At 35.6% G+C, this 72,089-nt stretch overlaps 1 protein-coding gene and 1 long non-coding RNA gene across 3 annotated transcripts; both read left to right on the forward strand.

The window, feature by feature from the left end:
* The first annotated feature begins 9,658 nt into the window (after nucleotides 1-9,658).
* On the forward strand, nucleotides 9,659-19,711 carry LOC138310460 (uncharacterized). 2 transcript variants are annotated; one of them, XR_011206434.1, is made up of 2 exons: nucleotides 9,659-9,924; nucleotides 17,316-19,711. It is a non-coding gene; the product is annotated as an uncharacterized lncRNA (long non-coding RNA). The 2 variants fall into 2 exon arrangements; XR_011206435.1 differs by lacking the exon at nucleotides 9,659-9,924 and adding an exon at nucleotides 14,389-14,866.
* Nucleotides 19,712-39,453: 19,742 nt separating this feature from the next.
* LOC138310959 (microfibril-associated glycoprotein 4-like) lies at nucleotides 39,454-52,867 on the forward strand. Its single transcript, XM_069252325.1, has 5 exons — nucleotides 39,454-40,019; nucleotides 44,752-44,867; nucleotides 46,260-46,356; nucleotides 48,952-49,122; nucleotides 51,508-52,867. Exons 1-5 carry the CDS (start codon nucleotides 39,671-39,673, stop codon nucleotides 51,756-51,758), a joined length of 984 nt encoding a protein of 327 aa, XP_069108426.1. The 5' UTR covers nucleotides 39,454-39,670; the 3' UTR covers nucleotides 51,759-52,867.
* Nucleotides 52,868-72,089: the final 19,222 nt, after the last annotated feature.

Raw genomic sequence — 72,089 nt, forward strand, 5'->3', positions numbered from 1 at the left:
TTTGGTTGACGCCGTGACGTCACGAGGCATCCTTGCATGGGTAGCCATGCAATACAGCCTCAGGCGGCATGAGTGTAATACCCTAGACCAGCCAGTATTACATCCGTAGGTATGAAAGAAAAATATATAAGACATAACATATAGGTAACATTTCAAAACTAATCTACCTTATATTGATGGGAATATTTGTAAATGTATGAGGTTATATTTTGACAAGTTAGCATTGTGATACCTTATTGACACAGTATACCACATGACACACACCAAAACTCAACACTAATTAGGATGACAAATAGAATTCTGAATTTTTTGCAGATATATCTTTACATCTTTATTTCATTTAGCAAATAGGCTAAAAAGCCTTTGTGCAAAACAAATGCAGACATTACAATGGTAAACAGACTTTTCTGGAAAAAAGGATGTACACTATATATATATATATAAATCAAAAAAAGAAATCAGCGAAAGGATGCACACAACAAATATGTCAATTATCAAATAATATCGAATTTCTAGCTTCATTAGCTCTGAGAACAAAGATAGCTAATTTTTTAACAATGCTACTATTTTCTGAAGTCAAGAGATTTATAAATTAAGTCATATTAGCCCTAAACCATATATATGCGTATACGTAGATGGTATGTGTATATTTTCCATTGTAATTGGAAGCTAGATTTTTTTCGTTGTTAGAAAATATTTATAAGCCATACTAGCAAGTCCTTTCATCGAATGATTGGATGAAACGAGTTATTATCAGGCTAACGCCTGACTGATATGATAACGACCATTTATCGTCTCTGTATGTATGAATGGCACAATGCAAATAATATATCTCATAAATTTTGATTAGCAAGAGTCGTATTTCAAATAAATATTTCATGTTTCCATATAGTCGATATGCATCTGTACGTCAGAGCGTTTGGAAATGTATACATTTTATATTTGATAGAACGTCACCACTAATTATCTCCGTCGTGGCGCTCATTAATAATACAGTTGTATGTTTGTATTTTGATGGAGTAAATTGCTATCGATCACAGAGTCGGAAAGATACGAGATCTAGTGAATACCTTAGGCCCTGTATCTGAACTATTCAATTCTAACTACACAGTCCAATATGTCCTTGGAGATAAGTTTGAAACTAATTAAGTATTTGTTTCCTTTCGCATGTTTATAATACCATATAGCGATTTCAAGAAAATTTTATCAAATTTACCATTAAGATATACCACTCATATGCCTGCCTGCAGGCATACATAGCAAATGATAAAACTCACATGATGTTTATTATTTTGTTTAATAAGAAAGTATTTATTCTTTTTGATTGGTAACACAAACAAGTTACAGGTCTGTAACGTATGTATATATGTTTCTGTTTAGACACTATAAAAGAAACAACACTAGATCTATCCATACAAATATTTTAATCAAGGGTCTGTAAACGTGCAATATGAAGATACACATTTTGGAATATGGTATATCACTTAAATTCGAGTAATGTTACACATACAGCTGATCTAATGCTGCATCAAATTCCTGGCATCCCTGTATTTCAAATGCCTATTTTTCTGCCCCTCTGCTCTCATGTCACTCTCCATCGTCATCAGGTGGTCTATCCTCAGATGTTTCAACCCTAAACCACGACATCCTCCAGTTGATGGGTCAGTAGTGGTGGCCAATGCACTCCTGATGGGTCTTGACTTCCATTCAAAATCGCCTCGACGGTGCCATAACCAGCAAGATGCTTTCTCAGCAGCTTCACCAATTCTCCTCAAAGCTGATGACATTGCCTCCCCCTTTCCAATAACTGTCGCAGGAATCTGTTCGTTGACTGGACTGGGAACCCCCTGCATTCAACCTCACTGCGAATAGCTATGCCTTTTATCCTTTTTATTTGCAGTCAGCTATAAAATCCGCATACTTCAAGTTCTTTTCAACTTTCTTTCATGCGCCTCTTTAAAATTTCCCTCCCAAGGTACTTTGAGCTCCACTACGATGATAGTTCTGGATTGGTTCGATACCAGAACCATTTCTGGACATTATGCAGTCTCCAATATTGGAAAAACAAACCTTTCATCCAAGTCCATTTTGAGCTCCCTATCCTTTCCTTTATACAGCAATTATGATGTAGCTGACTTCTTCCGCACCACTGCCTCGCCGTCCGTCACAAACATATTCATACATCCTGCTGTTGACTTAAGGCCTATATGCGTTCGCTTCTCCTTTCTTCTTCTACAAAGATTGTCAGTTCGCCTTATCGTGACGCCATCTGTAACGCCCCTGTGTCAACGATACCCGACACACTGACAAGATGAATGTCATTGATCCCAGACTCCCACAGATCTGACATGATGGGTCATCGATAGGCCCCAAATGGTGAAGTTTCGATGGGGACGGTATTGTGTCGTATACCGCTATTAACAGGAATGCTATCCTGTATTGGTTCTTCACTAATTGAATGAGCTGCGCTCTTAGAAGGCTTAACACGTTAAGCAAATAAAAAATAATTTATTTTGCGTAATTTCCTCTAACAATCGGGTACATGTACCTATACGGGAAACCAGCGACCAAATATTCAATAACTAGCAACTGCCCCGCATTGATTATAACTCAAAACCCAGACGAAGGGCTAGTGATAATAAGTCAGAACACATCAGTCATCACGATCCGATTATGAAGAGAAGAAAATACAGTACTTGCTTGTTATTCACTCTAGTTAAGCTGCAATTTACGTAATGTCAATAAATTGTTGTAATACGATATATAGCACCACTTAATTGGATCCGTCATGCAGCTGCGTCTGCATTCTGATGTATCAGAAACGATATACTGGGGTCTACTTCACCCATTGAAACTGAACATGTCAGCGTCATTAATTCTCTTGTAATTTCTACATTTTTCTTCTAAGAACATCAAGCGCCATCCTGATATAGATTATCGTGATCATGGATGCAGTGACGTATGAAGTATCCGGCATTATTCTTTGTTAAAAATAACTGTTGGAAACGTAATCCGGTTTAATGAATCCGGAAATAAATCGCGATGCACCTTGGTTCATTAACTTCAGAAATAATCATCAAGGCATTAAATCATATACTGAACAAGCTTAAAAGTGGAATATATACTTAATCATATGTTAATTATTTTGTCTTTCGTTATTTCGTAATCTGTATTAAGATTAGTATCTAAATTATAAGGATATGATAGGTGTCCTAAGATCGAGCCCCCGAATAGCAACTACATGTATCGCTTGTACTTAGTTAAGATATCATGGTGTTCCGTGGACGTTTGTGGTACCTGCATGCTGAGTAAACAAAAAGGCATGGTTATTTGGTGATAGAAAAATGTTTTGAACCTAGTTGATTTTTTCTTTAAACATACCATCAAAGTTTACACTATTTGTATCATATTTGTAGATCGATACAGATGCACCGTGTTGCCGATTATTTTCGTGAGTGGGCCTATATTTCCGTGTAGATACGGGCACTTAAGAAAGAGATTGAGTGCCCCGAAGACCAGATCCCAAACAAAATCCGCTAAACTTTAATTTTCTCAGATTCAGTGTAACTCGCGAAAATTTTGATACCAGTAAATGACCAGCTAACGGCAGGGAACAAATATGAAAATTATAAATAGGTGACTACAGAGATAATCGCAAGAAGTTATGAAAATCCCTCCTTGTACTGTATACAGCCCCTACGATAATTTCTAAGAAACGTTAACTTTTTGAGTAACTTGATACAAAGTTTTGAGAGAAGGGAATACCGCGTCTGATTAGTTTAAAAGTAAAGGCTACCATGAAGCTTATCAAGCTTAGTTAAACAGACGCCCGGCCCAAATATCATAATACAGTTCTAAGTTTAAAACAGACTCTCTTGGCTCTTTCCTAGTGGTGAGAGATTTGTAGATGTAAGATGGGTAACGTCTATTTACATACATTACCGATTACACAATATTTAAATAGCTAAGATCAATCTTATACATGTCATCTCATGGAACGAGTCCATGTGTTTTTACATATATACACTTAGCAAAATCAACAAATGACGTAACAAAAATACGTCATACATATATTTGTTTGGCTTGCTCTAAACTTAGGTCTAAGATTATTTTTAGAAACCTGGAGCCTGGATCCATATGTAAATTATTGAATTTTCTAGTTCTCCGCATGTAGACAATAATTTCTGATCTTATTCTCTAAACAGTCAAGGGATTACATTGGAATGATGACTTCGATTGATAGTCTTTCACTTAACGCATTGTGTTCCCAAGTTTTCGCATTAGTAAATAGTAACTTTGTCTCTGTTGAAGATGTTCTAGAACTTGTGACAACGACAAATCCCTTTAGTGCACCTGAAGAAGAAGAAATAGTATGTTTCGAACCTATAATAAAGATAAACATTTTCTAAAACGGTATCCAAACCGGTTCATACGTTGAGCAACTTTTTATCCAAACTTGATCTATACACATATCCAAACCGGAGCATCATATCAAAAATAACAGCGATATACATGTAAATGGTAATAGTAATCTAGCACATCATGAACACAACACAAAGGTCGGAAAAGGATTTTAATACTCTATAGTTTCGAAGGGTCACGATGCCACCCAGGATACATATAAAACATCAAGTACCACTCTTTCCATTACATGTATATGGCACATGAACTTGTGTTTGAGCTTTCATATTTGGAAATGAACATGTTTATACGACAACGAGTCATTTTACTTTGCTCTACAATCATTAATGCGCCAACTAGTCCTTTTAATCTTAAAAATGATTTAAATTGCTCGCTTTGAAATGAAACCGGAAGACAATTCAAACATACAGACGCGGATTCCATGCAGTTACCCCAGGCCTTTGGCACTGCATGGACACAGAAAATCAATGTTCAAATCCGAATTGTTTAGTTCTGTTTAAAATAAAAGTTATATTATGCTACGTAAACAACAGATCAAAACATATCAATTGCTTTGCCCAGTGACTGTCTAGTTTGTCGGACCGGCTCGTGTTGCAAGTAGAAATTTGTTCATTTGACTCAATGATGAGTTATATAGGCTATATGTCTACTTTAAAAGTACTTCCCTAGTACTTCCCTTTGTTTTCAAATTATGTTTTCTTCTTGAAATAGAAAAAAAAAAAGAAAATAACAAGCAGAGCTTCGCTGTTCCCTGCCGTGCATGATTCATATCAGATTGTTACTTTTGTTTCTGTTTAGACAGAAAGACATGTATCTCTCATCAGCTGTGTTTCTGCTGGCGATACGGGCATAACTAATTTATCGAAATTATCAAACCTAATCATCAGTATATCTGTTCCTGCTGCTGATGCGATATTAAGGAGTTCCAGGATATATTTATTTCACAATATCGCTGTATCCCTTGGCGATGCAGTTTTAATTAATTTCATGCAATCATTCCAGCATTTGCCTTCCTATTTTTTTTTTGTCGATTCGGACTCAATAAGTTCTAGAAATCATCCAATTTCCACTATCTAGGCCATGTTAATTTATCTAAAGATTGTCAGAAAATATCGGATTATGGAGATTCCGGAAAAATATGTTTATAAATCATCACATGTTCAGCTTCTCTGTTTTTGTTGGCAGATACGGATTTATAGACTCTCAAGAAAATGACTTTTGAAGTTCCCAAAAATGTTTCACTCTCATGTGGTTTTCATCTCATCTGATATTTTCTCATTCTCAATCTTTTCCCTGGCTCAATGAATTTCATTACCCTTCGCATTGTCTCATTCTGAACATCTAAATTTTCTGGCGACGCAGGCAATGCTAGTATCAGAAAATCATATGATTATCATCAAATTTATCTCTCCCAGGTTGAACAAGTTCCACGGGATTTTTCAATTCTCAATAACTTTACTTCTAACGGGGGTGCGCTCCCAGCCACTATGTGTTTTTCATGGTGATGAGGACTTAGATAGTTTATTCCGAAATGAATCTTACGTTGTAGGCTTAGAACTATCTGGAAATATCTCAATCACAATGACAGTGTTTTTCCTGTGGATGTGACTAATTTTTGTTCCCCGAAATTATCTCTTTCCGAACTTCTGTTTCTTCCTGACTCGACGCGTTCTAGGAGTTCTAGGAAATAATCTAAGTTCCAGTTTCTATATGTTTCTCCTGGTGAGTTTAAAATATGCTATGGTGAAGAATACTTGTTAAAATATGACCTTTTGACAGAAGATGAGCTTCTTGTCTGTGATTTATAATAATACTTCGCTAGGTTGTTTACTGATGGTAGCATTACCCGACTGTATGTTTAGAATGATGTTATAAACATGTGCGGATGCTGCAACCTAGTAGTCTCGTGACCTGATCATTTGCTGTGTTTATGGCCATAAGCTCCTTGCTATGAAGTGGATGCGGTCTTTTATATCCACGAAGTTCCTGGTTTAGAAGTAGTTAAGCCGCCTCTGTTACTTTTGGGCGGTCACACTTATTCCTTATGGTCAGTAAAGTTGAAAATGTTTAGAAAAACATCAATTCAATGGTCACAATTTAATTAATATTCCTCAACTGTGTTTCAAAACATTTTCTGTTTCCTTAAATTATCTATACAACTATATGTTTCTGTTGGCAATTCGGGGTTTCAAAAATGGCTAACTCTCATCTATGTTTCTTCTCGCGATGTGAATGGGTAAAGCCAGTTCAACGAAATCAGTTCACTATTAGCAATGCAATTAGCATCTCTGATTCTGTTTGCGATGTGGTCTTAATGGTGTTCCAGAAATATCGGCTAATCGAGATCCAAAGAAATGTCGTCTCTTGTTTGTTTCTCCTGTAAACAAGTGCATCTAATTTTCAGAATCATATTTTCTGTTCGTGATGCGGATTTAAGGAATTTCAGAAAATATCGGAATAAGGAGTTTACAAGAAATGGCTCATTGTCATCAGTAGCAAAAGTATATCTGCCTGGGAAGTGAAATTTACAATTCCCAACAACAGTATTTCTTCTGGCGATGTTGACTCAACTAGGTCTGCTAAATATCAACGAAATAATTTCGTTCCTACAGACTGTTTCTGTTGGTGATGCGGACGAGACTGTAATGCTGTAAAGTGTCTCCTTATGTGAATTAATATTAATTATTATCCGGTGGAACTATGGTTTATTAATGTTACTTTTCTGATGAATTCATATTTTGGAAATGTGGTCGTATCTATTGATCATCCATAATTTGCCGAAAGTGACGATATTATTAGATATATTGACCTTATTAATCCCCCTTCAGAAATGACACTATAATTTTACTAAACAATGCGTGTCGTATTATATATGATATTTATTTACCCCCCATCTTTTACCCTGCTTCGTCACGTCATGGGGGGACAAGTGTCGCTCCTCTCCGTGTGGATTTACCGCTTAGTTACATTTCTATCTGTTTGCGCTTTGCTTCTAAAATTGATTCAATTTATTGCGCAACTTGATATGGTTGCGCTTGGAATGATATGTTCATGAAGACTGTAATCGTATCTTATCACAATCCTATTTAACAAAACGTTAACCTTGATCAGGAAATCTCTCTCTCTCCCCCTCTCTCTCTTTTCCTCTCCCCCTCTCTCTTTTTAACCCTTTAAACCAAAAATTACACACGTGTTAATATAATAGTAATATTACTTTTTTGTAAAATTGTTTCATATTATGATAAGGTGTTTATATAAATTGCAATAAATTGTGCTTCCTCCGTTTTTTAGTTATATACTTTGTAACCAATGAATTATGTTTGTATAAACAATTATGTAAAAAAAAATAACGAGTGTGTTTTGTTAATTACGTTTAACGTCCCATATCAACCAGGGTCATTGGTGTTGTGGTGTGTGGATGTTTTAAAAGATTGTGGTATATTAGATTATGTCCCGACATATTACCACAAGCCCTCCACCTCTGGGATGCGGGTTCGAATCCCATGTGGGGCAGTTGCCAGGTACTGACCGCTGGTCGGTGGTTTTTCTCCGGGTACTCCGGCTTTCCTCCACCAACAAACCTGGCACGTCCTTACATGACCCTGGCTGTTAATAGGACGTAAAAATAAATAAACCAAACCAAATATTATGTTTATGTCTGATTGCATAGTAAAACTCACACTATATCACTAAATCATGCTTCCAAATACAGCCAGCAAGTAAACTCATCCTGTTCACATTATACGTACAACGGACAAATCAGTGGTCCAATTCATTTTATTCTTATTCTGTGCACAGGAGTAGACGCAGAAAATATCACTATTATAAACTCTGCTGAATCCCGGCCAAAATACAGAACACCTTTCTGAAGGTAGTTGTCCGATATACAGAGGAAATATTTTATATTTCACCTTGAGTTTTACGTAAGTTTTACCCTTTAACAATCTGAGTTTTTTTATCAACATGAAATTTAATGCAGCGAAGTTTTGACAAAAAATGATTAGTTCTCAATATTCGTAATTCTCTTTCATATCTCGTAAAGTCACGCCTGAAAGCTTTGAGATATATTTCAAGCTGAAAGAGCACCCAACTGGAAAATTTTGAAATAAAAATTATGATGGATATTAAACCTGCGTCGCGAAACAGCCCACGATACCTCTAACTTTATATGTCATTGAAATGTATACCAGTCTGCATCGTTATATTTCTATAATCCTTCAATTGCCTTTCGTATTTGAAATTGAGAGCACTAAACGAAGGGCCATGATTACCGATTGGTTTGAATGTTATACTTTAAAAAATGCAAATATAATTACTGAATTAGGGCTTTATTTACCTACTTTATCACCCGGGTTGAGAAAAATATCCCGGAAAAGATTTACACGAGATTTTGCCGTGTTTGATCGGTTCCATGTCCTATCAACTAGTATTCGAAGATGGAGGAAAGCCGGAGTACCCAGAGACAAATCCTGACTTGCGGTCAGAACCTGGCAACTAGGATTGGAACTTGGAGGGATTGAAGTAATTTGTCGCGACATATTAACAACTTACCGATGATCGCCGCCGTGGTTACGGGAACTTTGTAATACACTTTAGGTGTGTATTCCCATAACAGACCTCGTTATCAATTATCACGTTTACACTCACAAGCTATGCAGTAAAGGCCGTCCCTCTTATTGCGGAAGAGAGGACATCAAACAATAAAACAGAATCACATTACTACTGACCTAGGCTAATCTCTGACCGAGATTCATAATTTATTGCAACGGCAGTGTGGCCTATTGGCTTTTATTTTCATCTTGACGAACATTTAATAGGCGAGTGCGACTCGATTCATCGACTTTATGAACACTGTTGCTTAACGAGTCACTGGTTAGTTTGATAATTATTTCATAACAGCAATTTATTTTCATAAACATTAAGCTTTCTACCTGTGAAGTTGCAATTTTATCAAACCATCAGTTTCAAATCCAATATAAAAATTAAAATTGGCTTAAACATCAAACCGATATCTTTTCATCTTTTTCCCCCAGAATATTCAGTCAGTAATGTGTACACAAAGCGTTAACTGTGAACGGTTTCTGCACGGCGATCAATGAACAGAACCCGGATGGTGACGGGATGGAAATCCTAGGTGATTGCAGGACATTCTATTTCCACTAATGGCAGCTAGATCCGTACACAGGTAGATTATGCTGAATCAGAGGATGGCGGGATTGTCATGGCTTCATGTTGCTGGGGCCTAAACAAAAGATGAGTGAGAATCGTTAAAGCGGGAAACTAAACAAGGGAGACTCATTAATGTCAAGCGTCTTCAAAGAGCATGATCAATATGATCACGTGATCTGATCAATGTAGCATACAGTAAACCGACTTCAGTTTTGAAACGTGTTCTCGCGGGAGCAGAGCTGTAGGTTCTTTTTAATTGTTAATTTACTGATTTAGGTTTCATCCAAGATTAAGGGATTTCGTTGGAGAGCAAAGAGACTAGCCGATATTGAGGTGAGTCATAACGTAATCCTATGACGATTTCTGTATAGTTCTTATATTGCACAAATTGATGAACCCGTCATCGATATTCTAGTGGTTACTATCACTGTCGTTATATCAACCTCAGGACTATTTCATATTTGTGTTTTTATACAAATGAGGATGTAGTTAGGTCTTTTTCACCATAACAATGGTACACTGGTTAACTATAGCTTCGAATTTGGGCGTCGATCTTCCCGTAATTTTGTAAGGAAATTTTCTACATGACTGTAACTGGTAAGTTCATCCTCAAGAAATGCCTTCAGTTTTACTATGATATAGTACAGTGGTGAATATAATGACAGTGAAACTAACTCCAGGATTATCGAGGATGAAATGTATCTTAAACCGTTTTTTATTGCTTCATATCTTTTCGAAATACACGGTAAGGACGTTGGACGTAATGATTTTTAAGACAATGATGATAATGAAATCCTTTACTCGATAATTTCCTCATTCATGGGAGTAAATACATATAGGATCTTACATGAGTGATCATTTCAAATGAGATTTTATAAAACGAGTCAAAGAGGTTTTCATTTTTGCGAGCCTTAGCTTGCAAAAGGTAATCCTTCGAGACAAGTTTTATAAAATTTTATATGAAATAAACACAAATCTAAGATACTTTTTATCACATAACTACAACAACCTACATTTTGAAGAATGCTACGTCATAGTATACTGCGAAAACCCAACGGTTGCCGCCATTTTGTCTCGCCGTCCTCGAAATTCAGACGTCACGCCATTTTTCCTGACGTCATTTTACTGTTTCTGCCTTGACGTCACAATGCATTTCCAGCCAATGAAAATCCAGCATATTACACTAGTAACATATGCAAAAATATTACACAGGCGAAATCACTGGATATCAGGTTGATTATGCAAATGTATTGTTTTTACCACATAATGCCGATGCTAAATATACGTTTAGATCTGATTTCTAAAAATAAACAGGAAAAAATATTTTTTAGTGCTTTGGTTTCTAAAATCAATGTCACAGACGAAGTGGGATGAAAAACAAACTGATGCTTTCTTCTAAATAATAATGGATATTATTGGGGGAAGTAAATCTGTTAATGAGATTATTTAAAATACGTTATTGATGAGTTCAACTTACAGAAGGACTCTTTATGGCCAAAATGTAGATTTCCTACATTTAGCAATTCATACTTGTCTCTCTTTTGTCCTTTATTCCTCCTATTTTGTTCTTTGAGACGGCTTCAGTTTTGGGTTTGAGTTCAGTGCATTATCCCACAATACGCAGACACTTTATTCACTTCGCATATATGGGAGCCCATCCTCATTTTTACTGCATTAAAATGCATCACCAAATATGATGGTCGAATCAGTGATCTATCGGACTAGGGGCTCTATCTGTTATCCACATGTGGTAGGTAAATTGAATTTAGAACCTTGAAGCGCTCTGTTTGGGGTTATTTTCCGGCTTGTGACACGGAATTAAACTCAGAAAACCGAGGCACTATGGCATCTGTTTTTCAACTTAAGCCCAGAAATCAAATCTTTAATTTCGATGCGCTCTATCATTTGTTTTCGACCGATATCGGGAAATCGAAACCATGGCCTTGCAGAAATCGAGCGAGAATATCCGTTTAGTTTAACTGTCATATACTGCGGGTGATCGAACGCATGCCATTACGGTATTTAAATATGTTGCTAAAACATGAATGGAAGTCTTTGCCGAGTACATTTATTGACAATTTAGCGATATCGCTGCTTTTCCTCTCAAGTGTTTCACGGATACCCGATACGCCTTGTGTGGCTGATGAGACGACAACGCGCATATTTCACTCTAAACGTTTCTCCCATCTGCTTTATTGACACAATGTAAACAGGCGAAATTGATTTTATCGGTGCTGGTGACAAACAAGAGGTTTTAACAATGTCGGTGATTTGTCTGCTTTAATAGCATTACATTGTATTTGTAAATTTGTAAGTTCAGATTTAATTCGCCGATTTATTTGATTTGTTTGTTTCCTTTTTCGTACATTATATATAATTCATGTATTTAGGCTTTATTTCCTTACTTCTTGTTCGGCACGGTTCTGTCTGAACTAAATATCGCATTTGTATTTTGCAAGCTGGCAATGCTTTGTACGATAGAATTGCAAAATAGTCGATCTTAAAATAAATACACGGCCCGGATCAGAGAAGCTTAAATATTTACAATACCGCAAAAAACATTGCAAATCATGTCGGAAATCACTCCGCAGACTCGTTTTTTGTGAATCTCTACTTGGGGTCACAGCCGTGTCAGTTACATATATATAAAGCTACTGAACAAAACATGTTTATATCATAGTATGTACGGTCAGGAAATAACAAACCTAGACGGACGGTCAATGTTTCATAATTCGTTGCATAAACAGTCCTAACGTGTCGAATTATAGTAATCCTTTATGTCTGAGATATTGATCTTGTTTTATACAAGATCTTTTCTGCTGTAAATCTTCTGAAATTGTATGTTTTTCTTTAAACATGAAATATATTCAATAATTACATTAATTGCTACTATATATTAAAAGTTATTTGACGCGACGTTTGAGTAGGGATCTTACGGATTATCCTAAGATTTAAAAGCTAACCAGACTTTCACAATAGTTCAATGGTTAATTTCGACTTGTAAGCTGCATAAATGTATGACGTAGGCTGACCAAATACGTTCAGGTGGGAATATTTTTGGTAAACACCTGCTCGTATTTCTTACTCTCAACTGTACTGCAGTTTTCTTAAGACGCAAACAACACAACAGGTAAGACTTTTGGGAACGTTGAAACAAATATTCCATTTGAAATTATTATACCACAATCTTAAGCTTTTTTTGTCTTACTTTTGAAGTTATTTTGCAGGCAGGTTCAAATAATTTTTACCACATTGTGTTTTACATTAGCTGTCTGGTCCTACCGTTATTGTAATTGTATGCATATATTAAAATGAGTATATCTGGCAAAATGTTTTGATACAATTTACACATATTTTGGTCGCCACGAAAGCGATGGGAACTTCTTACAGTACATGTACAATATGTGCACATCATAACAATCATGTAAATGTCATCTTCCTACAACGATAATCATACAACGATAACTCACATCGTGTAACTTTTTGTTTATAACATAACAATACTATCATGTCAAAAGTACAATACCACTCGTGTATGCAATATTTTTTTCAGGAAATGATCAAACGAGTGCAATATAAAAAAAAATGTGCGAACCTTGTACATGTATGTTTATATTTTATTACTCAAGTTGTCGCATACAGCACATTCATTAGGTATTCGTTCCCGAGCGTTAGAAGGTAAAGAAAAATAATACAGACTTATACTTTATATGCCATAATCTGTTTTAGCTTATCATTTGATCCAGCAGTAATACATGTATTATACATATTTTAAACAAAATACTGTGCGAAAGTTATTGAGACCGACATGGCAGCTCCGCCGGTATAACACAGCTGGACCATTTCATCAATACAATTCATTCTAATCAAGTCCATAGTTTGTCTACATACTGCTATACTTTAAATAGCTCATTCATTTACATTTTGGACAACAGACTTTCAGACTATATTATACTTAAATTACCACTTGTAGAGTTATGGTATATACTTTCTGTCTGTGATGGCACTAATCCGAACAATTCCTCGACAAGGGTTGTGTTAAGGCGAGATATATAGCAGATAATCTCTGTCATAATCCTGGATTAAAGGATCAATGGCTAAGCGTATTGTTGTTATATATAGAATATATTTACTGTTTATTCAATATATAAAACTAAATTTAAGCAAAATATAAGTTGTGATATTATTTATGGGGCAAAGAAGTAATTCTAACAGTGTGGACAAAGTAGTGTCAAATTCGTCGTGTTTTTATCGATATTTATACACACAGTATCAATGATTATTGTTGTAATAATGTAGATAAAATATACATCTTCATGTTATGTTCAGTATAAAATGCTGAATTTAGGCAAAGTATTAATATAAGATGACCTAAATAAAAACAGTTATTGTATATTATTTCCATGTTCACTAATATAAACCTTATCTATATGTCAAAACCCAATTCTTTTTTTTAACTTTTTCGAAGACATATACATATTAAATTAAATACACTAATGAAATCCTCAATAATCTGATGTTTAAAGAGTCATTATGTATCGTTTGTGATTTCTAACATTAGTATTCAACATGTCATACCGATTAGCTTTTAAACGTATCACACTGTTCACAATACGATCATTAATTTGTGAATTAAGTGTAGATCGAGAGAGGTGTTATTGCTTTATACATGTATATTGCATGTATATACACAGTTTTTACAAAATATTGTATCTTTCGTGTGTTTTACACACTCTACTACATATCTACATAAGTATTTACTATAATTAATACATTTTAAGCATGTCCCATAATGTTTATAACTCTAACATTTAATTGTAAATTGATTTGTAAACGGATATACCTGTTGTTGTATACATTAGTACACGTACCTTTAAATATTATATCTTTATTCTATTACTTACACTCGGCTGTACGTGTGTAATTATAAGTACCTTTCAAAGGCCTATTCTCCTGTTCATGGTCTGTCGGATTCTGGCCATTTTATTGTGCTACCAAAACTAAAATGGATTCTGGTTGTCAATATATTCTCTGTGTTCTATGTGAAACCAGTCGACATTGTCACGTGTGTTAGATGGTATCGATTGAAATTATTAATTATTTAATGAATACTAGATCCGTTCACTAACGGGTTAACCGCGGCAATCGAACTTAGCTCGTGCAGAGTAATATACCTTTGTAGTCGGGTATATATACTGGTTTATATTCTGTATCCCTCATTGTGTGGTTCACATCTGAGTAATTCATACCTGGGGAAACGACATTAAAGGGGTAGGTAAGTAAGAGTTAATGGTTCATCATATTACAATAAGAAATACTTGATATCATCATCAATCGAAATCGATTTCACCATATTTTGATAGCGTAAGTCAATCCGTTTGAAAAGTGGCATACGAACAGTAGATTTGTTTCATTCATAATGTATATACAATGTATACCTTTAATCTAACGAATCTCGTGCTCAGTTGCACATGTAAATGTGAGAACAAATGCATATTTGTTGAAATATTATGCATGGTGTTGTGAAATGAAATCGGAATATGTGTATGTGTGTACATGTAGCAGTTGTGGTTCAATATTTTCACACCACGAAATTGACAAATCGAATATAAAATCAGATAAACATATTCGGATATATATAATCACTTTTGCTGTATTAATAATTATACTTTTTTACAATAGGACACGCTATACGTTATAACGGTAGCTGTATTGACGAATACGGGAAATTCGAATTAATGATTTAATTAGGGTTCGCTAGACCATGCTAATGACCCATATACGTATATGTGGTATATGTTGGTATTTGTATTTCATATATCCTACGAGAATTGTGTAGAATATGATTGGTTATAGTTTAAGAGTATATGCTCCGTAGTTTTATACTGACAAACTTTTGATATGTTATTCGGGACCACAATATACCAACATTTCGGGAATTACAAATCTTAGAATGCTGATTTTCTTAAAATTTACAATGACAAGCTAACAACTTTGAAATTTGGTAGTAATGTCATAAATAATATATACGATGCTGTAAGGTGATAACTCTTTGTATACAATGTACGCGATCATAAAAAACAAGCCTAAAAAGTGATTCGCCTCCATTTAATCAAACCATTTTAAAACAAGTTGAATGACACTACTATGTATATGTCTACATTTTAACTGCAACACCGCGACGTAGTCTTACACAAGACACCTAGTATAGTTTACTGCATCATTGTCCGTCGCTTATTTAACGTCATTATCATTGTGACGTCACCATAGACGTGACGTAGATTATGGGAGATGACAACATTACATGTCCCCGTCCATGCGATGATGATTAATATAATATTTCTAACCCCCCCCCCCCCCCCCCCCCCCCCCCCCCCCCGTGGGATGATACTGGAAAATGCCAACCCGAGGGAAAGATTCTCGTGTTTGACAGCTTAATAATCTTATCCCGAGTGTTGAGATCTCCTGCCTAATTCCAAATAGTGTGAATGAGCACGTGCAAAGATCGCGTGTAGTTAGTCTTTACCCTAGGGTGAGATGAAACAGGAAAAAAGGACCAGGGTAAAAGGAACTTTTATTTATTAAATGAGGAAATATCTTGATTATGTTATTTAAATCTCGTATTCATGCGTAAATATATAAATATTGAATAGTGCACATCTATACTCAAATGTTTGTAATTCAAAAGGCGCAAACAATTATAATTGTGTGTGTGGTCTATGCACTTTTTTAAGCGCCAATTTTATGAAAGCAGCTGTAGATCCGTGTTAGTTCTTTTCTTTTGAAGTTATCACTAAAATTAAATATAGGTTGTATACCGCCTTAAGTCAACACTTATATACTTCTTCACCTACTCGTAAACACGTGTTCCCGTATTATTGATGGTCGTCTGTATGGTACGGATTCCGTACCTGACATTCGTCCTTGGCATACTTTAATCTGACACGAACTAAACAGAAAAAAACTAACAGAAGGTCATGAATTATTTAAATCCTAAAAGGTGTACAGGACTTGATCGCATTAACGCACAAGGTGGCTTTTTAAGGGTAATGTTTGCTCAAATGACATTTTCCTTCCCTCGCCGATATCGAAAGACTTACAATGTACATTGATTGATCTTAATTCCGAGACATACGATTTATTTATTATTTTGAATACAAATACGTCACCTTATCAATGACACGTGGAGCTGGACTAAAGCGTCCGTGAACCTTTCTCATAGAAATGCAAAATATAAAAATAATGTATATAATTAATACAGACATTATATTTCATATTTTTGACAACATTCAAGGGAGGAACAGATCTCTTTTATAAAGGAACTTACTTTCAATAAGGTAGTTTGTTCGGTGTGATCAGCAGTACATTTCAGTAAGATAGCACTATACAATTAATTGTGTTCTTGTTTCGCTTTAGTATTTCAGCTTTTCAGGGCTAATTGGAATGTTGTCTCTTCGTGTTCTTGTAAACATAAGTTGTTTACGTTTAACATGTTTTGATTGCACAGAGAGAATGTGACATTGTTTATTGTGTACCGATGCAGGATGTGTTTATTTAAGACGATTTCATGATGAAGCATGAAATTAAAAATGTCCGTATTGATATTCATGTAGATATGTCGAAGGACTGCTTTAATGGCTATAACTAGCCGAAACATGTTTTATTCCATGAATAATACACGGATGCAAACCATGATAATTAATATTCTTCTGTTTATGTTTCAGAACGGATCCGGTGTGATACACAGACGTAGATACCAATCCAGTATCCCAAGAGTCCTATATTTGCTGCGGACTAACATCCGGTAACAGTATCAAGATGAGTAAAACGGCGAAAAAACAATACAGATGGGTGGCGGAAGTTAATCACTTTGAGAATGGATTCATGCAAAAACAGTTTATTGAAAGCGAATTGTTTGATTCGAAAAGCGCTGCGGAGGCAGACGCTGATAAAAACAAGGACACCAGGGCGAAAGACTACCCGGGGGGTCGGGCATGCAATGTTGTGATTGAAGAACTAACGGAATCCGATTTAAAATCACTTGGAAACTGTTCCTGAGAGTTACATGTTTCGTTCAGAGACAACATTCTCCACGTATGAATACTTGATAAAAGATGTGATGTGACGACATCATATTTGCGATTTTTTATCACAATGTTTTATATTGATATTGTATTTTCTTATGACGTCTTTTAAAGGTCTAAATATGATGCTCACTCTGTGCTGTGATTTCCCCCTGAAGCTTCTGGATTTATCATTTAAGTGGTGATGACAACCTGTGGGTTTTTTTTTTTTTTTGATTTTTTTTTTTTTTTCAAAAAGAATTGTTGTAACGCAGATTGCCCCCTACAAGTGTACTGAGTGATAAACTAAGGGAGAGAACCAATGTTCGACAGAAGAAGACAAAGGCAAAACGTTACTGTGGACGATGTAATTAACTAAATATTGGATTTATTCCCGACCCCGCCTATCTTATTTTCCTACTTTTGTATGTGTTTACTTGTGTAAGACATGACTACCATACTGCAAACCAGTTCATTTTGGCGTGTGGTTGATTTCGCGGGCGGTTCGAATCTACGAAAATTAATAGCAGCGCCATCTTTTTGTGTACAACAGGTACATAAAGCAATCACAATCTAAATCGAAAAAGTAAATAAACCTGATAATGTCGTTAAGCATAAAAACGACAAAGATAATCGCCACGGAAATATGTTTGTTAACAGTATACACTTATACTGATGCTTCAACATAAACAGGGGTTTATAAATAATGTATATATGTATTGGATCATTAACTTCCTGTTAAGCATGGGTGATCACATCAATTAGATGCAATCTATACAGCAACTACTTCAGGAATGAGTAATTTAAAACGAAGACAAAAGAAACAATATAATATTTGGGGAGACATAAATACTATTTCTTTAAAACTAAAAACCAGTTTCACGGCCATTCCTTAACTTAAAATTTCCCATAGAAAAGGGGAATTTAAAGTTAAGAAATTCCCTAAGTTCAGGAATGGTCATGAAATTGGACCGAGTTTTCATGAATATATTTGAACTGTTGGTTATATATCCATTTGCAGTATTTTTTCTCACTGTAATTTTTATTTGGTTGCACGTAATGTCTTTTATTGTAACGGGGTAAATGTGATGTTTGCGTGGATGAGGTCACGTGACCAAATACATGCATCATGCATGTACATAAAAGTATTATCATATGACGAAATCGTCTTAACAGGGTAGTAGGTATATAGTAAAGTATCGTATGCCTTAATTCAAGGCGCATCCTCAATCGTATCATATTGATGGATTTCGTGACTGTTCGGAATCACGCGGACATAGCCGAACATAGACGATTGCTGCATTTCATTTCGTTCTATCTCGACTCATGGTCTTGTTAAGTTTAGCATTTGGTTATGAAATTATGATATGTGCATATTTCGTTTAGCGAAATTAGTTTTAAATTTGATTAATCCAAACGCAAGTTATATTTACAAACATTAATATTTAAATTATTGAAATTGTAATGTTTCAAAAAGCGTAATATTTTTTTTAAGTGAATATGTGAACGATTTACAGAGAAGCAATGTATCTCTTAGAATGGAACAGGTACGAGGAAGTTAAATTATTCAAAATATTTGTCTCTGCATTGTATTTCTGAAATAATGTTACTTGTATTGATAACTTATATCTGATCGGCTGGGCTTCATTCTCTGAACAGCAATGGAATTAATCGGATATCGGATATATTTTGCATATTACCACACAGGAAATGTATTTCCATATTTATGGTTTAAACGATAAAAATGGAGAAAATAAGCGAGATGGAGTGCAGATTTTATATTTTGTAAATTTATCCTTTATATCATCCTCATTTTATATATCAATGATATAATTAGCCTACTTCTACTATCATCGTAATGTATCAAGAAGCACATGTACTGTTTAAATAGAGTGCATGGAGACGTATATTAAAAGGTGAATGGAAATAAGCAGTGGAACATATGTAATTTTATACCAGGCCCACTCGTATATGGTGAGTTTTACTTGTTGTTGTAAATTTTCGTTTAAATTTATTTTTACGAATATTCTAATAAAAAGGTTAAGTAATTGTATAAATGCACATTTCTTATTTGTATTAGCGAAACTAAAGGAATTTATACATAGCGATAAAAATTATAATTTATACAAACACAATACTGACCACGATTATCTGCATTACCCTTTTACGAACAACGAAATAATACGGAATTAACCGGAATTTCACGAGCGAATGGTCACGGAAAGAACCGATACGACGATCTTAAACTGTGATTGTAACTGTATACATCCTGTGGAATTCTGACTCCCATTCCCGAGAGTGATTGTTCAATAATTGATTGACAATGAAATGAAAAACACATCAGTGAACAATGGCGTTATTGATTGACAATGTAAACAAAATCTAAGAATTCCGACATGTTAATACATGCTCGATTCTCTAGAACACAGATATAGTTATATATATACGAACCGATAATCAGTCTTGCATATATATTACCTATTCTTTGGTTATGGATACTAATTTCGATCAACATTTAAATATTATACATTTAAGATTGGGAAAATAAATTACCATTAAATGTCGTTATGCTTGAAATTGAAACATTTCGGTGACTTTTTAGCCTACCGTCTGATTCAAATCGCTTTTCGTCCGATTCAAATCGCTTTTCGTCCGTGGTCCGTCCTTCCGTCCGTTAACATTTCTTTTTACCGCTATTTCTCAGAAAGGGCAAAAGGTATCTTTCTAAAATTTCATGTGTATGTTCCCCTAGATCCCTAGTTTTGCATATTGTATTTTTGGACAAATCGGTCAAGAAGATGGCCGACATCTTGGATTTTGATAGTTAAAGTTTGTTACCTCTATTTCTCAGATAGTACTTAAGGGATCCTTTTCAAATTTCTCATGTAGGTTCCCCTAGAGCTCTTGTTGTGCATATTGCAATCGGTCAACTAGATGGCCGACAGGCCGCCATCTTAGATTGAAGATATTTGAAGCTTGTTACCGATATTTCGCGGAAAGTACTGAAGCAATCTGTCTCAAAATGTATATGTGGGTTCCCCTGGGGCCGTTGTTGTGCATATTACATTGTGGTACCGATCTGTCAACAAGATGGCCGACAGGCCACCATCTTGGATTTTGATGATTGATGTTTGTTACTGCTATTTCTCAGAAAGTCCTGAAGCGATCTGTCTCAAATTCTATATGTAGGTTCCTCTAAGACCTTATTTGTGCATATTGCATTTTTGGACTGATCTGTCTAAAAGCCATCTTGGGTTTTGATAATTGAAGTTTGTTACTGTTATATCAGAAATATTTCAGAAATTACTGAAAGGATCTTTCTCAAATTCCATGTGTAGTAATATGACTGAATGCAAGGCCTTAAAGGGCTCAGTCAGATATTTCCATTAATTATGCAATGTTAAAGAGTCCAATTTATGGAAATAACGGAATCGAATTTTCTGTTTATTTTTTATTCATCTATTCACACTCTGTCCTTGTCCCCAAACACCTATTTGAGAAGGAAATCCACATTTTATTTCCGTAACAGATATTCCGTTTTTAGTCAGCTGATTATATTGAAAGTGGTCTATCACTTGAACGTTTGCAATAAAAGAGCAATAGCACTGAGCTTCTGACGGATGAAGATTATGTTTTCCGGATCATGAAAGCGTTTGAACCGCTTGATTATATAATGAGCTGACTTCAAAGCATCGCTTTCACGCTGATGGGAATTTTTTGCAGTGGGTAAAACAATGGCGGCCGCAAACTGACGCTTTCAGTGTGTTGGATTGGATTTGAAAGATTTTGTTTTTCTTATATTTTCATGTATGTGTTACCTTAGAAGTGCTTCGCACTTTGTGCCCTTCGGGCACGTAATATGTAGTAAAAGTTTGAAAGGCAGAGAAAAGATCCCTATTTCCATTATCAGACATACATCATTCTTTGGTGGGCGGCAAGATCCCTCTGGGATCTCTTATTGAATATTCTTCATGGGGACGAAATAGTATGCAGAGCTGCCGAAGATATATCAATGCGAATGGCCAATTTGGAAGGCATAACATAAAGCTGATACATCTAAATGTTGTGACGAAATGTCGTTTCCAAGAAATGCATTTGAATTGTAGTACAAATAGTATAAAGGTCACCAGAACGTGGCCCCTTTATGGGTGTTGCCAGATCCGCTATGAAGGGAAAACGTAATGTTTTGCTGTTTAGGTAAGATGATTACAGAAACTAAACTAATTGTGACAGTTCTTGAAACATGTTTAGTCTCCTTCAAATTACGTCCAAGTTCCTAGATACATCAATGCGAATGGCCAATTTGGAAGGAACTTAACCCCAAATGGGATGTTGTCAGATCATTTATGGAACTAAGTGAGAATTAGGATCTGCATTTTTAATCGGGTTGCTCTCTGATCAAAACGTTGAATTGGTGTAGCTAGTTGAATAAATACATTTCTATTTTAGAACAGGTTATATCAATTTCAAAGGTCACCATGCGTACGTTTGCCTAACTGGGGTGTTATCAGACCCTCTATAAACGAAGTGAGAGTTAGTATCTCATTGACCTTTGATCCAGAGTTCCAAACCAAAACATTGATGTGTGGTGTTAAAAACGCCGTAACCACTCCTACCGTTACACCGGTAAGCCGGACAATCACAGACGACCGGTAAATCGATCTAGAGTAGGACTGGCGTATCGATTTCCTGTTTAAACCGGAAGTGGAGTGACAGGTCAGATATGTCCACTGATCAGCCATCTGATGTTAATTGCTATTGTTGTGTTAGGAACACAGCGAGCAAGTACCCTTCTGGGTCAATAGAGGTGGTTATTAAATTACTCGGTCTATATTCAGAGCTTCGCTTTTTTACTTTACTTGCTCTCAAAAGCGAACGTTCCAGTTACTATATGCTGAAAAAACCGAAGTACATAAAGAGAAAATATTGTCGGGTTTGCAAATGGAATGTGCGTACCAGCAGAATTGTACCGGTACAAGTGGTTCTTTTTCAGAAGCGTACCATTTGGATCCAAAATGGCGGACTCGATATTTTTCATTGCTGAAAACAAGACAGAGAGTATTTATGTCCTATGGAATTACACAGATTATTTATTTCAATGTATGTTGAAACTATTTAAGTATAACATTTAAATCCATTATATTGTAAACACCGAAACTACTTGGCTCTTATATTCGAAGCGTCTCTTCCATAAGGGTGCCGCCATCATGGAAAAATCCAAATGCGTTTCATTTGGCGTAGTCGTAACAATTTAGTACAAATGATACGAATACACAAATGGAAAGCACGTTTAGTTTTTCAAACTGGACACATCGAGTCTATAAACAATATATCAAACCTCACGTGATCATGTTTTAGCCAATGAGAATAATAGAAAATAAGAGAATATCTAATATTATACAAATATATAGCATTATGCTGAGGTCCATACATTGTTATATCCACATAAGAATATTAACCGAGGACGACGTCTGTTTGTATACTGTTACTTCTAGTTGAAATAACTGGGAAGACAAACAAAGACAACACAATTAATAGATCCACATATATGCATTGACATATGCAATTGCAATATCCATTGCGTAAAACATCAGCGGCGTATTTGCATTTGAAAGCTGCAACTCTTAGAAAGTGCATGCATTTTACAATTTTTGTTCATGACATGCAGGTCGACTACGAGCAGTAAACTCCGATCGGTGATTTCTTGACTCTTGATTATCAAGAATCAACAATCAAACGTTGAAATACAGTTTCTGATTTCAATCTTTTATTTTTAAAGTTTAGCTTCCTCCAACAAACCACTGTACACCAATGACAACAGTGTATAAAATTAATGTAAAGTATGTATGCAGTATTGATATATTGCAACGTATTGTTAAATTGAACATCATGTAAGCAGAGAACATTCTTAGTGATTCATTTAAGTTACATGTGCCGTAATTTCCATACTCACGAATCAAATGTTTTTACTATCTCATTCACATGAGTTGAACATGATTTTTGCAGTATTGCCAAATACAATTATATTTGCATATACGGTGCAATAAACAGTGGAATAAGCACATATTATGGTCAGAGCATGGAGCCAAGTTGTGGTCTACAATTTCAATTAGCATTTGTACAATGCTATTAGTAATTGCAAAGTGATTTCTGCAGGTATGTTTCCAACTAAACACATAAGGTATAAAACAAGACCTATACTTACAGTCCGTATGAAGTATTATACATGTTTATCAGTGCCTTTAAATTATTTTCACATCTTTATTCAGCGAAACTTGTGGTTTTCATTAGATTACAGATTAACAGATAGGATGTTAAAATTTCCGCCCAGTTATGACACATATACCTGTAACATTACTGATTTAACCACAACCATATAATGAATAGGTGATTTGAGTACAGTGTCGTATACAGCATGTTTTCATTTTGATGGTATTGCCAATATGTCGATGAAGTCAGTTAACAATTAAGCCAGATTTCACTAAAATGTATACTCCCTTTGATTTCGATTGTTGTCTTTAAATATTTACATACTCTATTGAACTTATCAACTTCTCTTTGAAATATTTTTCATACATGACTTCCTCCTTTTGATCAGTTAACAAATTCGTCGTCGTGTTTTTACTGTTCTTAACAACACCAATTAGGCGTTGTTCAAGGTTTCAATTTGTACGCACAATCCTTTAACAAACATTCCATGCATAACATGATTTCTGTCTATGCATACCATTACTCATTGTTGAAACAGTCACTCGTTCAGTATTAGTGCACAACGCATTAGCTGATTAAACAATGTCTAGACTACAAACGAACTAAATGAACCCATTGTTTATCAAACGGGTGAAAACAAGCATACGTGCACACACTGCACTCCTTTCAATTAAAAGTGACTCGTACGAAACTAATGACAGACCATTATACGAAACTAATGCCATATGAATTAATCTTCTGTTTGAGTATTGCATGTGGGTCTAAGTAATTAAATCTATGTTTAGAAGCATACTATAGGGTACTCACTATGTTCATCGAGTGCAGGTGCGTGGACAGGATAATGTGCCATTCCGATACAGAGATTGACACATATGCTGAACAACTGTTTGCGTTATATCACTTCTTTGATCTAGCACAATTAATTCATGTAATTTGTTTTATTCCGTTATTGATGATAATGTAGGATTTAAATCTTTTGTCAATATTTTGTTCAGGTTCAACCAATTGATGGAATTTTGCAAGAATAATATAATTGTCAAACTGAACATTCAATGATTCTGTTTCCAGTAAGAGTGTAAGTTCCTAAAAGCGATAAATTACCGCGAAATATTTACACAAGGAAATAGTGAAAATAAGCATCCGCAAGTATATGTACCGTTTGCACTAATTATAATCCAAAGGTAAAAAAAGGACTTTGAGAAGTGCAATCTGATTCATTAGAGTAACGTCGAGCTCCCTTCTAGTTACTGATGGAACCAAGGGAAGTAACTCTAGTGGATCAGGATGGATAACATGCAATTCTCAATCGCAACATCTCAGAGTAATTTCCGGAAATCTGCTGAAAGATTTATATAGTATTGCCTTCTTTTGAGGGCGCTATGGTCTCATAGTGTTGTCGAGGGATGACATAGTACCCGACCAGGAGGCGAGGGTACTATGTCATCACAAGACAACACCACTATGAAACCATAGTGCCCTCAAAAGAAGGCAATACTGTTTTTAGTACCGAACGAATAGAAAAAAAATGATAGGACGAACAATTATGTATGATCACCAATAATAATTTATTCAAACGGGTGCGGCCACGTCTATCGTTTAGAAAGGTCATGGTTGGAGGCGTCTAAATACATTTTTCCGGGCAGAAATCTTTGAAAATACTCGCTGCATATTTCGCTGCCTGCTCAGTTCAATTTGCTATTTGTTCTTTTGTAATTTCGTCAGCATTCAAGTTTCCAAACCGTGACATTTATGTTTGCAAAACATCGTCCGCACACAGCTTGTTTGCCAGTGGACAGCGCAGATAGCGACAGTGACGTCATTTTCTTCAATATGACGTTCGTAACACAAAGCGCGCCAAACCATAGTCCCGGGACTATGGCTAAATAGTGCCCGGGGGCTGAGCCAGTAAAAACGCGAGGAAAAGTCACGTTATGTACTAAATCACTTTATAATGAATACACATTATCACACAATCCGCTTGATATCCAGTGCTTTTGCCCGTGTAATATTGTTGCGTATGTCACTGGTAATTGTTGGGTGATCGGGTGGTGTAGTGGTTAAGCCACTCGCCTTTCACCTAGCCGGCCTGGGTTCGATCCCCGAAACGGACGTGAAAAGGTCAGGGGTCACCTTCCCGATCACGTGGGTTTTCTCCGGGCACTCCGGTTTCCTCCCACACTAAGATCCCTCGCGCGCTTACATCCGGGCCTCCCACATATTATTTAACATTATATAACTTGTTTCGTAATCGATGTAAAATAAATAAAGTTTATTTTATATTATATTATGTGTCATTGATGTAATATGACCTGGAGCGATTTTCATTGGCTAGAAATTCATTGTGACGTCAGAGAGAAACAATAAAATGACGTCAGGAAAAATGTCGTGACGTCAGGATTACGATGACGGCGGGACAAAATGGCGGCCACTACTGGATTTTTGGAATAAATTTTGACGTGAAATTTTTGTTATATAGGTAATTGTAGTTATAAAAATATCTTAAATTTGTGTTCATTTCAAATGAGATTTAATGAAACTCGTCCCGAAGTTTCGATTATCACTCGCCAAGGCTCGCAAAAATAAAAACTTCTTAGAGACCTGTTTCCTAAAACCTCATATGAAATGAACACTCATGTAAGATTCTAAATATATTTCCGTTGATTGACGGAAATTTCTCCAAGGTTTTCCGAATGGTGCTATTCTCTTAATAGAAAACAATGTGAAGTCACCCATACGTATATTGTTGACGGAGCTACTATTGATTTTTTGACACGTTGTGATGGAATAAGAACAACACTGATCTACGTTCTCTATCGATTCACCGTCGGGTACTCCCGTCGTCATGGCACTGGTTCTCTCATATACTGTTTTTATGCATGGATGACTTTTCCTGAAATGTATCTACTTATATTGATCATGTGGGCTATTGATCATGGAAAAGACAGACAGGTCGTTGACGTCCTGGTATACAGTGTATATTTAATTATCGCCGGGTTGCACACCCCTCCCCCAATCCTATCCCCACCCATCCAACAACAGCCCCTACATTCGGACGTTCTTACTGCTGTTACTGAGCAGAAAAGAAATAGCTATTGTTTAGAATGACAATTACAGAGGCTAAATTAATCAATAAGACATCAATAAGTATAGAATAAACAATATCGATGTATTTTGTGGTATAGATTACAATAACAGGTGGTACTCGTATACGTACAGTATCCACTTTCCTTTACATTGGACATGAGGGTATGGTTTCTGATTGAATGTCAGAAACGATAATAACAATAATATCAATCTTTTATTTAACGAGAACTACATATTTTGATACGTCTCATTTAAAATATGGCCCTGCGTCAATATATAAACACTCATCAAAGATACACAAAATGTTAATAAAATATCTTAATTAAAATACATATATATCTATATCAAATGCAAATATGGTGTTAAAACAATAAGATCAAAACTTCCAGGATTTCAACGGAAAATAAATCTCAGTAAATAACGTAAACAATACAAGAATATGATAACATATCGTTGTTCTGTGTTGAAACATTATCGTTACGATAACACTATATACAAGAGATTTAGTTTTTCTTATACTGACTCAAAATCAGCTTAAACTCATTTGGAGATCAATGAAAATGAAGACATAGTAATCATACCAAATAAGATCTTCTTACAAAGGATTTAAAAGAAAATAATTTGCGAAAAATAGCATTAATAGGATCGACAAAGCAGATCATATCGGAAGTATACATGGATATTGATCAGTGAGCGGTTTCCTGATTGGTACGAAATTGTTGATATATATCGTCTTTGCATATTACAGAGTTAGCTCCCTTGCGGGTAGGTATCGATTGTTACGTCATTATTTTGTGAGCGCAATTCACGTCGTTTTCTCTAAAACGTATGGCGTTAAGATCGCAAACACATGACATCACAATCAATACCTACCCGCAAGTGCAGATAACTCTGTAATATGCATATTCTGAAATTCCAAAGCCTTTTGTTTACATAATTATATCGTATACTATTCCCCATCAAAATTAACAGTCACTCATGTTGATAAACAAACCTTTTTTTTCGAATGAGTTTACTCGTCTCCCTGCGTTGTGTGTATAATGGTAGGGGTGGACTGAGATTGCATTGTATCACCAGAGAAGATATTGTTTAATTTTAATTGTACGAGGTATTCCCTTCGGACGAAGCTGTCTGTTTTACTTATCAAAATTGACAATGCAAGTTAAAAGGCATGCATTTGAGATGGAAAAAAACGTAATGAAAAAAAAAATTAAAAACTCGTTTCTGAGACAACCGTCCTATCCAAAGAAGTTATAATTTTTTCTTTTCTTCTGCTTAGTTACCTTCAATCAGCTTAGCACATATATTAAACAAATCAAATAAAAAATCATACCTCTAATGTGGAAATGCATTCTAGATATAATTGTATAATGTATCGTTCATATATTAGTATATAGTTATTTCAGCGCTTTTCAGGCAAGACTTTATTCGCTAAAATATTGCATTTTCTTTATATGACTTCAACATTTCAACTGTTGTCAATGGGCAAATCTATAATTCCGCTAACTGGTTCAACGCCATATCATGCATATTACTTAGTAGCAAAGCGTGGAGAAAATGCAATGCCTTGGTGGAAAATGCTATTGACCGGTAGTAGATTTATATAGCATTGCTTTATCTTATACAGTTCCATTTAAATTTGAACAAAGGCTATCACAAGAAGACACGACACGAAGGTACCACAGTCTCCCTAAGTTTGTTTGTTTGTTTGATTAATTAACGTCCTATTAACAGCTAGGGTCATGTAAGGACGGCCTCCCATGCATGTGGTGTTTCGTGTATGATGTGCGAGGTGCGTGTTTTGGGAGACTGCGGTATATTCATGTTGTATCTTCTTCTATAGTGGAACTGTTGCCCTTTTTATAGTGCTATATCACTGAAACATGCCGCCGAAGACACCAAATAACACATCCCACCAGGTCACATTATACTGACAACGGTTGAACCACTCGTCCCACTCCCTGTATGGTCTCCTAAAGTACACGCGTTCTAAGTACATACAACGTATCGCATGCGCAGGAGGAAAATCCAAAATAATAACAATACATGTTATTATACGTTTAACCAACACTCCAGCAGAACAAAATCGATCAGGCAAATATCTTTACGAAAATCGAAAGTCAACCTATATTGAATTTAAGAACAAATATCGAAGGAATTTTATTTGTCAGAAAAAAATAAAAGCAAGATACCAAACACTGAGTTTATTCATTATAATGTGTAATAAAGCGTTTTGTCATTATTATGAACTCAATAAAGCACACACGGTCTTGTATTGGTTTCTGAAAGGCAGTGTTAGATACTCAACAGTTATTCCCCTTCTTCAAACGATATTTTCTTACTAGTTGTGGTCATAATATATTTGTGTTGTCTCCCTTATATTGATAACAATTTAAAAGCAACCTGCTATAATATAGTTTTAGTTCTCAGACGTGTTTGACCCTTTATCACATGGAATGACATCACGGATCTGTAGTTTAATCGGATTGCAAAATTGTTAATCAGGATATTATTGTCACACAAACAAAAAGGGGTTACCAGTGAAAATCATAATGAAGATTTTCAATTGTAAGCTGAAAATCCAAGATTCAGGCTTGTATTCATTATTATGTTGAGATAATATATTACAATTTCTTTCATTTGATGCGTTTTAAGTATATATTAACTACATCTTCTATTTTTCTAGATAAATGTGTTTAATGGTTTCATTTTTTATCCCAAAGGAATCTTGCATGTTATCTAATAGGGTTATAGTATGTTATTCAAACACAGATATCTTGTCAAATTTATTTTCATTTCATCCTGGAACACTTGAAATACAATACGGGAACCAACAATTGAACTGAATATGAAAACAAATCGCATCAGACCGTGTCATTGACACACGGGGAAAAGTACTTATCTAGCTAGCTACTATTCAAAATATCCACAGGATCGAAATGCAAAACCAATTACCAAACAATTTCCATTTGTACAACGTAATTATGACTATATTATCCACGTGACCATTCACATAGGAGACTCAAATGAGTTCAAAGAGAGATAAGTCATATCCCTTTCATAAACTCGCAATGCGCATATCAGTGCCGTTTGATGTTTAATTATTATAAAAAGATTACTAAAACAGTTTCTACACGTCTAACAATAAATATATTAGAATAGCTTTATGTGCAATCGATATTTAAAAAAGTGATATGATTGTTTGTTTGTGTAATTAAATTAACGTCCCATTAACAGTTAGGGTCATGTAAAGATGGCTTCCCATGTATGCAGTGTGTCGTGTGTATGTAGTGTGCAGTGAGTGTTTTGGGAGACTGTGGTATGTTCGTGTTGTGGCTACTTGTATAATAGTGGAAATTTTGTCCGTTCTATAGTGCAATATATTCTGATATTTAAGGTTAAATTTGATATTAAAAATCTGCTGAAATGCTTTTGATATTAAATATATAGCGGTATTGCATTACTTCAATTTATTTGATTGAACTCATGCATTTTTGTACTCTGTTCGTGTTGTGTCTTCACAGAGGCGAGCGCTCACCACAAGCCAGGTCAAAAATGAGGCGCTGTCAAGGGAGATATTCGATTGGTTCATGTTCGGCTGCAGACTCTAGGTTCTGTTCCCTAAACGAGACACATCATACAATATAAAAGGGATAATTTCTGCTTCTTCTTAGCAATCAGCATTAGGAGAATAGGGCTACTGGTTCGCCCGCTGACCTAACCCTTCCAAAACACACACTTCATACACACAAGACATACATGGAGGCCGTAATTAAATGACCCGGCTGATCGTAAATATAATAAACCGATTTGAAATTGTTAAGCACGTCCGATTTAGATCCACCGGGGTCATTTTTGTCTTAATACTAATTTACAAACCCTGTCATTGTTATCTATATATTTGTCCCAAATGTCCTTGGCAACATCAAAACATGTTGTTCTCAACTATCCAGCTATATAGCAATGATTTGACACCGGTAGGAAAATCCAGTCTTATTTTAATTTCATTTTATCCTATCTCCTATGGAGATGAGCGGTGAGCGATCCAGGCCCTCTGGGCCTCTTGTATTTCGTTTTATCCCATCTCCTTTTTGACAACTGATGCCAACGGTTTGCCCTTCTCAACCATTGACCGGGATAATGATGGCGACAATGTGGATATCTGTGTCATTCATTCGAACTGATTTGTTAGCCCTTCATCCCAGCTTGTCACTGGCCCAAATCAGATCTCTTAGTTATTCACAAACGAATTTTTTAAATATTATAACCAATTTGAACGCTGTGACCTTGAATTGTAGTCAAGATCATTCATTTGAACATTTGGTAGCCCTTTCTCACAGCATGCTACAGGCAAAAAATCAGTACCTTGGGCCGTTCTGTTATTGAAAAGAGGTCGTTTGAATAAAAAGTTTACGAATGGCGCACGACGGACGACGACGGACGAAACATGATGACTGTTTTTAATGACTTGTTGATAGCCAAGAGGCCTAGATACCTAATATTGGACCTGTGATATGCTGGAATGGAAGAACTATCAAGTTTGTGTAAAATGAATGACCTTGACCTTCATTTGTCAAATTTCCAGTTGGACGGCCTCCCATGTACGTGATGTGAAGCGTTTGTGAAGTGCAAAGTGCGTGGTTTGGGAGACTGCTGTATGTTCGAATAGTGGAACTCTTGCCCCTTTTATAGTGCTATATTTTCTGATTTTAAGGCTAAATTTGATATTAAAAAATCTGCTAAAATGTTTTTGATATGAAATATAGAGCGGTATTAATTAACTGGTTTATTTCTGCACTCTGTTCGTTTGGTCAAATGTTAATATAATAGAACCAATTACTTCCGATTTTAAATGATGATTCATATAAAAAAGAAACAATTGTTCTTTTGTTGATATATATTTCCAAATATTTAAAGATGCTCCACCGCCGAAAGAGCATAAATGATATTCATCATTTGAACAATGATTGGTGTTTAATCGTGTATGTACATGTCTAATTAACACAAACCAAAATAATATGAAATAATTTATTTCGCCTTTGGTGCATGCGCACTCAGTACTTTATTCTATATAGAATATAGTGCCACGGAATTTTTTTCGGGATGCAATTAATCCTTTTTCATATTTTTAACTTGAAGTAAAATTAGAAGCTCAAACTTTTCAATGGTGCTAATGGTGTGAAGAAATTAACTTTTGTAACTGAAGAAATTAACTTAAACCTCTGCTCCTGTTTTTGATACTATTTGTCAGCGGTGGAGCATCTTTAATATAATGTACAGTTGTAGTTGTCTTTGAACAGGCTGAATATGATTATGTAGTTGTGGTAGTAGTCAAGTATAGTTATGGCACTGATATGAATCACGACTGACAGACAATCTGATTAAAATACAGATCCTTATTAACACTACGTTTGATAAGCCTCCATTTAACGGAGTGGTTATAAGGATCTGCATTTAAATCAGATTGGATGGACAGTGTAGCCGAGGATGGTAAGGCAGGATAAACATGGATATACGTCAAAGTTTGAATATTTATTTGTACTGTTGTCAGGGTATTGCATATAATGTTTAATGTAATGTATAAATTCATAACAGAAAACATGTTTACAATACAATGTTAATATGGTTTTAATATATCGGGCAATAACATTTGATAGATTGACTTAATAACATAAACCATTAAAACATATTTTCTTATATTTCAACCTGACAATTCTATTAATATTCTTTAAAGGTGAAATAATTTATCATAATTGTTGCATTCAATTTTGTGATCCATATCAAGTAAAAGGAGACTATTTATGCAGAATTGTCTATTGCCAGTTGAAAGAAAGAAATGGTCTAAATGGTCTGGAGAGTAATTGTAAGTATCCCAGACATCTTCGTGTTTTTTACTCTTTTTTTCATTTTTTTTTTCGTATTAGGTTTTTCCATGCTGACTGGTATTTGCTTAGAATTCCAAAAGACGCAGAAGAGAACAAAACACCGCAATGGCCTAATACGTGTATATAATCATTGGTTATCCGAACGATTATGCCGTGTGAAGTGTTGGTATGTGCAAATAGAAACATACTTCAAAACTTAAATTGATTATTTAGCATTCTGCAATATTTACATTCTCGCGTCGCTATTTGGTCAGCGTTCTGTCGATCTTCCGTTAAAAGTTCAATTTCATATTATATCTTAACAATAGTACAGCAAATGCATTATTGTTTATCTGTACCTGTGTGTACATAGATGTTGAATAAATTCCATGAACATATCATTCAATTTAAGTTGTGTTACATTCCAAATTGTTTTTATCTTTTTTTTTAGTTTTCTGAACCGCCTCATATAGTGTGGTTTTGCTCTAGTAGTATTAACGTGACATGGAGCGATTTTCATTGCCTGAGAACTCATTGTGATGTCATGACAGAAACCATAAAATGACAACAGGAAACACTACTTGACGTCAGGGTTTCGAGGAAGGCGGGGCAAAATGGCTTTGATACAACAGTTTTTGAAAGTCAGAAGTTAGTTCCGTAGTCACATGGGGTTCTCGGCTAACTTTTATTTGTTTGAAAAGTGGGACCCACTTAACAATATTTAATATTTGTTCAAACGTTACTCCCAAACTTCGATTTAGTCCTATCTCCGCATAATTTACAACAAGATTTTGTTTTAAAAATTATACTAACTCACTAAACATTCGGACAGATACGGATATTGGGATTGAACCTGATCTTTTTTCTGTTAATAGGACGTTATTCTAACAAACCAACAGAATTGTAGAGTTCGCTGTTTATAGTAGCATACGTCAGTGAGGTTACACTATAAAAAACAGAAGTTCCACTATTGCAAACAAACAACATGGATATGATGCAGTCTCATTGGACATATAGATATCCAACCCCATTGTAACTTGTAAACAGACGAAGCCGTGTTTGAATGACCAGAGCTTGACTGTAAATGTTAAACACCAAACGGATTTTTGCGCAACGACTAAATTTAGCGTTTTTCTACCGAATTGTCCTTTCAGGGTGGTTTAAATTTAGTGATCTAGACATGTATGACTGTATCTATGCTTGAAAAAAATTTCGAGATGATTTAAAGCGCGATTTCCTGTCGTCCGAAAAAATACGCGAAAAGTACTTACTAGCGAAAAACAAAGATGAGTTACAGTAATAGGCAGTTGAGTTCAATCAACCAAACAAACTATTGTCCCTTTGTCACGATGTTTACCTCAACTTTCCATAAACAGAATGGTCAGCGTGTTATTGGTATTGTTTGATACATCACTGACACTTTGTTATAGGATCATGATCAATACATATCGAGTTTATAATGGACATTTGTTCATAGATTGGACGTTTATTAAAGCGCAGATCAGACAGATGCCATGTACTGTTTACTGCGATGCCGTCAAACTACTCTATAAAGGCGATTAGTATACACTCAATTAATATCACGGAACTACGTGTGTATCTACATTCATTATTTATCTGTTTAATTATTGTATATGAATACCTGGTCAATTACTGTTGATGACCAGGTATTGTGGATATATCCGGTAGTGAATACAGCTCTTGTGTTATTATGATCATGACCCCAAATTCAAACCACGAGGAGTTTTAATGCACTTAACTTGTAGCTTAGCTACAACGTAAAACTTTTCTTTGGAATCCCGAAAATTATCTCGAATTCATATATCTAGAAATTACAAATCAATAAATGCACAAGGAAAAAATTCGTATCTTAATCAACTAAATGTAAAGATCTCGAAATCAAACCGTTATATTCGATATTTGTACTATTATAACACAATCAGCAGAGGTATCATACATATAATAAGATAGCCCACAGGGCGCCCATCAAAACTAACAAAGAACGAAGCGGTCATCCTACATTCTTTAAGCTAAGCGTTAAACAGGAGCATAAACTAACACTTTTATAGGCTATGGTGTGTCTCGGTCAGGAGCCAAAGGCCAAAGCTGAGGTGGTATCAAGGGAGACGTTAGGATGAAGAAAGTTATTTAGGAAGAAGAGAAAATATATTATTATACCTCACCGATGAGTCACAGTCGCTGATTGGTCGAGAGACGTCACGTGTTAGGGCGACAAAACATCGTGTATCCCGCTGAACGTCATGTTCAAAAATCATGTCTCCCCCATGCGGAGCCCCACGTATATTTAACAAGAGTTATCGTTCGTGTAACGGAACTCTCCGAGGTATTCCGATAACAAATAAAATGGATGGCAGATGACGCTTCCGTCCGAGGATTTTTTTTTTTTAATTTTAACATTTTACACAGTATATATATATATATATATGGACACTAACACACAAACACTTGCATATGCTCTCATTCACAATACTTAAAAACATCAAACTGTACGTTATGAGACATCCATAAAAACATATATTAACTATTAATAGCAAACCATAACGCACATATATGCATGCTCTCACTCCCTCTCTCTCTCTCACACACACACACATACACACACACACACTCGCATACATACAACAGACAGACAGACATACAAAAGAAGAAAGATAAGAAGGAAGAAGAAAGAAGAGAGGAGGAGGTACCGTTACACATACACTATATTATAGTTTAAATATATTATATTAAATAAAAAATAATAAATAAAAAATGTTCTGAAGAATCGTTGTGCTGATAAGCCATATAAACCCTAACAAAAGATAAAAAGAAAAATTAAATCAGTTAGTTGTAGTAAAAGACTAAGTGAAAGACTAGGGTAAAGGTATATACTTAAAGGTCCAATAAAGTTTCCATTTCCTCCAGCCTATTTCAAATTGCCTTTTAACATGGTCACTTTGACTAAAAAACATATATTTTTGAACTAAAAAATAATCCTTAATTATATTAATAAGAACATTGATATTTAAAGAGTTGCTAAGACATCTGGTTTTATAAATGTAGTGTTTCATAATTATCAAAATTTCATTGTCAACAGAGCTACAATTTTGTAATACTATTCCAAAAAGAAATGAATCTTTATTATATGCAAAGGGAATAAACAATAAATCTAATAAAGTTTCAAAATTTTGAAGCAGAGTTTGCACTTCTTTGCATTCCCATAGGCAATGTATAATTGTCTCCCTTTCTGTATTTCATAAAGTACATATAGGACTAGGATTTAGGAAGAGTATATATTTTAACCACATTTCTGTATCAAAGTTAAAGCCCAAATGCCATTTTCTAGTACCTGTTGGAGTTGTTGATGGATTTATGATAAACCTATAGAAGTCTTTCACACCCTTTTTGCTTTTAAAGAAAATTTCTAATAATTGTGGTATAAAAGGGTATGAAAGTTTCTCTGGTTTTGTTTCGAGATTTCTTAAATAGCGCTTTATTAGTCCAATGTATTAATATTTTAATGATAACACAATTACACTCCATGTAATGTTTATATGATGTAACATGCTAAAGGGAGTTGATTTAGGTTTAAAGATACGGTAGGTCTAACTTCTGATTTAACAATAACTGTAACGTTAGCCCAAAACGACAACAGTGTTTTGGGCAAAAAACTTAACGTTAGGTCTAGCCATTACGTTAGAATACTAGTCTAGCGCGAGAAAACTTTATTTGTTCGGTATAATAAACAATTCATTGCCCTGTCGGTAGGGAGACGTGATGCTTAGTTTACCCGCGGCAAGTCATATTTCCCTCGGGTAAAGAAAGCGTCATGTCTCCCTACCGTCAGGGCAATAAATGTATAATATACCAATTTTAGCCGCGTTTTACTAACACGCAATAGTGGCAGCAGGTACAATTCTAACGCCTTACCTGCAGGGCGCTGATCACCATGGTTATATAATTTAGTCCACATTCATCAAATCGGGTACTTAAATCTCCTATCGGCACAATTCTTATTTCCGCTACGTTTTAAAAAGTAATGGAAAAATCTCAAATATCATACCTCGGCTTCTACTATGACCGTTGTTGTGAATTATTTTAATTTTAGTTTTATATTTTGCATACCTTTTATCATGTTTTAGGAAGCAAACAACTATATTTGCATGTTACCACAGAGATTCCCATTAATCTAACGATAATCATGATCTACATTATTGAAACACAGTTTTCGTTGTCTTTACATTTTTCATAAGGACTATTTTTAATCACATTGACCCTGGCTGTTCAGGTTAAATGGTTGAATCGGGGAAATGAAGTTCAAATGTTCACTCGCATCTAAACTATGTTTTACTTTGAAATAGAGAAATAGAATTAAATGATTGTTATATTGCATTTATTTGAGATATAACTGCAATTTGGATAAATATTCATACGTCCTAAGGGGCGCTTTTCTGTTTATTTCCCATATTACATTTATATGTCCAATAAATGGAATCTAACAATCCTTTAATTGTTAAATAAATGTATATATATTTTGATTAAGGTACCTTCTTTATCAAAATTTTGACTGTGGTAATTGTATATATATTGACGCATAACCATATTGTAAATTAGACCTGTCTATATATATAATCTTGGTTAAAGATGCCCCATGGCCGGCAGAGCTTAAACGCTACTCATCATTTGTGTTTAATCGTGTATATATATGTCTAATTAACACAAATATACATAAAAATAGTTATTTTTATTTTGGTGTATGCGCCATCAGTACTTCATTCCATATAGGACATAGGCAAGGAAATTTTTCCGGACGCAATTAATCATTTTTATCATTTTTGTCTTGAAGTAAAATTGGAAGCTCAAACTTTTCAATAGTGGCAATAGTGTGAAGTAAGTAATTTTTATTACTGAAGAAAAATACTAAATCGTCTGCACCTGTTTTGATAGAGATAAAATACCGTTTGCCAGCGATGGAGCACATTTTAATAAAATATTTTATTATTATTATTGCATTTTGGGAGCGATTAGTCAGACAGCCACCATGGATTTTAATAATAATTGAAGTTTGAAAAATCAGAGATCTATCTGATTAATATATAGATCCTTTATCATTGCTACATTAGAATGAATATACGTGTCCGGCCTACGTCATCATTTCCTGTCTAAACAGTCTTTTGAGCTACAATATTGCAGCTATCACTACATTTGAACGGAGTGGATAATTTAATCTGTATTTTAATCAATTGTGGGTCATTCCTGATGTGACCGGGTTGGGTGTGTTGCTTGGTGACTTCGGTTGGATGCCTGAATGATATAGCTTTATAAAAAGGACAAGAATTCCACTATACAAGAAAACACATACAGCAGTCTCCCAAAACACGTACCACGCAGTTCATACATTGCATACATAGGAGTCTGTCCTCACATAACCCTGGCTGTTAACAGGACGTATATTATAAGATTCTTTCATATGTGGATATGAAGGATAGGGATATTCTACCCGAGGGTCACAAAATGTGGTAAAACCCGAGGCTTGCCGATTTTTCTTTCATACCTCGACGTTTTATTGCAATTTTACAACTATAATATCCCGCCATTTTGAAATAAATTCAAAGAAATCCACGAATGGAAGTCAATTTTCCATACATGAAAAATTACCTGATATTTTCAACACAAATTCTGCAGTTTGCATTTTGTATAGTAAAACCAGTCATATTTATGAAAAAATGTGTAAATTTTACCGAGGAAATAGAGATTTTGTTGACGCCGTGACGTCACGAGGCTTTATTGCATGGGTAGCCATACAATACAGCCTCAGGCGACATGAGTGTATTACCCTAGACCAGCCAGTATTACACCTGTAGGTATAAAAGAAATAATAATCCTAACCAAAACAATTTCACAGAAGCATGCTACTGAAGATACCTAACAAACAACCAACCCGATCACGTTATACTGCCAACGAGTAAACCTTTTTTCACACTACATATATGCTTAATACTGTTAACAAAACTGTTCATACCAAAGTATGTATCAGTCTCTAATACAGTGCTATATCACTGAAGGACAATAAACTAAAACAATGGCATATACTGTATCGAATAACACAGACGTTCAACTATGTTCATTTCTGTATTACCGCTGTCAAACGTGGCGATATCCAGAAAAATCAAGGACAAAAAGGGGGGATTTATAAAGAAAAAGAATTTTCACAATTTTAATAACTTTGGTGATCAAAAACATGTAGAAGTGTCTGCCAAAATTACTTTGTGGATTGAAGCGAAGGCAATCAACCTTCAGTCCCATTGGCTAAAAACCAGACTAGAAATATCACAGACGGGACATATCGAAAGGAGATTAATTGACTGAACTAACCTATGGGGGCCAAGGATACATGTCGCAGTGTACATATGTATGTATTATAAATATTCCATCTCTCTGACATTAATCAATAAAGTAAATAGCTTATAAATCATGCAAACTATTTTCCTTACCGAAATCTATTCACATTATGTTCTAATAACTGGCTTACCCATTGTATATACAATGTATCTGTCATTTCGATCGGTCATTGTTTTCCATAGACGACTGGCACGTACAGTATATCACTCTGATCACATGACAGACAATATATCATATCAATGACACGAACAGCATTCGATGCACCACCCATAGCGGGAACTCCATGGATGGATGGGAATTCCATCAGCGGATGTAGTGTTAGCCTAAGAGCATGTATTGTTACATTACATTTGAATATTTGAACACGTCACCCTATATATGGCATTGGTAATAATTAGTACTTGTGTATAATCATTTATATTTGAAATAACTCATGTTACTCATTGCGTGGTGGTAATGGAGGAAACAGAGATACGCTCAAATGTTATTTGCGTAAATTCCGTATTTGTATGCTTTATTTTGACAATGGTTTTTCAATTAAATCTGGCCGTAATTACTGACAGTAAGTACAAAGTTGTCACAAAGCCAATTATTCAGAATCATGCTGGATCTTTGATAACAACGTCCACTTGGAGTACGAAGGTTGGGTGTGCTTCATCTTGTGGGGATTCCTCGACATGTCTGTCGTTTTCCTACGAACCAGCAAACGGCGAATGTAAGATGTACAGTGATGAGGTGTGTTACCGAGATGATGGGGTGACTTCATCAACAATCACCTACTACACAAAAGTAATCAACTTCGCCAGTAAGTATATACGCTGATTTGGTTTCGATAAATTTCTTTAATTTAAATGATCCTAAATGTCAGATCTGCTATGCGTGTTACAATACAATGTCTGTGTTTTAACTTCGTTGTTTACCTTCCAAATACCGTAAATAGAGGTTAACTAACGGGTGGTAGTTGGATATGGAAGTTATTCCACACGAGTAAGTTATTTTTAAAAGCTACTTAAGGCGAGTGTCTTTTGTAACCTTTAAAAGAAATTACTTACACGAATTTTTTAAAAAATAACGAGTGTGGATTAATTCCATATCTAACAACCACGAGTCGTGAGACATGTTTCTACCACATATGTATCCGCTTTTAGCCGATAGAAAACGACGAGGATAACGTGTATTTGCCTAGATATGCAAATAATAATAGTGAATTCTACATCGGTAAAAGATAACTAATTAGTATCCAAAAGTCGAGTTTTGATAAAGAATCCTTCATGTAAAAGTCTTCTAATTGTGAACAACTTAAAGATGAACTATTTCTCATTTAACGTATTATTAAATTATTTTTTTCCAAAGTTATTTCAATAATATAACTCTCATTGTCGGAATATATAAAAGCATGCGCACAGCAGAGCTGTGCTGTTTACTTCTCGCCAAATCATTATCAAGCTATTAAAATGATGTTTAAATCCGTTCAAATCGTTTAATCTACCAAAATCACCAGTAAGATCCTTTTCCGTCAAAATGAGTTACACAGATTATTATAGAACACACAAAAAACGTTACATTTTTACAAAGATCACGTCACATACTGTACGCTTTCCAACAGTAGTTTTGACGTCAAGCGACGATCATAACATACCATGACGTAACTCGATTATTGATGACGTTGCACTTAGAAATAAGTAGTTCGGTCAAAGTTCACCGTATCAACCAATCAGAATGCGTACAGAGTTTATACTGCGTGTGACATAAAAAATGTTAATCAACGCGACCCCGGACTTACTTGTCCGCCGCTCTACCGACTAAGCTTAAGGGAAAGTCCCCCTAACGCGAAGCTAGAAAGCGAACGTATCACTATGTAAATTAAACATAGTTGTGATGTCATCTATTGTTGTTTCTGTACTTTAACTACCAGATTATCAGATGATTATCTGTAACTGTCCTATATGTTAACAAAAAGACAGGTTGATTGAAAAAAATACACATCTTTCCATCCCTATACCCCACTCTCCCATGTTCTCTGTTTTGATTTACCTATACCTGTTATGCTTGTGAGCACTTTTCAGTATTAGAGGTTCTTTGCTCAACAATACTATATCATTAACCATCGTAAGGACCACAAGGAGATTTGCCATGTGTCGAGATAAATAATTTGATTCTACGGAATGCTGCATCAAAATAGTTTCAGGGGATATGTACAGTATGAAACAATTGGATTATTATCAAGCTTTGTTCAGCGATTGCAAGAAAAATAAGTAAATGGAAAAAGAAATTGTCGGAAACCTAAAATGTAAGTACATTTTATATAGAATTAATTCCATCCGTGCTTTCAATTGTCAATGATAAAATGCATATAGATATTAAGGTTCCTGAAGAGTTAAAACTTCCTTACAATACGGAGTCGCTATCATATAGTACTTGAATTAATTGAAATAATAATTAATGAAGCTTTTTGATGTACATTTAAATAAATGTAATTTTCTTATTGCTTTTTATTTTTAAAAATCTTGTCAGCATCAGTTAGTTGGTCAATTGATTAATTTAATCATTAGAACAAGGCGAGGAACAAGGTGAGTAATGATTATCTCCCCTCTCTTACAACATTTGTTACCATGGTCATGCAACTGCATACATGGCCAGCCCCTTTCATGGTCATGTGCTAATCCTGATTGGCGATGAATGGGAGATTCAGGCCCATTCATGGTCAATTAATCCTGATTGGCCTTGAAAGGGGGTTATTGTGGAGTCATCTGTGGTAGCAAGACATTTATTGGCCACACTACAACGCCTCGCTTGGGATTATGTTACAAAATCTTAGCCCTCGACTGAGATAACCCGATCTCGTACACTTACAGGTAACAGATTTTATTAGTCACCGACAGTATTACATTTCCCTCTTCAAGTAGGTCGGGTTTTCATTATTCATGTTTTAATTTCATACTACGACATTAAGTGTTAATTAGTTATTCGCCCTTAAGAATAATCAATAGTATCTTGACATATCAAGTTTTTAGCTCACCAGGGAAATTATTTTTTATCACTATACACCACCCGATCGCCCATCCAAACTATTAGCAGTTACGAACACCATATCCAATTTTTTAAATGTTATATGTGCCTTTATTTTCATTTTCTTAAAATTAAGTACAACATTTCGGAATTACAATACATACAATGTAAAGGTTTAGTTTTACAACTACCAATAAAAGCTGAAATGATTTTGGTTCAGACTAAAAACCCTTATATTTCCATCAACAATGCAGTGAAATAAGAACATACGGTCATGCCTTGAATCCAAGATGTGATTTATAAATTCATTGACGTTTTTACAATGTTATTACTAACTTTAACGTGATTTCTGTAGATATGTGTTCATGAAAACATACACAATGTATAAAAAATGTTACATCGCATCATACTCGTTTGACTGACAATTCGAATGATTTATGTTTATTTCATCAAACCTGACAATTTTCAATAGAGTATTTTAAGACCAAAGAACATGTCAAATGAATTACCCAGTTATGGAACATATACATTTTTACAGAATTATGTATAGTAATTAGGGTTGTCAACGGTTAAGGGGTTACTCGGTCGGCCGTATACTAACCGGTTACAAAATTCCGTAACCGAATTATCGGATTTATACATATGTCTGTCTGTCTGTTTGCGTAAATATTGTCCAACGTGAATCCCCATGTTAACTTATAATTTCGATACATGTACAGTATATCTATTGACACAATATCCGAGGTGGATGTATCTGAACACTAATAATTATCGCTATAGTAATAAAAACAACATGCTAGCTTAATAAGATTTTGTACGGTGAACTGCAATGTCGTAATATTGATGTGTATTTGCATAGAAAAGTCGGCTTTTATGCATAATCTTTGGTATGCTGCTAAATAAAGCTGCGATGATAATTATTTAAAACAGCTAGTATGTGTTTCAATAGTGTAAGATTGGCAGGTTTTTTATATGTTATTACACTGATTAGTAACAAAAGATCGACAATGACACTTTTCAACCTAGCGAAATTCGATATTTTGTGTGTTTTGTGTAAACAAATGATCGAGAACCAGACACGACGTGTCAGTTAACATACCCGTGGTCTATCTCTTGAGGTAACGGTTTCAAATTGATAATCTAACAATACTTAGAACGCTCCTTTGTTTCGTGACTAGATATATACTAGAAACATAATGCAAGGGTTGAACTACATTAACGACCTATTAGTTGCCCACAAAGTAATTACAAATTAAATCAAACATCATTGTCTCCGACAACATTTTTTTTTCTCCTGCTAAAGTAGGCCTTTTTCATTATTTATGTCTTAATTTACTACTTAAAATACGATATTCATTGTTATTTCGTTATTCGTCCTTAATAACAATCGATAGTTTGCTCCTCGGGGAAATTTCTTAAATCAATCATCAAATGTATCCATCTCACTTTATTTATATTTTCAATACATTGTTACCACCCATCCGGATTTGTTTATGTTCAGTCTACAATTACCAACCACGGTTGATAAAATTTCCCGTTATAATGTTGGCATGATTTATACTCCAATATTTGACAGCTGAAAGCAAGTCCGTGCTTAAATCTAAGTAAAATGCGGACAGCATTATATTTTCATTTTTGTGTATCAGCAGATTTTTTTTGTGTGTGTAACAGTTGGTGTCATCAAAAAGCCGACATAAACACGTTTGGTCAAATGAATTATGCGCCGGTTAATAGCTTATGAAAGCCTTATATGAAATAATCAGCATTTAAAATATTGCTCGATACCCATACAAACGTCGATGAAAAAGCATATTGACTACGGATGGTTTTCTGTTTATCATCCAGAAAGATCTATGGATGACAATATATCATGTAACGTACTTTCATAGCTGTGCTGTTATTTTGGTTCATTACCCTAAAACATAGAATGCTCCAATAATTTTTTGTTCCCCAAAACAAACAAAGAACATTTTATTGAACATTTTTATTGCTATTCCAATAAGTTAGCTATTAATTTGATTTAAATTTATTCATGACTAAAAACCTTTATTTGTGCGATAAGATGTCATTGGAGCGATGCTTATTTGTTTGATTTATTTATTAACGTCCTATTTACAGTCATTATCATGTAAGGACGGCCTCCCATGTATGCGGTGTGTAGCGTGTGTGAAGCGCGAGATACGCGTTTTGGGAGACTGCGGTATATTCGTGTTGTTTCTCTTATATAGTGAACTATTGTCCTTTTTTATAGTGTTATTATATCACTGAAAAATGCTTCCGAAGACATTAAGCAACACACCCTAACCAAGTCAGTCACATTATACTGACAACGAGCGAACCATTCTCATAAGACGTTAATTAAATTAAATCAAACAAATACAGGAAACTGCCTCTTGAGATATTGGTATATTGTTATATAACTTCTCCTGTTCATATCATAATCGGTCAATTGAACATTTATCCAACATGTTTATTTTAATATGGTTTTATTATTATAATGTTTAATATTTATTTTCTTTTTCCCCCAGATCTGGCCAACTGTGGGGATATCCCGACAACTCACTGTTCTGGTGTCTACACCCTTGCCCTCAGTACTAACATTGATGTTTACTGTGATATGGATACAGCCGGTGGACCCTGGACGGTAACGTTTATCTGTGTTTAGTTTACATGACTTGAAACATCCTTTGGCTCCGCCCTCAATGTAGTATCGGAGGGGAGGCCCATAAGGAGGAAATTGAAGTAATTCCTTTAAATCGCTACAAGTTTAAATTTGAATGGATTTTATTCAAATAATCTTTTCAGTTCGGTGTTTTTCTTCTCTCTGCGAATTCTCTCTGAAGGACAAATTAGTTTTAAGGTTTTTTGAAACGTTTACTGTTTATTTCGGTATACCACATTTTATCAAAGTTGTTTTATGGCTGACACCAGCTGTAGTTGTTATGGTAACATTGTAACTTGCATATATACATATATATTTTTCAATCTTGAACGGACGCTTCTGAAGCAACTGCATATACTATTATATTTATTTCAACTTATATAGGTTGATCAAGACTGCGCTATATTGTACGATAGGTTGATCAAGACTGCGCTATATTGTACGATAGGTTGCTCACAACTGCGCTATATCGTACGATAGGTTGATCAAGACTGCGCTATATTGTTGTACGATAGGTTGCTCACAACTGCGCTATATCGTACGATAGGTTGTTCAAGACTGCGCTATATTGTACGATAGGTTGCTCACAACTGCGCTATATCGTACGATAGGTTGATCAAGACTGCGCTATATTGTACGATAGGTTGATCAAGACTGCGCTATATTGTACGATAGGTTGATCAAGACTGCGCTATATTGTACGATAGATTGATCAAGACTGCGCTATATTGTACGATAGGTTGATCAAGACTGCGCTATATTGTACGATAGGTTGCTCACAACTGCGCTATATTGTACGATAGGTTGTTCAAGACTGCGCTATATTGTACGATAGGTTGATCAAGACTGCGCTATATTGTACGATAGGTTGTTCAAGACTGCGCTATATTGTACGATAGGTTGCTCACAACTGCGCTATATCGTACGATAGGTTGATCAAGACTGCGCTATATTGTACGATAGGTTGTTCAAGACAGCGCTATAATTTACGTTAAGTTGCTCAAGACCGCGCTATATTGTACGATATGTTGTTTAAACTGCGCCACATTGTACGATAGGTTTTTTAAGACTGCGCTATATTGTACGATATATTGATCAAGACTGCGCTATATTGTACGATAGGTTGTTCAAGACTGCGCTATATTGTACGATAGGTTGTTCAAGACTGCGCTATATTGTACGATATGTTGATCAAGACTGCGCTATATTGTACGATAGGTTACTCACGACTGCGCTATAATTTACGTTAGGTTGTTCAAGACTGCGCTATATTGTACGATAGGTTGTTTAAGACTGCGCTATCTTGGATAAGTGCATGCTTCTAGCCTTCTACCTTACATCTTAATACAATACATATTTAAATCCCATTTCTAGGTTTTCGCAAACAGATTTGACGGATCAGTGGATTTTTACAGAGGATGGAGTGAATACAAAAATGGATTTGGAAATTTGACCGGCGAGTTCTGGCTAGGTATTTAAGTTGCACATCGACAAACATACAAAACACTCAGATGGATATTCTTAATTCAGATAAAAATAAATCATCATCTCTATTATGATTTTAGCTCACGTGGTATGAAGTGCCGATGAGCTTACACCATGACGCGGTGTCTGTCCGTCCATCCGTCAACAGTTCCTATCGCTATTAGTCGTAGAGTTCTGTATGGATTATAGAAAAATCCTCTTTGGGCAGCAGAACAGAGTTTGTATAAAGTTTGGCTCTGACCCTATGATGGCAGTCATTGAGCGGACCAAAAAGGGAAAATAGAGGTAAATCTTATTGAATTGCTACTAGTCTAGTTCTGCATAGTTTGAAATCAAGTTTGGCCAAAAACGTCCTCTGTGGAAGGGGAGCAGATATTGTATATACCCCCTGGAGCGGAAAGAGTAGGACCCAATGAGTGAAATCCTTCAGAAAAGAAACAATGATCCTGTTTTCAGATCATTATAAACCAGCTAAGCAATACAGGACCTTTGTGCCTCTTGTTTACACCTTGAATAAAGACAGCGATACATTGTTGACGTCACAGCACAAAAAATAATGAGTTTGCTACAATATATAAGCGAGTTAGCGCCCCTGAACTAAGGTGACTTTTTTTCTCTACACTCAAATGTATCTGGTATTTCATTGAAAAAAAATACTACGAAATTGCTTCTTTTCTTGATATTTACAGACTGTAGTTCATTATTCACAAATACAGAATTCTGAAAAATAAGTAGTGAACTTTTCCAGTTTTAAAGAAATTGGAAAATGTCGCTAGAATTTTCTCGGACAATGGAGGACAATATGGCGGGAAGGGAGGTAAACGAAAAATCTTTTGTCAGTGTTATTGTTACGGAACCAGAAACCATAATACAGGAAGGATATGGGTCAGCCAAGCCAATTTCCATCTTGGAAAGAAACATCTATGGACTGACACAACCTCAATGTAAGGACTGACTAACGCACCAGGAACTTTACAAATCGATCGGAGAGAAGATTGAGGCAAACCACGTATGTGGCCTACAATAAACTGGAGAAACTTGGAAGGTGTACGTGGACAATATGATGAATGGACAAAGCTGCTGACTACAAGTATTGTAATTCGCAAAAAGCTAGTTCCATTACTGGCCAACAACCCCAGACAACAATCTAGAGTACAAAAACGCAGAATTCGTATCACTAATGTACCCCTTTCAGCTGATGATGGGCAGAACAAGAGAGCTCTTACCATGAACAAGTGTAAAATAAAGTCGATGTACAGAGAGAAACTGAGAGTTGATACCAAACTCACGAATTGTGACACAAGGGAAAGAATTGTAGTAATAGACAAACTTAACACTACCTCCCAAGAAATATGAAAATCGGTAGGTACAACGCGACGGTTTCCCATGCTGAACAGCCGAAATCAGATACACGTCCGTCGATATCTGATCCCAAAAAAATGAATTGTAAGAAGTGTTTACAAACTGGCCATATGACAAGAGACTGCAACAATCCATGGATTTGTCGCGAATGCAATATGCCAGGGCATCGAATGATAGACTGTCATTCCCTTCTTTAGACCACAATTTCAAACACATTCTCTGGAAATGATGAAGAAGGAAAATCGTCTCCTCGGGCGAAAGTGGATCGCGACAAGGACATAAGAAACTGATCGTGAAGGATCAGTAACTGATCATGATGAGGACTCAAGTACATGTACGTGTACAGATGGTAACAGAGACAGTGACTCATCCGATGATGATGATGCGATAAAGACGGATATGACTCCCTCGTGCGCGAGTTCCAAAAAGGAGCGTAGAAAGAGAAAAGCAAAACGGTTCAAAGGGAAAGTCAATCGCTTTTCTCTTGAAGAATATATGTTCTTGAGTAAGGACACTCCAAAAATATCCAACACTAATACGAAACAAGAGAGTATAACACCACCCACTACATTGGATGGTTCCCCGATCTGATTAAAATACAGTTCCTTTTTATCACTACGTTAGATAAGAGGATCTGAGAAAACCCCATTAGAGGTCATGTCCAGATGACCTTTGTAAATGGCCAATCAAATTGCTGCTGGCAAAATTTTGACAGTGAATTTCTGGGGACGAAATATTCTGAAAATATGTCAGAATTATTTCCATGTAGGTAGTCATCTCGCCCAAAGAGCACAATAAAGCTAATCGTAGTTGTATGTTGGGGTGAAATGGCGTTGTCAATTGACAGAGCAACGTGCAGATGAATTACATGTCGTATAAAGGTCATCCGAACATGACCCTTATTCGGATTTTCTCAGATCCTCTATTGAACGGAGTGGTTATTCAATCAGATTGATGGTTCCCCTAAGAAAAACACAAAATTGCAGGTGCATGTGCAGGTACATAGGGACAATGGAAATGGTACATAGCATTCCCTCAAGTAATTTTCATACAATGTCAGTACAATCCTATGACAAAAGTTGAGTTTTGCAAATTAACATTCCTTTGCTCAAAAATTTAATTAAGAAATATTATGTACAACCTACCTAGGTTCTCGTTACCCGTTTAGTAAAGTTTGTCATTGCATTTTGTATGTAATACTATATACAATTTCTTTCAGGTTTTGACAAATTAAGAACCGTATTGGCGGCTCAAACTATGAAGCTTCGGATAGCCATGGAAGGATATGACGGAAGCTCGAGATATGGTGAATACAGTACATTTGCAATAGCGGACGAGGCATCAAACTATAGACTTACAGTATCTACATTCAACGCACCAGATGGGCTGTGTATGTATCAACTATTTCATTTCATTGTTTAGGATAAAATGGTTTAACAAGTTATGTAATATGTTGGGAAATATTTTTAATTGGAATAATACATTGTTTTCATCATTTGAACATTATTACTTTATTTTGCTTATGTCAATGTATGTCTAATTACGCGTGGGAGTTAAGACTTGTTTGTTTAATTAATAAACGTCCTATATTCAGTCCCCACTGTGCAAAAGATGCTATGTTGTACGATGCTATTCATTGTTGTAAATCAAACATCCCGATGACGTTACAGTGTTTATATATTCCGCGTTGTATTTTATCCGGTTCACACGATGTTTTTACCATTTTTTTCGATGAACAAATTACTTTTCTGTCGTTTAGCTATACAAAGAACAACCAACTACAGTAGATATAACATCAAAATGATAAACTTCACGTCAGTAATAACGTTCTCTCGTTTCACTTTCGCTTTCATCAGTGACTGTTGCTATGGTACACTGTATGATAGCTTAAAAAACTGTGCACAGCATTGACTCCTTCCCCGTAAAGATGTTCGGCGCATCATTTTTCCCGGATATAAAGGATCAAAAAATTATAGCATGATTAACAATATATGAAAACGGTTACAAAAAGGTCTCACTAGAGCAAAATTATGTGTGGATCTGGTGAATATGTGCCTTACTTCGGTAACCTGCTGGACTAGTTCTTTATTTACTTCATTTACTGCTCCCATATGCAAACACTAATAGTTTTGGTTCTAAAAATTGGCAGCATACAAACTGATTAAAATACAGATCTTCAGAACCACTCCGTTCAATATAGGATCTTACAACATCCCATAATGGATTAACTATGTATCTCTTGTTCCTCAGATTAAATGCATTTCTATACCTTGTTAGGTCAATTGTTAACGGCATTTCGGCCCAATATATATATATGCAATTAGCTTTGATGGCGCGATGACTACGTGCACGAAAACAATCCTGACAACTTTTTCAAATAGTTTCGTACCCAGTAAAGATTCTGGCAGCAGCAATTCGATTGGATATTTCCCAAGGTCACCAGAACGTGACCCCTAAAGGGATGTTGTCAGATCCTCTAATCAAACGTAGTGATAATAAGAATCGGTATTTTAATCAGATTGAGCAGCATATTACATGTAAATGTTTGAAGTATAATATATGCGATATTGTTGCACCGGGATAATTATTTGAAGGGTGTTAATGTAACACATATATTACGTTACATGACTACCCAAAGAAATGTCAGCTGCGTTCTACATTTGCAGGCAAATTCCAACCTACCTGATATTTGGAATATAAATCTTTTTGGATGAATAGGTTAATGATTAAATCGGCAAAATATCTCATTCATTGAGATAAACACATTTTCATAATATTAGTGTTGTAGTACAACATTGACTTCCATGCGTGACTTTTTTGTGTGTTTGGTGGATGCACTATCAGTATTTAATGAAATACTGTTGCATGTTTATCAAGTGGCATAGGTCAGACAAAATACATTGAAACCTCAATATATCAAATTCATGCAAATCATAAACCCTGTTTAATACGCCGATTCCGGGATACTAGGAACTCTACGCAGTAGGAGGTAGAAAACGTTAATTTGGCCATGTGAGGGGACATTTTTCCGTCATGGCGGTGTCAATTATAGGCAGAGAATACCAATGTCCGAGTAAAGGTCATTGTCGGTAATACTTGCTCGATAGCGGAACTAAGATAAACTGTTTTGTATTGTGTTTCTTATTTATTATTGATTTTTTGGAAAATGTACCCAGGTAAGTTATGAAATATTTGTGAGTGAAACGTCAGATATAGGTTATTACCAACTGCTAGGCGACAGCTCCATTTGATGCCATACTTTACATGCCATTTCCTAATGAAGTGTCTAAATTCAATTTTCGTGCATATTTAGATTATATTTAATGCTATTTGTTCTGATAATTTATGTTAAATGTTCTTTCATAATATGTAATTTTCCACCCGTGTAACATATGCCGCCATTTTGTTTCAAATGTGCCGTAAATTAAGTCACGTGGTGATGAAAGTCACATGACTAAACTGACTGAATACTGTATCCCGGAAACTGCATATTGCTTCTGTAAACTTCAATAGAATACTTGAACAACTCGTAGTTATGCCATGGTTCCGCCAACATGTTTGTTATAACATAAAGGAGTGTTGTGTAAACTATATAGGATTCTGTCCCATAGAAATGGAGTTATTACTAAAGTACAGCGGAAGAAAGACGGAGTACTGCTAAATTCGGGTTTAAGACATGGACGGCTTAATTGTTCTAAAATACCAAGAGGTGGGTAGCTTTTAAAACCACATCAACATACGAATTTGCAGTCATTTTACATTTATTTGTTTTCAGTTAATGGTCTATCCTATCACAGTGGAAGGAGTTTCTCAACCTTCGATAGAGATAATGACAGTAATGGTGCTGGAAGCTGCGCTGAGGCTGCACATGGGGCATGGTGGTATGCTGCGTGTGTCGACTCTAACCTGTTCGGCAATTATACCTCGGAACCTGGTTATCCTTCGATGCATTGGAAGTATTTTTTCTCCTCACCAACTAGTTATACTCCCGTTGCGGCAATGAGGATGATGTTGATTAAACTGTAGGAACAATGGTGATGATGCTTATAAAATTATTCCGTATTTGCATACTACAATTCACTACAGTGGAACCAATCTGATTAAAATACAGATCCTTATTATCACTACGTTTGATAAGAGGATCTGAGAAAATCCCATTAGGGGTCATGTCCAGGTGACCTTTGAAGATAGCCAATCAAATTGCTTCTTGCAAAATTTTGACAGTGAATTTCAGGGACGAAATATTTTGAAAAAAAAACTATCAGAATTATTTTGGTTTACGTAGTCATCTCGCCCAAAGAGCACAATAAAGCTAATTGTATAAGTATACTGGGACGAAATATCGTTTTCAACGGATGTGACAAGGTGTAGAAAATATATCTGATATGAAGACCACGTGGTATAAAGGTCATCTGGACGTGACCCCATATGGGATATTGTCAGATCCTTTATAAAACGGTGTGGGTATAAGGATCTGCATTTTAATGAGATTGCAGTGGAACTTCCATAAACCGATCGTAATTGAAGCATAGAAACTTGGTCGGTTTAGACAGGGTTCAGTTTTAAGCAGTGAACCCAATATCTATCATAAATATCCATATATAGTTGACCGGAACTCGTTGTCTACACTATTTTATAATGGTAATTAATGTTCGATATTACTGTATGATTTTATTGTTTGCGTTATCACAATGAGTGAATGCGCTGTTTAAAAGAATTAAATCTACATTCATGGCGTTGTCGTTGCTTATTCCGTCTTTGAATATTACAGAGTTAGCTCCCTTGCGGGTAGATATCGATTGTTACGTCATTATTTTGTGAGCACAATTCACGTCGTGTTTTCCGAAAAGTACGACGTTACGCTCTCAAACATATGAAGTCACAATAATTACCTATCCGCAAGGGCGGATAACTCTGTGATATGCAAATACAGAACAAACGTGCGTGAATATTCTTCATAGTGTTCTCTTCTGCACTGACCTACATACGGTCGCGGTTGAGCTATGCGGTTAAGATACCCAATCAGTCGATGCTGGTATATATGTAACATGATAATTTCAATAAAACAATACATGGCTTGAATTTACATAGCTTTGACTTTCTAATACAGAGAATACATGTAGGATATATGACAACTGGAGTAATGCACATTTGAGGCCTCAAAATTGAATAAAAACCTTTTCTGTAGAACTACGTTTTTGCATATTTACAAGAAACAATTAGAGCATACACGTGGCGGGCCTACCAATCCAATGAAGCGGGACAATCTTGTTAAGCTTAAATTTGTTAAAAAGGTATATAATTAATATCATTACACCTCACTTTCATTTAGAATGTTCTGATTGGATTAAACATGATCACATGACATTGAATAAGTTAAATATTCCACCGGAATTAGAAGGCGAGGGAAATAACCCCGCAAGGAAATAACCCCTTGGAAGTTCCGCACGTGACCGGCAGTTGACGTCATCTGCAACGTCAACCAGCAATCGCAACATTGTTGCTTATTTACAATTTACTTGTTAAAACTGTGTTACACCTGTTGCATTGAGACAAACAAGAATCTCAATGTAAAACATTTTGCAATATTAACAGTAATATACATAATAAGCAACATTGCATGGTAACCAGTAAACTATGTCTTTTAAAATAGCGAAAATATGTGAAGGTAGATGGAATTCCGATTGCGATGACCATAAGGTCACGGTTCAGCACGCGCGTAAAGCACAAGCTCGAGTTTGGATGTGATATTGATTATCCGATTGGACTGCACAGGTTAATTTTTATTTGCATATAATTTTTTACAACTTTACAACTCGGTTTATCACGCGTATATGTTCTACACGTGCAGGCTGTCTTGCCATTGATTTCAATGAATGATTACTGAAACTCATTATATTACTAGATAAATGCAGTGTTTGATGATCTCACTTTTGATTACGATAAAATGGGATATAATTAATTCGTGCTTGGATGATAGCAACCGATTTAATGATATTTTTGAACACTTGAAATACAACACAAGGCAAACCATTGAACTGAATATATAGCTAAATCGCATTGGTACGTGTCATTTGTATGTGAGGATTCAGTAATTATCTACTATTCACAACATTGACAGGATCGAAACACACACAACTACCAAAACATCGTTTCTCACAGATAGTATGGATAGGAAGCAAAAAGTACAGTAAGGAAAAGTTTCTTCCAGAATTTAATCTTTTATGGGGAAGAAACAAATTCACTTTTTGGGGAATTGATTTTTCGGTCAATTTAAGCGAGATTCCCAAAATGAATTTTGATAAAAAAATTGTAAAATTAAAGTCAATACTTAACATGTGGAATAAACGCAGACTAACTCCAATAGGAAGAATCAACATAATAAAATCTTTACTTATTTCTCAGCTTAATTACTTATTTATCACCTTACCAAATCCATCAGACAAGCTTCCTTAAAATTTAAACTCTCTCTTATGTGAATTTCTATGGGTAGTAAATCTCATAAAATTAAAAAGGTGTCATTATTCAGAACTATAAGGATGGGGGACTGAAAATGATAAATGTGCAAACCTTCATAGACTCTCTAAAATTAGGCTGGATAAGGTGAACTTTGTATTCTTCAGGAAAGTGGAAATCACTATTACATTATTGTATAAATATTGATAAAATGTGGAAATGTGGGAATGAATATATTAAAATCAACTGCCATAAATTGTTTTGGAAATATGTTCTCCAATGTGTATTTAAGTTGAATAATTTCCCAATATCAATCCAATCTAGATATAAACAAGAAACTGTATTGAAAACAACATTATGGTATAATGCAGATATTTAAGTTGAAAATAAATGCATATTTTATCAAAACTGGTTCAATGCTGGTGTAATTACCCTCAATGACCTTATTAAGAATCCTGACTTTTTTCACTTTCAACGAGTTTTCAAATATTTTTAACATTCATACTAATTTTCTACAGTTTCAAGGTCTTATTTCCACAGCCAAGAATTTCCTTCGAACAATTTGATGTACAATTGCATTTGGAGATACTCCTTCTATTCATTATACCACTTGAATTTCAGATTTTTAAGAGTCAAAATGGGTCTAAAGATTTTTATAACTGCTTGATTATTCCTGCTGTTACACCAATAGGTACACGGAAGTGGAACCTTGAATTTGACTATGATAAAAAGAAATGGGAAAAAGTATATAAACTCCCTCTCACCGTGACAAAAAGTTCGAAACTTCAGTGGCTGCAAGTAAGAATTATACATAATATTATAGTGACAAATACCTTTCTTCATAGATTAATTTGCACCCTAGTCCAATTTGTACATTTTGTAACAGGGAAAGATAAACAATAATAGTACATTGTCTTTTGGAATGTACTGAAGTCCAAGCACTTTTTGAGAATTTTGATTATTTACTTGAAATCCTGTTTATCCCATTCTTAATGAATACAGACACTCTACTCTAATGTGGCTGATAATGAAATCTTATTGATTATTAAGCACTATATTTATAAAACAAAATGTCTCCATAAAACACTTAACATCAATGCACTTGTAAATGTTATAAAAGATTACTACAGTATCCAGAAATATGTAGTTTTTAATAAAAGCGATTCCTTTCAAATGAAATTTGAAAATAATTGGAACAAATGGTTGCCATTGTTAGGAATATGACATTTAAGGTTTTTTATGCAATTGATGTCCCTCATATCCATATTATTATATCATACAAGGCTTTTTATATGTCCGTCCATACCCTGGCAAAGCACCAAATATTTTGGGAGGTCCCTGATCACATGTTATGTCTTAATATACGTTTTCCCATTACTTGTGAGATCTCTCTTTTCTTAAAATTGGATAGCTTTGCTATGGCTAATCGTTGTGAAATGAAGTGTTTATATCTCACAGTATGTAGTCTACCCCCTTTCTTTTGTCAGTCCATGTTTTGTCATTATGTCCATCCATGTTATCAGTTGTCATTCTGATACTACACGTACAATGTAAGTCTGCCACTCATGTCCGTCTACAAGTTTTAATGTCTGTCCGTCTGTTCGTCAATTTTTCTGTTTTGTTTACTCTTCCTGTTCATCTCATTGTCATGGTGCCAATACATGTTGTATAGTTTTATTTTGTTTATCTGTCTCTAGTCTTCATTTTTTTGTATTGTTACCTACCATTACTCTGTGTCTTAATTTATCCTTCATGTATATATGATCCAAAATATATTTTAGTACATTCTTATATTATAAGGTGTGCATAACTGTCTACCATCTAAAAATATTGTGTTCATAAACCTATATATGTGCATATATGTGTACTTAGTACAACGAAGGGGAGCATGCACATGTATTTATCTTTTGACAAGAATAGTATGTGTTGGCGTGTGATTGCATGTAAGTCAATGATGGTGGGTGTGATTATGGGCCAGACGCTAACTTTTTTGTGTGTTAATGATAATAAAGAAGAAGAAGAAGAAATTGAACTGGCTGTTTCTAAAGGTGTATGAATGTGCAGGCTGAGTGTGTGTATGTGTTCACTTTGCATGCTATTTTTTTGTATGTAATTCTATATCTGTGCACTCTAAATATATATGTAAAAAAACTTTTGAAAAATAAAACAATAAAAAAACCCTCATCGTTTCTATTTACAACATGTACTAGTGATTATGTAATCTACGCGTACATGTATGTTTCTGTTAGAATGGATATTCACATTGGCCACTCATGTCAGAGAACGATAATTTGTATTGGCCAATTAAAGTCACAAGGAACATATCAGTTTGTTTGTTTGATTAATTAGCGTCCTATTAACAGCCATAGTCATGTAAGGACAATCTTCAATATATGCCGAGTGTAGCGTATGTGAAGTGCGTGGTGAGCGTTTTGGGAGACTGCGGTATATTCATGTATGTCTTCTTGTATAGTGGAAATCTTGCCATTTGTATAGTTCTGTATCACTGAAGCATGCTGCCGAAGACACCAACACAAACTTACTGTCCCAGAGCCTACCTTGGTGAAACCTTTGATGGTAGCCCAACCTAATATATAGGCGAAGGCGAATAATTATAGGACGGACAAGAGATTTAAAGTATTAAATGGAAATTATTAATTAAACAAAGTACTAACGTCAAAAAGATGGTACACAAAGGCAACATTAGTGACTGTCGAAACTACAACTCCTGTCATATTTGAATTATGAAAATTAGTTTATGACATGTGGATCATTTTCTTAAATCTTCCTTTGTTTGTTTGTTTGTTTGATTTATTAACGTCCTATTAACAGCTATGGTCATGTAAGGACGGCCTCCCATGTATGCGTAGTGCTGCGTGTATGTTGTGCGAGGTGCGTGTTTTGGGAGACTGCGGTATATTCGTGTTGTGTCTTCTTGTATAGTGGAACTATTGCCCTTTTTATAGTGCTATATCACTGAAGCATGCTGCCGAAGACACCAAGCAACACACCCCACCCGGTCACATTACACTGACAACGGGCGAACCAGTCGTCCCACTCCCTGTATGCTGAGCGCTAAGCAGGAGCAGAAACTACCACTTTTATAGACTTTGGTGTGTCTCGGCCAGGGGACAGAACCCAGAGCCTTCCTCACAGGGGCGAACGCTCAACTCAAAGCCAAAAGTGAGGCGATGCCAAGGGAGGCATTAGGAAAGATAAAGTCAGTTAGGAAGAAGAGAAAAGATAAGATCCTAAATTTAGTCGCCTTTTACGATCATGCAATAGGGGCAGCAGGTACAATTCTAACGCCCTACCTGCAGGATCTTCCCATGATTGACTGAGAGTAGTATTTTAAATGCTATAATAAGATACGATAACCCTACAAAATTTTGTAATTTAATGCAAAGTAAAATATCCAAAGGAAATAAATCACCTTATAGTTATAACAGGCTACACTATTTAGAAATGCTACTATATATTAAAATGACGTCAAAGACAAAGCAAGTACATATTATGCACATTCTCAAAAACTACTTACAAATGACTATTGAAGTGTACAAGGAAAATAAGGGAAATCAGCTGCAACATCTTTCAGGATACTGTTTTTTTCCTATAAAACCACATTTCGCTTCCAAGATCAAGTTTGTTTGGATATCTGAAACATAATAAAGCAAGAGGCCCATGGGCCTTAACAGTCACCTGACATCCAATAGTAATTTGTCATTTAAGGGCCAACATAATAGCTATGAGGGACTTTAACACATGGTTTGTTAATTTTTTCCCTCCTGTATTCCACACAGAAGCTGAAGTAAATATGAACTGATGTTGATGAAACTGTATGCAATGAGGTCTTGGATGAATTTGCATACTGGAACAATTTATCATAACTGACATATGGTTGTTATTTTTCTTTCTAATTTTATCATCATATGGTCAGGTGACCTAAAACTTTAAGCCATTTGGACCCCACTGGGCTCCACCCCTCAGCCTTTGGGGATGAGACAGGGTCAAAATGACATAATAGCAGAATATTCTCTTGTGGTTATAATGTGAATCAAAAGTTTGAACAATTTCCAGTAGAAAATAAACAAAATATACCCAAGAAGTATTCAATATAAACTTTAGCAAACTTAGCCTCCTCCCCAGGGGCAAACAAAGAGGCCAAGGGTTATAAAATTCACAATTCCGATAAAGCACCACAATATCTTTAGAACACAAGGTCCAATAATAGCATTATTACAAAGGACATGAACTCTATAATATAGTTACCGTCGAAAAATTCCCTTTTTCAAACTCATCCTAGATCTTGTTGATATAAGGCTACATACAGAGTTTCATCAAAATCAGTTCACATTTACAAAAGTTATCTTGTTCACAATCACAATGATAAAAATAGAACACAAAGGGCAATAACTTGTATGTTACTGTCGAATAATTCCCATTTTTGAACTCGTGCGAAATCTTGTCGATATAAGGCTACATACAAAGTTTCATCAACCTCGGTTAACATTTACTCAAGTCATCATGTTCACAAAGTAAAGTTAACGCACAATGGACAATAGGCTATTGCAGTAGGTCACTATGACGTATGGTCAGGTGACCTAAAATAGTAACAGTGACCTTGACCTGGCAATCCTGAAACTGTATCTTGTCAAAAATATTATGGTCCTTTAAATTTGTGTGAAGTTTGATCAAAATCACTCAAGGAATGAAGCCGCTAGAGCACTGAAACAGATTTTCTAAAAATAGTAACGGTGACCTTGACCCTGCAACCTTGAAACTCAAACTTTTTCAGTCCTTTGTATTTGTGTGCAGTTTGATCAAAATCACTCAAAGAATGAAGCCGCTAGAGTGCTGACAAAGAAATTATCTAAAAATAGTAACAGTGACCTTGACCATAGTCTGGCAATCCTCACACTCAAACTTGTCCGAGATATTACGATCCTTTGTCTATGTGTGAAGTGTAATCAAAATCACTCAAGGAATGAAGCCGCTAGAGTGCCGATAGAGATTTTCTAAAAATAGTAGCAGTGACCTTGAACTTGACCCAGCAACCCTGAAACTCGAACTCGTCCGAGATCTTGTTAATATTAAGCTACATACAAAGTTTCATCAATCTCCGTTCACAATTACTCAAGTTATCGTGTTCACAACAAAAGATTAACGCACGACGGAGTGCTGACAAAGAAATTATCTAACAAGAGGCCCAAAGGGCCTTAACGGTCATCTGACTACCTTGGCAATAGTAAAACTAATTATATATGGTGTCACTTTGTCAGGACCATGTCAGGATCATTTTCAATTTCTTTCAAAATTTTTTATTTCAAACAAGAGGCCCAAGGGCCTTAACATATAGGAAATTAATTAGATATAGTGTCATGGTAGCCATCTTCGATTTGTGATCAACCAGAGATGTAACAATACTTTGTCGGGACCATGTCAGGATCATTTCATGCAAGTTTCAGCCAAATCGCACCGGTAGAACTTGAGAAGTTCAAAATGTGTTTTCAAGATGGCGGCTGTGGTGGCCATCTTGGATTTCGCATCAACCTAAAAAATAACAACACTTTGTCAGAACCATGTCAGGATCATTTCATGCAAGTTTCAGTCAAATCGCACCGGTAGAACTTGAGAAGAAATTCAAAATGTGTTTTCAAGATGGCGGCTGTGGCGGCCATCTTGGATTTCGGATCGACCCGAAAAATAACAACACTTTGTCGGGACCATGTCAGGATCATTTCATGCAAGTTTCAGTCAAATCGCACCAGTACAACTTGAGAAGAAGTTCAAAATGTGTTTTCAAGATGGCGGCTGTGGCGGCCATCTTGGATTTCGGATCGACCCGAAAAATAACAACACTTTGTCGGGCCTATGTCAGGATCATTTCATGCAAGTTTCAGCCAAATCGCAACGGTAGAATTTGAGAAGAAATTCAAAATGTGAAAAGTTAACGCACGGCGGACGGCGGACGACGGACGACGACGGACGAAACATGTTGACTATAGTTCATCCTGACCCTTCGGGTCAGATGACCTAAAAATAGTAACAGTGACCTTGACCATAGTCTGGCAATCCTCACACTCAAACTTGTCCGAGATATTACGATCCTTTGTCTATGTGTGAAGTGTGATCAAAATCACTCAAGGAATGAAGCCGCTAGAGTGCCGATAGAGATTTTCTAAAAATAGTAGCAGTGACCTTGAACTTGACTCAGCAACCCTGAAACTCGAACTCGTCCGAGATCTTGTTAATATTAAGCTACATACAAAGTTTCATCAATCTCGGTTCACATTTACTCAAGTTATCGTGTTCACAACAAAAAGTTAACGCACGACGGACGACGACGGACAAAAGGCTATCGCAATAGGTCACCATGACCTTTGGTCAGGCGACCTAATAACATTACAAAGGTGAAACACAAATATATATATAGAATATAAAGATATCTCAATAAACAAACAAACAAAACAGAATTATCAACAAATCTCTCATGTTATATCTTAAATAAATGATACACCGTAACTATCTTTTTATCTCCTAAAACTAAAATGATACAACGTGACTATTATTTTAGTTTATAAACTGAAATGATTACCAATCTGATTGAAATATATATCCTTATTATCACTGCGTTTGAAAAGAGGATCTGAAAACATCTCATAAAGTGTCATGTCCAGGTGATCTATGGAAATGGCCAATCGAATTGCTACCATCAGAATCTTAAATGTGAATTTCAGGGGACGAAATAGATTGAAAAAGCTGTAAGAATTATTGTTGTGTGTGTAGTCATCTCACCCAAATAGCACAACAAAGCCAATCTGTATTTCGATTAGATGGAAACGATACACCGTACCAATCATGCTGAATTATTAAAAAAAACCTAAAAGAATACACAGTTATGATCAGTTTAATTTATAAACCAATTAAAAATTTAACACCAAAACGATCGTTTTAGTTTAAAGACTAAAATCATACGCCGTTACCGAATTTATATCATCATCACATAAGCCGCCTGATATCCAGTGATTTCGACCTTGTACATGTAAGCTATCACAGAATTGTTCACAGATTTATATTAAAAGGGGGTGGCAACACAAGCAACAAAGCAAACCAAAATAAAAATAAGATAAAGACATAAAGACATGTGTTACACCACAGGATACAGGGAGACATTAGAACAAAGTTTACACTTACAGTCCGGGCCGTCCCACTTACGGAGCAGCCTCCGAAACTCTGCATTGTTTTCAACCTTACGCAGGTCATTTGGGAGGCTGTTCCATATGCGGGACGCCTCGTACCTGAAAGATTTCTTACCATACCTGGTGGTGTTAACTCTGGGTAGGTTTGCTTTGTTTTCAGATCTGAAATTATAAATGTTTTCTTGTTTTTAATAAGGTAACATATGTAGTCAGGAGCAATGTAAAAAGGACAAATTTGATCCGGCCAGCAGTTCTTTAAGGTTAGAGGTGTAGTCATTATGAATGAAACGCAAGCCCCTCTCTTGCACTCGTTCGATTTTTCTAGTTGCAGAAATGCCAAATAAGGGGACAATAGTCAAAGTTTGATAAAACAAAACATTTGTAAATTAAAATTTTGGTTGCTTTTGGTAAAAAATGTCCGATCCTTTTCAGAACTGCTAGCTGCTTAGATGCTTTCCTGCATATATCTGAAACATGTTTATCAAACTTTAAAGAGGGTCGATTTCAATACCTAAAGGTTTAATACTATCTTCACAAACAATTTCAGTGTTAGAGATATTAAAATGTTTCACAATGTTCTTACCCAGAGAGATAGCCTGGAATTTCTCTGGATTTGCCTTTATTCCATTTATGTCAAACCACTTAATTAAAACACTGGCTTCATCTTCTAAAACTCTCTTAAGATTGTTTATATTTTGACTAAAATAACCTAGGGTATTGTCGTCGGCATAGTTATATAATGTAGCTTTTTTGATGAAATAAAATATGTCATTGATAAAAATGTTAAAAATCAAAGGCTCCAGTATCGAGCCCTTGGGGACGCCTTTAATGAGGGACACCCACTCGCTGGTGATGCCCCCCAAACCAACCCTCTGCTTCCTGTTCCCCAGGTAGCTACCCATCAGACGAACAGCATCAGCTGATACCCCATAAGTTTGCAGCTTCCTGAGGAACAGGTCATGCGGAAGACAGTCGAAGGCCTTGGAGAGATCCATCAAAATAGCCCCAACCTGGTTGCGGCAATCCAAGGCCTGTCTCCAGTCCTCCAGCATGCGCAGCAGAGTGGTCTGGCACCCAAAGCCCGACCTGTAAGCCGCTAAAAAAGGATGGAAGATATCTTTAAAAAAGGATGACAGCTGATCATGCAGAATTCTTTTGAAGATTTTAGAGATGCCAGGAAGTATGCTCACTGGTCTATAATTACTTTTGTCTAAAGGGTCGTTTTTTAATACTGGTGTTACTTGAGCATATTTTAATTGATCCGGAAAGGTACAGTGGGATATAGAAAAATTTAGAAGATTCGAAAGAATTGGGCTAATAGAATCATTACACGACTTCAGAATTCTGCATGATATGCCGTCAACCCCTGTGGCTTTCTTCTTTTTTCAGTTTCGTAATATTAAAGTCAATTTAAAGAACAACAAAAAACTTTGTGATCAATGTGTTATAATCATTTTTTTTCACGTTTCTTCATGCTGAAACAACAGCTACATGCACATTACATTTACAATCTTTTATTTTTCCTATTAGGAAATACTAAATCATAAATCATCATTTTTTTTAATATATCATGCAAACATGCCTATTCAAACTATTCACAATATCTGGCGAGGGGTACGTGTAGCTCTATTACTACAAAATAAATAATTATATATCTGAGGATTTACATCGGATATGTACACGGACAGTATCTTACAGTAGCTAGGCCAAAGATGTATCCTTGAATAGGCCTGTTAGTTTTATTTTGCTGTTGACACGGAAAGACGAGATGACTCCTGTCTCCTGGACATTGGAACCAATCATTTATTTCATCTAGGCAAATAATAATTTGAAAATTCCGTATATCGCCTGCAAGGAGACGTCCTAGGCCTATCGCTAACCACAATGCACTCAATCGTGGTCTTATACATATTTATTATGTAACTTTTTATCGATTATTTGATCCAGATCTTGGACAGTTATATTTAGAATTATGAATATGTGGAAGGAACGTGTGTACAAGATAAAAACAACCCATCTCAACTGCTATTCCGGGACCGTGATATGTCATATTGGTCACCTCAGCCCAAGCACATGGGCACGCAAATTATTCATCATGTACAATAATTCCTATGTACGTCATGTCCACATCCTGAAAATTGCGAAAAATGAATTATATATGATGTAAGTATCGGTTAGCTTGTTACTTACATAATATATACTAATAATAATAAAAATACTGTTAGAGGTATCTTCATGATTCCAAATGTTCCGAAATCAAAATGATTTTTTTTAGTGTTCCAGCAAAATTAATGTATTTTATTTTTCTTACTTTTTGAGAAAAACAACTTTTTATGTCCCTGTTCCCCCGATGCCAAAATTCACTTGGAAGGTCTTTATCACTACGGTGTTGATTCCGGTAGAAAACAAGCGTTCTGACGCCCTTCGAATTTGCGAATTCAAACTCAACTATCAATAAACCAGATATTTTCAGCACTAATATCGAGATTAATCAGGCATAGAACTCAATACCAGGTAATAAGAATTTCCTGTAACAATTGCGATGTGAGTAAATAAATGATTATTTTCTTTATTCTGATTTCCATTTCTAAATTTGACGATTTGATCCCGAACATTCCAATGACGTCACTTTTTAGTCCTCTATGAGCCCGGGTGATTCGACATTGCAAGCTGACGTTTTGAAGGATTGAATAAGCATTCATTTGTGGTATTCCCAACACACGCACCTCGCACAACATACACGCAACGCACCGCACACATGGGAGGCCGTCCTTACATGACCATAGCTGTTAAAAGGACGTTAATGAATCAAACAAACAAACAAACAAAGTATTATGGTGGCAATTTGCACTCATATACAGCTTAACATAGTTTAAAATAATAGTGTTACTTTATCTTGAAACATTTCATTATTTAAACGTCACTTTGACAAAAAGAAACAGTAACGTTAGGCCTACGTAGGCTAGGCTACAATGTAAATCTTACAGCGTTTGTGGATACAATGCTTCGTTTAGTAGATGAAATTCATGAAATATTGCACAAAAATATCATTTGCATACTTCTGAAACAAATAATTAATTATTTGAATTGAATATGTTTGACAAACTAATATGTTTGACATTGTGTGTAAAAAATCTATATTGGTCTTTCGCCGTCGAAAACCGATGAAACCGCGGTACCACTGGGTTGCGAGCAGCTATCGTATTTTTTCGTGTTGTTTTTTCTTATTCATTAAAAAAAGCGATCTTTGAAGACTTAAGACTCTCTCTAGTCCAAAAGGTTTCGGCAATAACATTCATTTTTTATATTTGAGTTGAATGCATCAAATCGGATCTGTTCCCGACATCGACTGTGCATTTTATAATTTTGTTTGTTTGTTTGATTAATTAACGCCCTATTAACAGCTATGGTCATGTAAGGACGGCCTCCCATGTATGCGGTGTGTTGCGTGTATGTTGTGCGAGGTGCGTGTTTTGGGAGACTGCGGTAAATTCATGTTATGTCTTGTATAATGGAACTATTGCCCTTTTTATAGTGCTATATCACTGAAGCATGCCGCCGAAGACACCAAGCAACACACCCCAACCGGTCACATTATACTGACAACGGGCGAACCAGTCGTCCCACTCCCCCTTTGCTGAGCGATAAGCAGGAGCAGAAACTACCACTTTTATAGACTTTGGTGTGTCTCGGCCAGGGGACAGAACCCAGAGCCTTCCTGACAGGGGCGAACGCTCAACGCACGACCAAAATTGAGGTGGTGCCAAGGAAGGCATTAGGAAAGATAAAGTTAGTAAGGAAGATAAGATCCTAAATTTAGTCGCCTTTTACGATCATGCAATAGGGGCAGCAGGTACAATTCTAACGCCCTACCTGCATTTTATAACATTAGGCCTACCTGTACATGCAGTTATCGTGATTTTTCATGCAACTTAGCAGAATTTTACTATGCATACGCAGTAGAAAGATATAATCTAAAATCTATTGTAAATTTCTCATTGCATATAACTTTGAAATTCCATGGTATAAACTAAAAACTGTCGTTTTCTCTGTATCAACGTAACACGAGCCTGTGCTTCGTCTCAGCGAAATCTAACTCATTCCTCTCAGGGGGTATCTTCACCGACGTTCGAGCATATCAGAAAAAAAAATCAATAAAATAACAAACAAAGATTTTCGTATACCAGGTATATTAAAGAACAACAAAAACTTATGTTATTATCTTTTTTTTTTTTTACTTTTTTCATGCTGAAACAACAGCTACATGCACATTACATTTACAAATTTTCATTTTTCCTATTAGGAAATACTCAATCATACATCTTCAAAAAATAACAATGTTATCTGCTTCTTATAAAAAAAAACACTTTATATAAACAAGAGGCCCATGGGCCTTAACGGTCATCTGACTCATGGCACAAAACAACACAGTATAAAGTATTGGTTAACGATTAATATAAGCAATACAAGGAACTCCTTAGTTGAATATGTAAGTTTCTGAAAAAGGTAAATGTCATTTGTTGAACAAACTTGGTAGTCCTTCATCCAAATATGGTCGAAACCCATTCAAGGATTAATATAAGGAGGAGTCAGATTTTAAAGCCAAATTTCAGCAAAGCTCCCATTTTGGACCTCGGTCATACTATCCCCATGGGTCTTACCTCGGTCCTTTATAAAATATGATTGTCCTTACCTAAAGTTCCCCCTTCTGAATCAATTAAAACCACTATAGAATTATGTAATTAATGTGAAAATGGTGGAAGTGCATAATTAAAATCATTTATTAAAATATGGAAATTGGCATGGAAGTCCTTCTGTGAAAGGAAAAACGTTGTTATTTTACATGCATATATTGAATAAAAAAATTTTTTTTGAAGAAAAAAAAAAACCCACTATAGACCAATTTTCATTAAGATCAGAGACTGAAACCTTAAAACAGGAAGTGGGCCAGCGGCCATCTTGGAATACCAAAATCTTTAAGAAAATGTTTGCATGTTGTTCGGCATCAATTAAAACCCCTATAGACCAATTTTCATTGAGATCGGAGACTGAAACCTTAAAACAGGAAGTGGGCCAGCGGCCATCTTGGAATACCAAAATCTTTACGAAAATGTTTGCATGTTGTTCGGCATCAATTAAAACCCCTATAGACCAATTTTCATTGAGATCGGAGACTGAAACCTTAAAACAGGAAGTGGGCCAGCAGCCATCTTGGAATACCAAAATCTTTACGAAAATGTCTGCATGTTGTTCGGCATCAATTAAAACCCCTATAGACCAACTTTCATTGAGATCGGAGACTGAAACCTTAAAACAGGAAGTGAGCCAGCTAAAATTAAGAAAATTTGCCCTTTTGGGGCCCCAACCCTCAGTTCCTAGGGTTCAGACCAGACTCATTTATATAAAATATAATTGTATTTCCCCAATGATGCTTCACATCAAATATGGATAAAATTCATCCAAGGAAGGAGGAGGAGTAGGATTTTAAAGCTAAAATTAAGAAAATTTCCCCATTTGGGGCCCCACCCCTCAGCCCCTAGGGGTCGGACCAGGCTCATTTGTAATATGATTGTCCTTCCCCAATGATGTTTCACAACAAATATGGATGAAATCCATCCAAGGATGAAGGAGGAGAAGGATTTTAAAGCTAAAATTAAGAAAATTTCCCCATTTGGGGCCCCACCTCTCAGCCCCTAGGGGTCGGACCAGGCTCATTTATATAAAATATGATTGTCCGTCCCCAATGATGTTTCACATCAAATATGGATGAAATCCATCCAAGGATGAAGGAGGAGTAGGATTTTAAAGCTAAAATTAAGAAAATTTGCCCTTTTGGGGCCCCACCATTCAGCCCCTAGGGGTCAGACCAAGCTCATTTATATAAAATATCATTGTCCTTCATCAATAATGTTTCACACCAAATATGGATGAAATCCATCCAAGGATGAAGGATGAGGAGGATTTTAAAGCTTAAAATAAGAAAATTCGCCCTTTTGGGGCCCCACCCCTCAGCCCCTAGGGGACACACCTATCTCATTTATATAAAATATGATTGTCCGTCCCCAATGATGTTTCACATCAAATATGGATGAAATCCATCCAAGGATGAAGGAGGAGTAGGATTTTAAAGCTAAAATAAGAAAATTTGCCCTTTTGGGGCCCCAATCCTCAGCCCCTAGGGGTCGGACCAGGCTCATTTATATATAATATGATTGTCCTTCCCCAATGATGTTTTCTAACCAAATATGGATGAAATCCATCCAAGGATGAAGGAGGAGTAGGATTTTAAAGCTAAAATTAAGAAAATATTTCCCCTTTTGAGGCCCTGCCCCTCTGACCCTAGGGGTCGGACCAGGCTCATTTATATAAAATATGATTGTCTTTCCCTAATGAAGTTTCACACCAAATATGGATGAAATCCATCCAAGGATGAAGGAGGAGTAGGATTTTAAAGCTTAAAATAAGAAAATTTGCCCTTTTGGTGCCCCGCCCCTCAGCCCCTAGGGGTCGGACCAGGCTCATTTATATAAAATATGATTGTCCTTCCCTAATGATGCTTCAAACCAAATATGGATGAAATCCATCAAAGGATGAAGGAGGAGTAGGCTTTTGTATAAATAGTCTTAGGCACGACGCACGACGCACGGCGCACGGCGCACGACGACGGACGAAACACGATGACAATAGGTCATCCTGACCTTCGGTCAGATGACCTAAAAAGCAGAAATCTGGCTTAGGGTTAACGTGCAGATCTTCTGATCTTTCGATTCTCACCACCGGAGGCAATTTTTTTTCGTTTTTTTTTTTAATATATCATGCAAACATGCCTATTCAAACTATTCACAATATCTGGCGAGGGCTACATGTAAATGTAGCTCTATTACTACAAAATAAATAATTATATTTCTGAGGATTTACACGGTCAGTATCTTACAGTAGTTAGGCCAAGGACGTGTCCTTGAATAGGCCTGTTAGTTTTATTTTTGTGTTGACACGGAAAGACGAGATGACTCCTGTCTCCTGGACATTAAAACCAATCATTTATTTCATCTAGGCAAATAATAATTTGAAAATTTCATATACCGCCTGCAAGGAGACGTCCTAGGCCTATCGCTACCCACAATACACTCGATCGTGGTCTTATACATATGTATTATGTAACTTTTCATCGATAATTTGATCCAGATATATCCACTGTAGTGCAACTAGTACGGCAACGATGTTTTGATCAGTTTCCGGTATCGCTTCGATATACGAGTACCGAGTAGGTAGGTTCCAACTTGTAGAGTTTAAAGACATTGTGCATGGTATTACAGACAGATATTCAGCTCAAGAGTTAATTAGATACCCTACCTTGTATTAAGATCGTGATTTCACGCAAAGTACTCCTATTTATCATACAATTGTTACACTTACATACAGCTTAATGCGAGTTCCTAGCAAAAACTTTAAGTTTTCATCTGAATCTTGCTCATTATTCAAGATATTCACAAAATATGACTGAGAAACAAATTATTAGGTTCATATGTATCAATCTGATATGCACTTTGCTAAATTTGATGAAGAATAAAGAGTGTTTGACCCATTGTTTACATCGTTGTGTCAGTCTTTGCGCAACGGTTTTGATCGATGATATTGCGAAAAAGTGTACGGTTTGAAGTTTGAGATTGCAACGGTTTGGTATTATTTATATGATGGCATCTCCATGCGTAATAGAAAATAACCGTAACGTATTAACCATTTGTTACAGTTTATATAATTATAGAACCACCAGAGTGCCCATAGACCATTTTTAGACGCTTTAGTGATCTAGATAAAATATCAGCAAAAATCCTATTCTACATTAAACACGCGTAGTACAATAATGTAGAATAGGATGTTTACCGATTTTTTTATCTAGACCCCTAAAACGTCTAAAATGGTCTATGGGTACTCTTGTGGGTCCACGATTACATTATAATTATGTTCATATACACATATAAACTGTAAATAATTATCAGATCCCTAGCTGTGACATTTATTACATTTGTCCAGTTCACCTTTAAAATAATAGTTTGCTGCTGCCCACTCGGTCACACTGACCAATGCATATTTAATACTATTACTAATTAGGCACATTTTTATTATACGAGTGAGATGTGTGTACCTGCATCTGATATGTACATAATTTCGTATACCGTTTTTATGCCCATCATTACAATGCCTATAGGTCTCTCCAATCCTTTGAAGGAGTTTTTACTTTTGAAAACTTTTGAATTTATGAAAAATTTTATCGCATACCTACAAAAACTATTTTGGGAGAATTTTAACGGCAAAATTTGTTGTAAATATGCAATAGAGTCGGACATCTTGTTCCGCCGTCCACAAATCCTAGCGTAACCACAAGTATCTGAGAATAAGCTACATTTCATTTCAATATGGATCAATCAAAGAGCCCATAGACCATGTTTACACGTTTAAGGGGTCTAGATAAAAATCGTTTAACTCACATTCTACAAAGTACGTATATATTGCGAAAGGTGGAAAGCTCCCCTACAAAAAAAAAAAAAAAAACAACAAAAAAACAAGAAAAATCTACCACGCCTACGCTTTAGCGGCCAAAAATCATTTTTCTAGGAAGTCTAAAGAAACAGATTACTACCGTTGGAAAGAGCGATTCTTTTCTGTTTAAAATCGTATAAAATGGTCCATGGGCACTGTGTTGGGTGTACATTGATACAAACTTTAGCTAATTATCATACTCTTGTGGGTGTAACTTCTTGGTTTCTTGACGTCTCTTCATCGATTTTGAAATTACGTCAGATTGAATTTCGTGCCGGTTAATAACCGATATTTATATTGTCACTGTACACGTGTACAGTACCTTTGTCTGGCTATTAAACCCAATGTATGATAATTCTCGATATTAACATTGGCAGTTACATGTAGATTTTGGTGTACTAATTTCTTCAGAGTTCAAGAGGTCACAAAAAACTGAGTTTAAGTCAATGTGAGGATTCGTTGAATAACGTTAAAGTATTCTAAAACCGAAAAAGTATACATATATCTTTGTATATTTGGTTTATCGGTAGTCAGACACTGTCATTGTTTAATCGGTTGTTCATGACAACACAAATCGAACCAAGTGTTTCCCCCAAAATCATCAACTGTTTATCAAATAATATTCTTTATAACTGGAACGACTAGTGACTTTGCCCGTGTACCACTAGTGCCATTCGTTGTCATATTTTGACATGTATGCATTGGTGTGTGACATAAATTGGTTGTTCTACCATATCAATCATGGTGCGGATATATGTTAAAACACAGTCACATGATATATATTTCGGTTATGGTGTGTTAATTCGCACCAAGTATTTATAAGTATATTTAAGTCCTTGTGCGTGCTATTTGATATGCTTTTTAATTACAATAGCCGATGTATGCAAAACTATTACTGTATATCAAGCGCATTACGGGATAAACTAGTATACCCATTTCTAGTCTACTACAAAATTAAGATAGCATTACCAGTATTTGAAACTTACTTTACTTGAAGCTTTCCTAAGTCGTCTTACCGCATACACGTTAAATACTTTGTCTAATGAATTTAATTCTAAAAATAGTAAACAAATTGGTCCATTTTTCATGTCATTTTCTGAAAGAAAGAAATCCAAACCGTACACTCACTTTTGTTTTTAACTTGTGTCTCAACCGTACACTATTGGAATTCAAAACCGTTGCGACACTAGTCTGATATCGAACACAAATTGTTGAATTTCATAAGTATTTTCAACATTATTGTATACAAATTATATACCAATGGAAACGAGAAAGTCTAAAGATTTCCAATATTGAATCACAGTAAAACTATACCTCCATATAAGTCGGCAAATCGAAGCTGAACGAAAAATCTAGCTGTGTTTTCTGTCATGTGTGATATTCAAATGCATTTTTTGAAATATAAGAAAACAGATAATAATATATTTTTTGGTTTGGTCGAAACTTATCATACTCTTCAGCAATCCCTACATACCATGACTCATGGTATTATCCTTAACACCAGCAAATAAATGATACAAATCACAGTACCGTGGTCTTCATGTCGCCGAAACGATACCGGAAACGGATCAAAACATCGTTGCCATACTAGTTGAACTACAGTGATATCTGTCTTCGACAGTTATATTTAGAATTATGAATATGTGGAAGGAACGTATTTTTGTTTGTTTGTTTGATTAATTAACGTCCTGAACGTATGTACAAGATAAAAACAACCCATCTGAACTGCTATTTCGGGACCGTGAAATGTAATATTGGTCACCTCATCTCAAGCACAGGGGCACGCAAATTATTCATCATGTAAAATAATTCCTATGTACGTCATGTCCACATGACTGAAAATTGCGAAAAATGAATTATATATGATGTAAGTATCGGTTAGCTTGTTACTTACATAATATATACTAATAATAATAAAAATACTGTTAGAGGTATCTTCATGATTCCAACTGTTCCGAAATCAGAATGATTTTTTAGTGTTCCAGCAAAATCAATGTATTTTATTTTTCTTACTTTTTGAGAAAATCAACTTTTTATGTCCCTGTTCCCCCGATGCCAAAATTCACTTGGAAGGTCTTTATCACTACGGTGTTGATTCCGGTAGAAAACAAGCGTTCTGACGCTCTTCGAATTTGCGAATTTAAACTCAACAAAAGTAGCG

The sequence above is a fragment of the Argopecten irradians genome, chromosome 16 (assembly GCF_041381155.1).
Source record: "Argopecten irradians isolate NY chromosome 16, Ai_NY, whole genome shotgun sequence".
Lineage (NCBI taxonomy): Eukaryota > Metazoa > Mollusca > Bivalvia > Pectinida > Pectinidae > Argopecten > Argopecten irradians.

Excerpts from the sequence above, each read along its gene's own strand:
- LOC138310959 (XM_069252325.1), top strand. The coding sequence starts at position 39,671 with ATGGAGGAAACAGAGATACGCTCAAATGTTATTTGCGTAAATTCCGTA. Across the intron at positions 40,020-44,751 it reads AAAAGTAATCAACTTCGCCA|ATCTGGCCAACTGTGGGGAT; the intron begins GTAAGTATATAC and ends TTTTTCCCCCAG. Across the intron at positions 44,868-46,259 it reads CAGCCGGTGGACCCTGGACG|GTTTTCGCAAACAGATTTGA; the intron begins GTAACGTTTATC and ends TCCCATTTCTAG.